We start from the raw sequence: 60,948 nt of genomic DNA, 5'->3' as shown, positions 1-60,948 counted from the left end.
AATGACAAAAAAATTGTTTGATGTTAACACATTATTGACTATTAAAGTTCAAACTAACATTTTAATCTTTCAATTTAACTCTGAAGTTAAACTGTGTTGGACTCAGAAGTGATTTTTTTAAAGAAAATATATCGGTCAGATCATAAAACTCTTTGAAACCACATTTTATGTAATATTAATAATAAATACAGTATAAACAGAATAATGAATCCAATAATTAAATGTCCAAAAAACATATTTTTGAATAACATATAATGTTATAAGAACTTTACAATTAATCTGTGTAAATCCCAAACCTCATTGTAACTCCCATATTACAAAAAAATTAATAAAGCACCAATAATCATATGTTTAAAAATTGCAAATTATTTTTTGTACTGTGCATTCCCTGAAACAGGATGGCTGCCATTAAAGAAGTTGATTTGTTTTTAATAGATCTCAGAACCTAAAGTCAGATGTACATCAGTTCAGGGAACTGTGAAAACGAGTCAGAGGTTTTGAAGCAGTTGGATTATTGTTTGAACTATCAAGAACCATGAGGTATTTATGAAAAATACACAAAAATAAACATTATTAGCATAATTTTTAAGTGTGGTTGCATGATTAATTTAAAAGCTAACTGTAGTTGTATTTAATTTTTCCTAAGTTTGTGAATGCAGACCACAGGGTTTATTGGTCACCAAATGTTTTTAACTCTGCACCCACCGTCAATTTTCTGGGCAGCATCTGTGAGGGCCAGGCTTGTGCTGCCATTGATTGCTCTATTCCAGTCCTGCAGCTAAACAAACAGGCTCTGGGCCCTTATTGGTCCAGGGACTCCAGAGGAATTTGTGGTACTACTGATCTGCCCTCAGTTAAAGGAATGTGTGATTTTGCGCGTCCACTCTCGCCTTTTCTACAAGTCTTCTTCTTGTTTATGCAGAGCTTTCTCTTTCTTTCTGAACTACCCGAACTAAGAGTTTACACACCACTTTGGACGTCAGCAGATCAATGATGAGTTTGCTGAAGTTATCTGAGTCGAAGTGGAGGCTGGTGCTGAGTGCTCTCCTTGTTTGCGCTATAGTCTTTGAGTCGGGTAAGTGAATTCATTCCTTCACTTTGCACTTCTGTACATGCGCTTCTGGAAATGCCAAGGATGCAGCATTTCTGTTGGCCTACTTCAAAAAGGTGGCAAATGATTTAACGACATGTTCACATCAAGCAGTCTCCCCTGTGCTAACTGTTATTTTGCCTGCACTCTGGGTTTTGCACTGGTAAAAAAAGATGCCAAAGAAGAGAAAACGACTCGTGGAAGAACGTCCACACCAAAGAAAGCAACAAATAAAAGGCAAAGAGCTGAGATGGTTAAAGCAAAGACCAAACTTACAGCTGCAGCTCAGACCAAGACATCACTCACACAAGTAGGAAACAGCATCTTACAGAGGGAGGTGTGCATCTTTCTTATGCTGTCAAAATTGTCATATTTTAAAAAATTATGTACTCTCTGCATTAAGGTTCTTGGCAGAGGTGTTTTTAAGAAAGTGGGAGAGACCCTGAGCGTGCAGACAGGAGACACACTGAGCCTGAGGTGCAGGGGCAAACCTGTGCAGTGGAGCATCCCCCTTTATGTGGAGGAGGATGAAGGACGGCTTGTGTAAGACACATGTTCATAAATCTGTATTGTGCATGACGAAGACAGGAAATGCGATGTGCGCAAATCTGTTTGTTCTTTATGTGCTTCTTTTCAATCTGCAGGATTGTCCAACAAGAACGCTTTAGCCTCCTGACATTAGTCAACACAACTGTTGCAGACACAGGGGAGTATACCTGTTTCCCCATGTATTGTGAAGACAAAGACTGCAGGAGGGAGTACAACAAAGCTATCAAAGTCTTCATCTTCTTTCCAGGTACAGTAGAAAAACATTTTCTTTTGTACATTTTTCACCCTGGTAAATATGTGTAGAATCCTAAAAATAAATTTATTGCAATACCATAATCCCACAAGGAACTGTTACTGAAACATTCAACCTTTACTTTGAATATATTTATTCAACAGAAAATAGAACATATATGACAGGATGGTATACATGTAAGGTAAATTTGTCTTGCTCTTCATATGTGGAGGAAATTTCTAAGAAGGAAAGAGCAACTTAGCATAACCTGCCAAACAGTGAGAGTAAAATTGTAAAATATACAGCTGGAACTGTGACGACAAGGTAAAAAGAGGTTCAGGATATTGACCAATCAAGAGTCGTCAGCCGAACCTAACTAGTCTTATAATCAACCTCTCTCGTCGTTCAAACCAGACCCACGGGAATTATTCATCCCATCATCTAGCCACTATGAAATGATCCAGCTGAGAAGCAACTGGCCGACAGTCCTCCCCTGCCAGGTGACGTCGCCTGAGGCGAAAGTCACTCTGCACCGTGAGTTCCCACCGGGGGAAGTGTCAGTGGACGGGACGGAGATCTCCTTCAACAGCAGGAAGGGCTTCACCATCCATCGGCCACGGCCGCATCACGCCGGAGTGTTGCACTGTGTGGCTGCTCTGGGAAACCTGAGGCAGAGCTCCACCAAGTATATCCTCATCTATGTCAACTGTGAGCACTGTTGATGAGTTTATGTCCACAGGTGTTTGATTGAATATTCGATTGCTGTATAAAACTGATCGGATACTCCAAACCGATTAAAACTCAGCTCATTTTCTGTCTGTTCAACAACTTTAAACAAAGCAAACCGGCATAGAGGTCAGGATTTCTACAACAGTACACCATTCAGGATCAGATTGTCTAATTTTATTTGTCTTAATCGACGTTTACCTCTTTTAGATCATAGCACATCCAAACACCATAGCCTGAAACTGTCAGAAAATACATTTAGTAGTAGGAACTAGTATTTTTTTCCATTAACATTAAGGAATTATTGACTTAAAACAAGCTCCTATATCTTACTGAAAAGCCTGCTTTGTCTTTTTTTGAGTGTACTAATGGTACATTTTCTATCCGTACCATTAGACCCCATGGCTCCTCCTGCTCCGGTGATCCAGGCATCATCAAGCTCAGTGGCTGTGGGGGTCAACCTGCGTGTGGCCTGCAGTGCAGTGGGAGAACGAGACATTTTCATAGAGTTCAACTGGGAATACCCAGGACAGCAGGTCAGGAGAGCTGCTCTAAAGACTTTACACCGACTTACGATATGCATGGTAGTGTGGCAGAAAAAAAATGGCCAGATATGGAAATGTTACTTTTTTACAAATGATGCCGCTTTTTGTGGTAACTGTATATTTTTTAGATTACTATGCAAATTAATCAAAGCCACAATTTACTGTGAATGGCTGCATGGGCTTAAAAGCTTACTTAAAAAAAATACAACTTTTATGCTTGAATTTATTGGTAGAACATATTATAAGCAAAAGTGAAACGATGAAAGAGTCCATCAGATATCATGAATTTAATTATTGGTGTAAAGGGAGAGCAGATATCCTGACTGAAATCATTTTTTTTCAAAGATTAGCATTGTTTACTTCCAAAAAAATAGCATTGTTTACTTCCAAAAAAAATGTATGCTATCGCTCTAATTTTACATCCAAATAAAATCACACATAAGTAAATTTGTAATAATAAGATTACAACTGAAAGAACAAAACAGTTTGTGTATTCAGTAGCAGAGAAGTTTTTATAACATCCAAGGGCCATAATATCCAGAGGAGCATGCTACAGTTTTATGTTGCCACCAGTGCAGAGCTTGCACTGACAGCAGGCTGGTATGAGTGAATCTGCTTGCACAATGAGACCAAGACAATGTGAAAGAAAAGGAGGCGAAAAGAGCATTTCTGTCAAAACAGGTCAAGGGCAGATGGAAATAGAAGAATGGTAGAAAGATTTTATTATTGATTAACTGTCCGTCTGATATGCATTATCCTGAATCCTTTGTCATGGCTATGGTGAAGCATATTGATGCAATTCCTGTGTAAAGTTATTTTCTATCTAAGAGAATCTGGGTATTTACTATTTTCTCCAAGAACACTGTCATAAGTATAAGGTCATGAAAAGTGTGATTGAAATATCTGAGATCGACACTTTAGGTAACAAAGTGTGATCAATATCAGTCACCAGTGGGACAAGAATCTCCACAGCAAACAACATGGTAATTTATGACTGATCACATGGATCTAAGGTCTCTTTGTTCTGTATCTTTGCATTTTACTTACTAAGCTGAGATACAGAAAAGACTTTTAGGTATGAGCTTGATCACCCTAACAACTCATCTATCGGTGCATTTGATATTAATTACACCATGATTTGACCCATTAAGCATATGTAACTAAGTTTGGATCTTTGTTCACAGTTTTTGCTGAATGGAGTTTTTTTTTTTTTTCACCCTGGATGCAGATCGGGAGGCCTCTTTACACAGAGGAGACGACGATCCCGGTCAGCGGAGAAGCATCTCGGCAGCAGTTTCAGTCCATTCTCCAGGTGGATGAGGTGAGGGATGTGGACCAGGGGACGTACACCTGCACTGCCCAGAACCTTCAGGGAGTCAAATCGGTGTCCACCACTGTTAAAGTTGTCCCCAAAACTAGGAAACTGTCGGTGTGATCCCCAGCTGGACGGCATCACTGAGGGGACACAGACTGTAGATCAGAGCAGTTTCTTACCCTGTCAGAGAATGAGAAGTGAATTAGTCAGAAACAGAGAAACATAAACCGCAATGAGGACCTTTGGAGGCTGTGAGTGATGAAATCGTGATGCAACATAAATGCAAGATGAATATCAAATGCTCGAGGTCGGATAATAAAACTTTTTGCACCAAAAGAAATGTGTGTCCATTTCCTAACTTCTTTCTTATGTATAAAAATGATCAAAAAGTTGAACAGAAAAAAGCCTAACGAAATCCTTGTCCTCTTGTGACTCATGTCAGGATATGTGTGCAAAACAAGTTATTATTTTTTAAACGTTTTACAGCTGTTATAACTTACTCTGTTCTATCCAAGTTCTCCATATGCACATAACTTTGTTGTACATGGAATATTGATATTTGTTGCATTAAGATGCGACTTCATGCAGAAACACAAATCCAAATAAATAAGATATGATGAGATATAATACTTTATCAACATATTACTAACAAATATACACTTCTAAACTTCAGTTTTTAAAATGTTAAAATGTTTAAAATGTTCTTTTTTTGCTTTTGGAACATGTCCAGTCTCAATTAATATATATAAAAAAAAATTAAATTTAACATTTACACCCATAACAGGTTGCTTATTAATGTTCTCTATATGATTTATAAATAGAAAATAAGATGAAACCAAGCTTCTCTACATAAAAATATTTGACTGGAACCACAGAATGTGATTTCAAAGTTGATTTTGTTTTAGAAATGAGGGCTGACCTAGTAAATATGTGATTTTCTTCAACTGCTTAGGATCATCTGCAGGATTAGGGGCCCAAAGAGGATTTATACAAGACAATTTGGCAAATGTAGTTTAAAAAGTTGTGTTCACAGAGTCATATTTTATAGATAACATCAATTTCTGCTACCTGTACAAGGAAAATGTTTTATCCACACTGTAACTGATTGTAAGTAAATCAACAAGTAACAATTCAGGTTTCACTCCTGGTCAGCAGACATATTTTAATCATCTTTTAAAAGAATAACGGAATAATCTTCATTTAATCTATTACAATTTAACAACTGATTTTGCGTTAATTAAATAAGTTGTTCTACATTAAAATTGTTATTAAGACGGTGAAAATGCAGGCTGTAAAGGCTATATTGGCGCACTTTCTCACCCGGTCGGTAGATGTCGCTGTATTTCCTCTTATCTGTAAGCGTGTCTGTGCAATCAACGGGGGGGGGCAGATCAGACTGACTCTCTCCCTCTCTCTCTTTTCAAACGTCCGGGAGGGAAGAGAAGCAGCAGTCCCAGTCTGCTACTCTCTCTCTCGGCTCACAGGCTGGTCGCCGTCCGCTGTTCGGCCCTGAAGTCCAAGGGAAAAAAAAAAAAAAATCCTTCGCAGCCCCGTCGACTGCGTTTGTTTTGATTTCATTTAATCCACGCAGCGAGCATAGAAAACTGCAGCAGAGTGCCAGTGTTGATCAATGAGATGTCCTGCACAGAGAGCATGGTGAGTTTTTCTGATCTCCGTCCACATGCAGTCCTGCAGCAGAGGGGGTGTTGGTGCTTGGTGTTGGAGGTCTGGGTAACTTTATGCAAACCGGAGCACAGGACTTTAACCAGAATCACAGTGATGCTGTCAGGGGGGCAGGTTATTTTACAATGAAGCAAGTGTGGCCAACATGTTTACCTTTGAAAGATATGAAACATTTAGATTTGGCTTTCAGCCCGGGTCGCTCTGCAGCTCTGGTGGCCTCCTGCTCTCCGCCTGAAAGGAGTTTGGCTGTAAATGTTTGGGCTGAAACTTACACTCCTTTAAATGCACAGGAGAGTTTTTGGGGACAAGAGCTGCTTCTTAGTATTTGTGTGAGGGAAGAGGGTGGTGAGGGTCCAGGGGACTGCCAGGCTGTCGTCCTGGAGACCAGAGGCCACAGGTGACCTCTGACCTGAGGACTCATGGAGCGTTACAAGAAGACTCCTTTGAGCGCGGTGGATAAGGGCGTCTGCTGACGTAAGTGTCAGAGTGGACCTGACAATAGAGAGACAATGGGTCTGCAACCACTTGCTGGAGTCCGTGCTGCAGCCATTCCCCTAATTTAGGAATGGAGAAGCTCAGAGGTGCTGATTGTCAGATGATACTCCTGACTCCGAGCTGTGAGTGAGTGCTTATTACTGCACTGCAATCATGTAGACAGCTTAAATATTGCTTTGAGTTTAAGTCACGCCACAGAAATGCACCTTTTCCATCACATCCACCTCACATCACGCATGGATTTGAGGTGAGATTGGAGCGCCTCTATTTCTTGGGCAAAGGTTTTAAGTAACTATCTACACGTTTGTTGCCAAGCAAATCAAATTGACTCTTACTGTTTGGAAAGATATTCTTTCTGATTTTATAGAGTTACTTGGAACTTCTTTGAATTTGGGGAATTTTGACATCTATCCGCCCCTGATGTTTATCTTGGGCACTTTCATCTCTGCATCTCTCTCCACATAACACCTCTTCTTCTAACACCTCTAACAACTTAGCATGTTGAACCCACACTTGCTTGTTTAAATAGACTTTGCACTTAAAATGTGAGCCAGTTCTTATATTTGACAATGCCAAGCAAATGCAGTCATACCCCTTAAACTTTTTTTTTTTTTTTTCACATTTGGTAACACTTCAACCACAAACATCAGTGTAGCTCAAGCTCGGTCAGGCAGGCTGGATGGAGATCAGCAAATTTGCTGTCTTGTCATAGATTCTCACTTGGTTGTCTGTTTGACTTTTTCCATCTTACACTCTTGACAACCTTCCCTGTCTCTTGCCACAGCATGATGCTGCCGCCATCAGTTTGCCATTGTGGGACGTGCTTTTTGCATGTAGGGCAAAAACGTCCAATTTTGAGGCAGTCTAACCAGAGTGTGCTCTTAAACATGTTTGTTGTGGTCCCAACATGACTTGTGGCAAACTTTTAAGACTTCAAATAATAAGGATACATTTTATTTATTAGCGTCTTTCAAGACTCTTAAGGCTGGTTTACAACAACATGAAACCATCACATTGTGAACAGAGGTAAAACAAAAAACTTTATTCAAAAGTGCTTGGCATTTTTGAATAATGCCAAGACTTGTGAAGTGCTGATATACACAACAATAAACAAACAAAAAAAATTTTGTTTCTTGACCACCTTGCCGCTTCTTTGCCTTCTAGATCAGCGGTCTCAATCTGCAGTCCTCCAGGGCCAGTTTTTGCAACGTCTAGATCTGTCGCTTGTCCTACACACTTTATTTAAAGGGCTAAATTGTCTCAGTAGCCTGCAGTCAAGCTTTACAGAGCTCTGCTAATGAGCTAATATTGGAGCCAGGTGTGCTGAAGCAGAGCGACGTCTTGTACTGCATTTATTTGTACTTTTATGAAAGTCAGTTCCCCTAACTCTGAGGACAGATGGACGGATTTTATTTAGTGAAATCAGAGTACGGCAGGCACTCGACACATTTCAGGTTGTTATTAGTAGAAAACGTAAAGTCATGTATCATTTTCTTCGCACTCAACTTTATTTTTACGACTTTGTGGTGGTTTATCAGATTAAAACCAAAATAAATGACGTAGAAGTTTCTAGTTGTAATGTGACAAGTTGTGAAGCAGTTTCAGGCAATACTTTTCCAAGCCAAAGGATAGGATTGAATGAGGTTATTTACTTTTAAGCTAATTTGAAACAAATGTCAGCCTGATTAATATCAAGTATAAATCAGTTCTGTGCACCAATGCCATAAATCTGCTTGCATCTCATTTTGGGGGCAAAAATCTGCTGTGTTGGCCGTTTATTGAATATACCTGTTTCATCCTGAATGATTGGTTTAGTAGAAGTTTAATTGTGACTTTAATAGACAGAGACTCTGTCCACTTCCCAGATTACTTTTGGAATAAACCATCTGGTTTGTCAAGTTAGTTCTGTAGAACAAGGCGCTGCCATGCAATATGGTGTTATTTGTTGAAGAAAGTACAGTGAGAGATAAGAAGTCCAAAGTTGTTCTGGAATGTTAAGTTTGTAATTTTTAAGCTTGAAACTGTGGATGCAGTCCAGGACAAGCTGAAGCAGGAGAAATAGACTGACATTTGACAGAGAAACAAAACAGACCCAACAGTAAGATAGCAAAATCCTTCGAAGAGATGACAGCAATTATCGGTGTGCTTGTGATAAGAACAAACATTAAGTTGAGTTTAGCTGTACCAAAACATTTGGAGGGATATGAAACATCCTGTCAGCATCCCAATCAATCTTAGAGCAAGTAGTTGTCTCAATCAGTTTTTTATAAAACTAAAATCCACCAATATATTGCTGTTAAAGAACAGCAATATATATTTAGTTTGAAAATATATCTTATTCAAGATTATTTGAATAAGTGAAAATTCAAAAGAGATCATCTATCAAACATGGTGGTGGTAGAATAATGGTTTTGTCCTGTCTGTCTCTCCGTATATCTGTATCTCTGGTATTTTGATTGATTCTGGATTAAGAAGAAAAAATAAATGCCGTTCCAGTTGTAAATTTGAAGGGAACACACTTTTCATTTTCTGAAGAGGATAGCCCTGAGGTCAACATGCCCTACAAACAAGCAGCAACTGATGGGATCATCAGCAAAACATACCTTCAGGAGAAAATAAAATAATCAAATTTAACAGCCTAAAGTCTGTAGGCTTCAAAATGTATTCGAATTGGGAAAATAATCCCTATACTTCTCTGTTCTCTTAGAGCTTGTAAAAATGGATGTGCTGTTTTGGGTTATGCTTATTGTATTGATATATTATCAGTTCAAAGGAAATGTCTCAAGGCTCTTAAACCAAACCGTCCATCTTGTAGAGAAAGTTGACACCTTTTCTTTGAGATACCGTCAATTCACAACAAAACGTGACATTGTTACCAACAACTATGTGCTTTTTAATTGCAACCTCACAGGATCTGTAACTTGAATATGTGCTAGGTAATGTTATTTGATAACGTGGTGTTGGCCCAGTTTGTCTCCGTCTCTCGGTGGAGTCAGCCTGACAGCTGATGTGATATCTTCAATCAGCTGTTTGAGCCCTTTGGGGGTTGACTCTCTCCTCGGTGAGTGCATGTGGATGTGTGTTCTTAAAACCTTGGCAGCTGATGAAACACTAATTCTGCTGACCGTCAGCTGTCTGCTGACCATTTGCTTAGTGTTGCCTATCCCAAAGATTAAAGCACACAAATTCTGCTCTGTCAAGCTCTGTGATGTTTGAGTGAAGCCCACTTTCATGCTGCTGCACATTTTGTTTACTGCACATTCTGCAGATGCTCCTAAATGTTGGGCTCAGTGGAAGGCAAATAAATCCAACACTGACATGTTAAATTCTCAATCTACTGTCTTCTGTTGCAGGTTGGTCATGCATGCACAATCTGACAGATGGTGCAGTGGGCTAGAGCACATGTGTGACAACGCTGTGCTCCTTGACAGACATTTCCCTTCAGTTCAACCATCCAATCACGAACACGGAAAAGCATTAGCTGATTGCTTTTTGTCTCCTGAAGTCTGTCTTGCTTCACTTTTATCTAATTTCCCTCTATACTTCAAATCATTAGCTCAACCTTCTCCCATATTCTCTCTCCGTTCTCTTATAATGTGGTTAATTCCACGTCTGGTTGCTCCAAGGAGAGGGTGCCATGCTCTTACACTTAAACTCTTTGCCTTTTCTCATCCTGTGACCAGGCTGATCCGCTCTCTGACTGCAGCCAGGCCGGATGTGCAGCTGTTAATGAGGCTGCTTAGATTTCACAGCTCCACACTCTCAGTGTAAAGGGAAACATTGTGTATTGATCTGTTAACACCATCAACAAGAGAAAATATCTTGAGGTAGCCCAAGTAAACAAGACGTTGTCCTGCAAAACCTTTTATCGCTCTTGAGCTTTTCATCGAATTCTAAACCACAAGTGTTTATTACAATTTTATGTGATAGACGAACAGATATGCTACATATATATGAAGTGGAATGAGAAAGATGTGTGGCTTTAAAGTATTTATTACAAAGATAATTAGGCATTTGTGTTTATCCTCTATGAATTAGTACTTTGAAGAACTAGCTTTCACATGATTTCATCTTTCTGGGTGCATCTCATGCCTGTTCTTCTTTAGAAAGTGGCTAAAGATGTGTCGGAAAGGATTCAGAACTTATATAAATATTAATTTGTCTTCAGGTTCTCAATTGGATCAGGGGTCTGGACTTTGACTGGGCCATTTTAATACATAAATATGCTTTGATTTAAACCATTCTATTATACCACAGGCTACCAGTATTAGTAGCTTAAATTTAAGTTTCATAAACTCCGACCAGTTTTCCTGTCACTGCTGAAGAAAAGCATACCCACAGTATGATTCTGCCACTGCCATGTTTTACAGTGGGGATGGTGTTAAAGGCGACATTCAAAGATTCAATTACACACAGGTAGACACTACTAATAAGGCAACTCATTGCACTGTATTTTATTTAGGGATATCAGAATAAAGGAGGCTAAATACAAATAAAGGTGTAATTTTCTTTATTTTTAATTCAAAATGGTTTTTATATCAAGCACGATTTCCTATACCTGTCACATTAATGCCCTACTTTTTGTTTGGACTATCACCTATGTGCCTTCAGTTTTCGACACACAGTGAACTTCCAACCCCGAACTAGGTTATTTCCAAACAATGAACACACCCAAGTTAATCATTATCAACAGGTGGCATTGTTTCCTCCTTCTAAAGGTTGTCATCAACACTGCGTCAACATCTATGCTTCTGCAGGCCAATTAAAAGGTAAGAATAAAGCAATTTTAACTACACAGATGTTGCAAGAGGTTTTATTTCAGCTTACAACTTAATTGGTACAAAAGTGTTTAAAAGTTAGCAATGATTTTGAGTCCAAGCTAAAAATCTTGAACAGAATCGGGAAGCCAAACTTTGCCTCGCACTGATCAGGTTACTGTAAAATCACTCGGCACCTCTAGACTGATGTACTTCGATGTATCCGGATGTGAGGAAGCAAGAAACAAACAAAAGGACCGAATGTTGCCTAAAATGATAACAGTCCACTTAGTAGTCTACTTGCAACTTTTATAACCCACTGTTTTTTCTAAAGAAAAACAAATAAATCAGTTTTTCATGGAAAAATTGCTTGGTTGTTTATGCGTAATTCTGTATAAATTACTGTACTGTAAAGGAGATGTAACAGTATATACCATGCATGTTTACTTAAACATACCAGTGTTTCCAGCAGCTACAGTGTCTGGGCGATATCTGTTGAATTTTCCTTTGGTAAACTGGTAAAGTGAACCAAGTTCTTTCTCTGCACTTAAAGATACTTCTGGATTTGTCTGCATTTAAGAAAAGTGCATTGCGACTTAATCACGGCGTTATATTTGTTCATTGACTCCAAAGTCAGCCAACGTTTTCTGCCAGTTTCTCTCTCAGAGTTTTCGCAGCATGGCAAATGTAAAGGTCCGAACCTCAGATCAGATCCATGATGTGTAACAGATTTAAGAGCGAGTGTGAGAGAGCATGGGTGGATGTGTACATGCAGAGGAGGTGGCTCAGTGGCCCACACACTCGTTTCTGTCAATCAGCATGTCTGACAAGACATGGCACACACTGTATTTCATATCGGATGTATCTGTAGCAGTGACTGTATTGTCACTTGAGCTGTTTGCAAAAATGCTCAGTTCTTCAGCCGTATAAGACAGAAGGAACATTTACAGAGAAAGATCTTAATGTCTATGAGTCTTGGTGAGCGTCATCCTACATCTGTGAACATTACCAAGTCAGGCAGCCCCCACAAAAAGCTTTTGTGTGCTGCTCAATGTGTCATTTTCTCGTCCTGGGAATTTTTTGTTTTGGTAACAAATGTGAGTAATTCAACTGTGTTGTATTCACCTGATCTCATCCTTATCCTTTCCTCGCGTTTTATTGATCGGGCTTATCTTGCTGCAAGGACCGCCTGCACTCACCGGTTTTTTATAGACATTGGCAGCAGCGGTTACCCTCTGTGTACGTGTGCACACGGTGCATCCGGCCCTTGTCTCTTTTATTTAGTCGGACGAGTCGTAGTGTTGCAGAACAAAAGGCCAGAAGTCAACGCCCTCCTCTGTGAGTGGGCACTGTTGTATTTATATCGACTCTGCTTTCTCCAGCAGTGTTTCGGTTTGCCGTCACATCCTGTGCTTTTCCATGAAACTTATATGGCGATTTTAAAGGTTAGGGTCAATGAATGTGACCTGCAAATGCCTCTTTGAGGTCACACAGGTGGAAAACTGAAAACAGTGGTTAAAAATTTACTACCAGCTTCTTTTGTCATTAAAAGAAAAAGACATGCAGACACAGAGATAGAAACGGGAATGCTTCCGCACTGCTCTGCAAAAAGGTTCAGTTTTGATAAAAATGTAACACCTGTGTTTAAAGTAATCTCTCTATAAATCCCGCTGTACTCTGAAGGCTTTGGAGGTCTGTTTGAAAACATCAGTGAACAAACAGCATAATGCAGACAGCAGAAATGCCAAGGAGAAAGTTGTGGAGAAGTTACCGTATGGTTGGTGAGAAAAAAAGAATTTGGTGTCCATGTTGTAGTTTGCCACATACCATATAGGAGTAAAGTTAATTTGTTGAAGAAGGTTTTCTATTGAGGCCAGAAGTTGAACTTGGATGCAAAATGTTGCATGGCCATAAAGACAACACTAGCCACGACGCTGCCAACATCGTCATCCTTATGGCGTAACATAATGGTGGCTGCATCATGCTGTGGAGATGCTTTTCTCTACTATCAGAGTCAACTAGACAAAACTAATGGGGCTTTGATGGACCCAAATACAGACCGATGTTGTTAGAGACAGAAATGGATGCGAGACTGAGGCACAGGTTCACCTTACAGCATGATAACGATCCTAAACATACAGCCAGATATACAATGACTTTCTTTAGACCTAAACCTGTGGCATGACATGAAATTTGAAGGAGCTTGACCCACATAGCCTCTTCGCTAAATGTAGGACAATGGTCCATCCCCAACCCAGATCCTCAGTTGCCAGTGTCCTACATGTTTTAGTTGTGACTCTCATCTCTAGAGGTCAAAAGATGAATGGCTCAGAAGAATGGCTTACATCAAAGCTCAGTCATATGTTAATATGACCCAGTCAATCTCCAGACATGAATCCAACTGAGCAGCTTCGGCAGAATTAGAGCACTTCTGTCCTGAAATGACATCCACCCAGTTTCACTGAGCTTCAAAATAATACACTACATTGGTTCATCATGTGAATGAAATTCCAGTCAAATATTTTGGGTTTGTTCATTGTAAATCCTTGCAACATGATTGCAAAATGCCTTGTAACACTTTTCCTCAAGAAATCCGAGCTGGCACATGAGCTGAGATCAGGTGGCTGCCGAACACAGGACCAGGGTGTTTCACCAGGCTGCCAGCATGTGTGTCATCGTTGTTTCTTGTAATGTTATTGTCCAGAGAAGCTTAAGCAGAGGAAATGAGTCTAGCTCGAACGGCCGTCCCGCCTAGTTGGCCAGTACAACAGGTTCAGTAGCTTTAATTGGACCCAGGTTTATATCTATCTCCTGTTATATCGGCATTTTTCACAAACTACCGCCACTTACCCATTACCCGTTTCCTCTGGGAAAGCTATTGAAGCTGTTTTCGAAAAACAAGCCCAGAGACTCTCGGAGTACATTTCTGTGGAACCTGAGACTGGATATGCTCGAGGGGCCCAGACATAATAACAAGGGAACAGTGGCACCTGCTCTAGCGTTAAACTACGCCATGTAGCTTTGATGGGGTTATCCCCTCTTTTTATTTTTTATGTTTAGCTTATTTTCATCCAACTCCAACGCAGAGACCAAAGGGCAGTGCTACATTCTTTCTCTGGAATGTCTTTAATAGCTTGCCAGTCTCCATGTAGTGCACCTGTGAGTGGCAAGGTTTTTTATTAGCTGGGATTTTTGTGTGGCCTCCCATCGGTGCCAGCCTTAAGGAGTCCTTGACGTCCCTCTGCTCAGCGGCCGGGCCGTCACGTGGTGACGGCGGGAGAAAGTCGCTCTCTTCTGGTTGCGCAGCAGAGAACAATGTCGTCTCTCTTCTCCCTCCTCAGATGCTAGCGTCTCCTGTTTGAATTATGTAATTGGATACGGTGCAGAACCCGTCCAGTTACCCAGCCGCGAAAAGAGAAACTTTCTCTCAGCCCCCACTTGTCTTTGTTTTCTACTTCTTCCTCCTTTGCTCTTGCTTGTTTTTCCTTCCCTCATCTTTCTTTTCTGCTTTTCCACCGTCTGCATTTTAACCCCAGACTAATCCCCTGGTTATTGTGCTCTCACTTGTGAGCAAACGCTGTGCTGCTGCTGTTGTATTTATTTGTCCCCTGAAACTGGCTCTCTGTGCTTCATTGTAGGGTCTGAACTGAATGCTTCAATGCTGGCTCACATGCGGGGCTTTGTGTGTTTTGAACTGGAGGAACAAGTCGAGCGACACTGGCAAATGAAGAGAGCTTAGAGTACACAGAAAGATGAGCAAAAGGTGCAAAACCATCCCGGATGAGTTAAAACTATGACAAGGAAATGTTTTCTCCTTTTTAGCCACAATCTCCACTGAAACTGTCCTCTTGCTGAAACTTGCATCAACTTTCAAATCAGTGCAAAGTCATCCTACAGGTCAGTTGTTTAGGGAGTTTCCTCTTCATCTGCGCGCCTCCCATTCGCCGTGAAGCACCGAGAAACAGGAAGCCTTGTGGTTTGATCATCGTTAGCGCGAGGGTGAGTCAGAAGTACCGAGAACTTCAAGGAGGATGAGATCAGAGGAGGAGAGGTGAAATCTCCGGCGGACAAACACAGGTAGAAACTTATTCTTTCTAGACATCCTCAGATGGTGTGAAGCGTTACCGCAGCAGCTGTTGGGATTGCAATCTGATTCTCATCTATGTGCTTTTTGAGGGAAAGTCTGACACATCAACATGTGAATTGGATATATATATATATATATATATATATATATATATATATATATATATATATATATATATATATATATATATATACTCTGAACCTAATGTGATTTGAAGCTCTTTTCAAAGAGCAGCTTGAACTGCAGAGAAAGGAGGAAAGCAGCCTGTCTTGTAATTACTCCACTAGAGGAATGCATATTCTGATCACAGCTGAACTTCTTATCTGTTTTGTTTCTGAGCAGCAGCCTTAGCTACCCAACTTTCTTCCAATGTAGAGAAAAATAGTTATATAATTACTTTATGTTTTACATTAGAGCTTTATGATTGTTTTGTAACAAGTTCCTCAAATATTTGTTCTACTAAACAAGAACAAAATAAGAGTTTAAAGGCATGAAAACTTTTTGTTTTATTGATGCACCAAATGCATTTCATGATTTAAGTTCTTTAATGTAAAAATAAAAAGCCACATTCGATCTTACCATACCATGATATAATGATTATTAGATGCATAATAATGTAACCTATGATACTTATTTTTTGTTATTTTGCTTTATGTGCATATGCCTTAGTAGAAATATTTATTATCGATTCTGCTGACACGAATAAAACAAACTATTTGCTGATTCATTCGTTGGCTGCGTAATAAACATGCCGCTCATATCTTCCCAACCTTACTTTTCAAGCTGTGTTAATAAGAGTGATAGATGGCACTCCTTTCATTTTCACACTGCGACTGTCTGTGTTGTTTATGTCTGGAAATGTTTCCTTACAGGTGAGTTTGTTTTTCTTCTAAGTGAGCTCAAAGTGTAGCAGCTCTTTTGCAACCAGTTTTGCAGTGGGTACAGCAACAGGTGGAGGAGGGGCAGCACTACCTTACTCAACCCTTCATACAGTCAGATATTACTCTCACTTTCTCTGGCATCTCATTGCAGGGATAGTAGGCTATGGGGGAATTTGTTAGTAATTTTTTATTTTGCTTAGCACCAGCTGATGTCCACACTTTTCTTTTCACTTAGTTGTTTTTCCCTTGTGTATTTAACGTTTATCCTTCTGGTCTATTTTTGGACCTGGATTTCCCCCTGAGGACTATTAAATTGTTTTTTTTCCTTCCAAGCAATCATTGTATTAAGCTGACTTTAAGACAAACCGCCAGCAACATTTTACTGGAATTTCTCCTTCCTTTATTGGATTTGTTAACTCGACGCAGCCTGACTGAAACTCTTCTGGCTGAACAAGCTGATTTTCTGAGGAACAACAAACAATCTCTGTGTTTACACTGAAACTAGAGGCGGAAGAAAAGTGCTGATCTTCTGACAGGGCAGCAGCATGCGTCATTGTCTGTATTTACCGTTTGACGCGCTGCCTGATTGCTTCCTCCTTATTATGTTACGATCAAACAAAAGCTGCCTAGTTTGTAATCAGTAAAGCATCTGATGTATGCTCTTTCATTTACATGTGACCTGGAAAGCTTTTTTTTTTTTAAATGCATTCTGTGCATGGTCAATGCATTCAATCTCTGCTACTGAATCCTAATCAATGTTCAGCCCTGTCCCGTTTGTGCTGATTGTGGGTTTATCGGCGGTGTTTGGATGGATGCATGGACAGTCAGTGGAGATGTTCAGGGAAATCTGTTCCCTGAACATTTTGGATCAATGTGGGAAGCTGTGTAATCTCAGAGCGGTGAGTCTCACATGTAGCGCTCCAGGAAACAAAGAGGTCTGTGCTTTAAATGAACCCCTACAGGCTGTAAAGAATTTAATAAGATGCTGGTTTTCTTGTGCTCTTTGTCTTTATTGGCTCAGTTTACCACTGATTTGACCAACACTGTGATTATGAGGCTAAATGATCAGTCATTACATTGTTCTCAAGGAGGTTCTCATGGGAACTAATGAGCTTTGGAAAATGGACAAAAAAATTTTCTTGCCGCACATCAGGTCCTGCGGCAGAGCTAATCGTTCCTTTTGAGCGTTATCAGAACTTGTCAGGTCGACATGCGTTGTGTGATGGTACATTAATAATTACCCAGTGAGAAATGCAAGGAATGTGCGTTTCCCTCACATGGCTCTCGCTGAAGTTCAGCTCTGCTGATAGCAGCAGCTGGCAAACACTTTGCAGGCTTCGCCTACTAACAAGGTGCACAGAATGACATTTGGCTGTTTGCTTTTCTCACAAATTCCTGTAAAGCTACGTAGGGAGAATTTTCAGCATGGTGTTGCTTTTATTTATTGCAAAGAAAGGAAAAAGAAAACCCACAAAACAACCAAAAGTTAGTGTCTTGGTCCAACATGATTCTAGACACAAATGCTCTGTAATAAACAACGCACACAGTGGTGGAAATCCTTTTTTGGATTGGTGTTAAACATATTTTGTACGTGGGAGGTATCTTTTTATAGTGCAGGACAGGATCTTAGTTATCAGCTTGCAGCCTTTTATTTACTGTTTTACTTGTTTTACTGATCAACAGACACCAAGTCTGAATCTGATATATGTGTCTTTGTCAACTACATAGTTTCCTAATAAAATCCTACTAGTACATTCGTGACTTCAATTTATGTTTGTATTATTTTCCAAACAGTATAAAAAATCCACCCTTATATTTTTAATAATTTTAACCATCTAGAAATCTGCAAGCATCCTGCTTTATTGGAAAACAAGACCACAAATTAAAGTTGTGTAGGTGATTTAGCTCCTGCACACTACCTGTTAGACCCTCCTCAGTTTAAGTAAACATATGTGTGTGTTTTTTTTTAATTAGTTCAAAGGTCAAAATAAGGAGTTAGTGGCATCATAGCTCTTTTATTTCTACCTTAAAGATGTAGTTCAGAATGGAAGTCCAGATTCGGACTTAAAACAGTTCCAGTCTCAGTAACTGTGGTGGTTTATGTCAACGTTATTTGATGAATCTCTAAGCTACTGCTATGTTTGCATCGGATGATTATCTACAGAGAAGCCAATGATTATTTTTATGGGAAATGGCTTTAGGGGGCAGTACTCAGTGCATGAAACACTGAGCACAAAACATATGAACTGTTTCCATCAGTGGTAACTATAATAGAGAAGTAAAGCGGAATAAAATTCAACTAAGAGCATTAATCTAAAATCTCTGCTTTCTACACCGCTTTGTTTTACTACAACACCAAGTAGAGCTACCTGATGTAAACATAGTCTTTCAACAGAACCACACTTTGTAAATCTTAAACTATCCCTTTAACTGAGTTGCAGACTAAAAACCAATTACAGTATTTCCTGGACTATAAGTTGCATCAGTTGAAAACTGAGTCATGAAGAGGAAAAAAAGAGAGACGCATGCAGTGTAAATCCAGGGTGATAGGGCGGCGGTTTAGTTGCAACACCAAGAGGGTCAGCCTGCAAAGTAATTCATATTCACCTCCTTGGCAAATACCAGGGTGTGGAGACATAACTGCACCACTCACAAGCATCAACAGATCGATGTAGCCATCTAGACGAGCTACTGTAGGTAAACCTGACAACGTGACACAGATCATCAGAACACCAACAGCACGTACTTTATTTACCCAACTGTGGAGTCGTCCCTCTGGCTCTGGCTTTTGGCCTACAATTAGCTTTCCTCATGGCTGCCAATGGCAATACTTAATCCGTGGTTCATGTCCGTCAGTATGAATTGATATTTAACACATCAGTCACAAAATGCCTCACGAGGAGGAAAAAACTACATACAAGCCGCACCTGACTATAAGATGCACCACCACCCAAACTATGATAAGAAGCGCGGTTTATGTCTGGTATTTACACTTGAACTTTATTAGCTCTTAATGACAATGATTGACAACTTAATTGAACGGATTACCAATCAACTGGGGTAATGTAGCAGAGAGTAGCATCTAAAGCCCATTCAACCTTAAAGTCAACTTTGCAATGTTGATCTTCTGTCTGTTTTGTCTTCACAACTGGTTTTACTAATCCCGACATCATACCTCCTGCCATTGTGCAATGCATAGTGTAGCAACGCAATGTTTGAACAGAACTGCTTGTAGGCCTGCAGCTTCATCCTGGCTGAGCTGCGGTAGGAAAGGTGGGACTCATTTGAATGTTGAAAGATTTGCATGTATTTAATGGGGTAAGGCAAGGAAATGACATGTAAGAAGATGTCATTAGAATGTATTTTTACTTCTGATCAATATTAGTAATCATCAATATATTATGAGTAACTATTTGAGGCTATTTCTTAAATAAATCACCCTTGACTTACACAAGACAACAAAAACCCAGAATTTTACATCACAAAGGCAGATTTTTCACCTTGATATCCGTGCGTGTGTGCGAAATAACTAGAGGGCAAAGGGATTTCACTGAAAACAACATAGAGGTCGGGCCCATATCCATATGCTTGTACTAATCTCTTTTTATCTCACACATGCACACGAACGAACCCGCTCGCTGAACTCGCGTCCTGACAGAGGGATCAGCACCGGCATTAATCTATACAAAGTTTGGGATTGTTCCACTAAGCTGTCGCACTTGACAAATTTGAGGTTTCTAAATAAAATATAGTGTTTTCACAGATTTATTTCTAAAGGGGCAATATAGCAGGATTGTTTTTAATGATTTAAAAAGAACATGTCCAGACAAACCCTGGTGATCGCTTTAGGTTAAAGAGGAGGCCCTGTGAATGCGCTCTCCCCTGGGTGCTGTCTTATGTAACATCAGTCAGATCCAGATCAATGAGGTTTCATGAAGCTGCAGTGAAACCAGCCGCTCCAGATAACCTCTGGCTACTCTAATCAGAACCAGTAATTGAATGCTGGGCAGAAATACAATACTGTCCAGTCAACACGGCTGTAAAAGCCTAAATATACAGTTCCAACTTCCCTGATGAGGAAACCCACCTCAGCTGCTCTACGACATTGGAAAGCTTGACAGCTGGTTTAAAGAGTAAGGCAATGTGATATCTATGAAATCTATAAAAGTAAGGCAGAGCAAGTTTGATCATTTCTCTGGCAGCATTCATACACAAGTAAAGAAAAAAAAAATCAGACATACTCCCTTTTGTAAATTTTAAAAATCATCACTTTCTCTCAATAGTGAGGAACTTCACTGTTCTCCAGGGGTTATATTTGTTTGGCTTTCTTATTTCTTCAATATATTTTACTCATAAGTTCAGACAACACCTAAACGTTTTATTTTGATTATCAAGAATAATCCAGCTGGTGGCTGATTGCCTTGGCTTTTTATCCTGATTATTTTTAATGAAAGTTTATCTTTCTACTCGCTTTCTAACAGGGCTACAATGCAGACACTTTTTTACATCTTCAAATTTTGGCTATATTGACTTCAATGCCATTAAACTGAGTTTTGAAATGAATGACAATCTTTAATTGATGCAGAAAGATTGCTCTCAAGTAATAATTAGGTTTGCTGATAAGAAGATTTCAACTTGTTTGATGCACAACCTGCAGAGTGCTTATTCAATTGTTATTTTAAAATATACTTACACTTTTTTTGACTTGATTGTTACGCTAACGGCATTTGTTTTTCATTTTATTTGTTTTATTGTACTCACTTTTGTTGTTTTTTTTAACTGAGGTACAAAGCAGACTTTTGGACCAATGTCCATGTCTCTTTAACAGGCTGTTTAAAATGTTCTTGTCTTTGAAAAATGCTGAATAAATTCAGACATTTACACTGTTGCTCATGAAAAATCGGACCACAACTTGTTTTCTGGTAAACTGAGATTCAGCCTTATTCCTGTGACACGGAAACGTAACGTACAGTCTGGTGGTAATGAGCAATAAGTGGCTATAATTGCATAGTATTGTCAGAACCTCCAGAGTGAAGTCTCTGCTTTGTCTGTCTACTCAAAGGCACCCTGTATCTGCAGCTCTGGCTAAATATAACCTTCAACCTCCATAAAGTCTGGAGCAGTCGTCATCAATAGAGACAGTGTGAGGCTGAACACTGCCCCCTCAGCTGTATCGCCATCGTGTCCAGCCGCCACTGAATTATGACCCACGTCACACTGGAGCGCGCCTTGTCCTCTCAAGTTGACCTTTCAGGGAACGCAGAACGTTCTGTCTGCTCTCAGTCGGCAAGAATTTACAGAAAATCTTTGACAAATTACTTTAAGTTTAACTTGAATCCAGCCTCGCTTGACTGATACACGGTGATAAATGTCAGGAGAAGCAGCACGTAATGACCCCGATTTCAACATGTTTCTCTTCTGTGGCCTCAGGATTTGCTAAGAGAAACAAAGTCTGCCTGATCCCCTCCTTTCCATAATAAATAACCTGCTAACAATTACAAACAGCTCTTGTCTGGGGCTGCCATGCCCTGCAGCCACAGACACTTCCACTCCTTACATCCTGACATGTATAGTAACGCAGCGGAGTTCTTCTTTAACTTAAATGTAGTGAAGATTCGTCTTGATATGGCCTCTGGTGCAGCTTAACCTGCTCAGGTGCTTAAGGCTCAGTCACATCGAAGGAAAGTTTTACTTGCTCTCATTTTATAGAAACGTGTACCGGCTGACTCCCTAACATGTTGGTTTTCCTTTGGAAATCCTTTGACTGGATTTCTTTACAGCATGTTTCGCCATTCTTTGAGTTGTAAAAACCTAACACCAGTATCAGTCAATAGTTAAAAACATTTTCCTCGTGTATTAATAATGGGCTCATGTCACTCGTTTTCATCTGACGTGAAGGTTATGATGATTTTTAGGTTTATGACAGTTTCGACGTGCCATATTAATATTGACCGATCATCCAATAAGGTGGGCTCAAACATATTTAAAGAAATATTTCCAATGCTAATATGTAAAATAAGTGCAATTGGCGGAGTCACGGTGAGACTTTAAAACACGAGAACTGTCAAGCATGGTGGTGGCAGCATCATGCCATGGAGTTCTACTACTTTAAATGCTCATTTTATGTAATTAATTAGTCCCAGCTTAATCTGTTCTTCGTGAATAATCTGAAAATGGTGAAAACAAGATGAAGAGTAAGCTTTCCTTGCTGGCTGCCGTCAATATTAGCTTATCATCTCTTTATGAGTTTAGTGTTTTCTGCGTGGTGGCGATCCAGTCACATTTGGTACATTTCTGTTATTTTGCCAGTTTGAAATTTGGTAACTGGTGTTTTCCACAACCACCCGCTGTGAAACCCCGGTGAACCGGCCGGGCTTTTCATCGAGCTTATGTAATGCAACATCGAGCGCTGCTGTGTGGGAGCATTAGATGTAGCTCGCGATGTATCCTAGTCGTAAACAAACTTTGATCGCGCGCTCGGAGAACAGAGGGAGGCAGTGCCGAGGCAGTGGGGCGCAGGATCAGATGCTGCTGACTGTAAATACTCTTTTCACCAGGATGGTGCTGAGTGACCAGCTCCTCCGTGGGACTGGGAGTATTTCGAGCATTACAAACCGACGAGCCGCAGCTTGTACTCCCGTCAGGCATCTCTGGAATTTTGTTTATACGTCCATCCCTCTGTCTCAGTCCCGGTACTGAACCGGTTGTCCACGAGGGTTTTAATGTTCCCTCTTCACACTGAAGTGTTTCACTGAAAGGTTTTCTTTCACTATGAGAGGCCTGGTTACAATATATAAAGAGACGGTCCTCGAAGCCCTCAGCGTGAGGGCTTTGTTCTTCTTGCACGCTTAAGTTAATTGGTGATTTTGCAGCTTTGGAGAGTCGCTGACGTCTGTTCAGTATTCAACAAAACTTCTTAGTTTGAAACATATTTTTCAGCAGATGGAAGGAAAAGTGCACGGTTCGAAGAGCTCCTCTCACTTCCAAACCAGCTCAGCAGAGCTCTATAAGAAGATTGAATAAAAACACAAACACACAAACACACACACACTTTTCAATTAGACCGTAGCTGTTCAAGGCCGGCATTGCTTTGATCTGTGCACGTGTGCATGAGTGTGTGAGAGATTTAAGGAGGTGTGTTGCATCTCGGGGGGCCCCTCGTCTGGTCTGGTCCGCGGCTGTAAATCTTGCTCCGTCTCCGGGTTTACTCTGGGCCCGTAAACTTGAAGGCAATTACGGAAAAACAAGCGGGATGCGAGATTTCTTCAGTCCCGCAGGATTTGTGGCCACGGCCTAAATGGATCGCCGCTCTGTCCGTACCCAACACGAATATAGCTTCGCCTCGATCCACCTCGGCTCCGAGCTCAGGTCCCGTCGAGCATCGATTGGCTTCTTGGGTGCGTTCTGCACGACGAACAAACTTAGTAAATAAATGAGACTAAGAATACCACGCCCGACCTTGACCGATGGCCATTAGGCTTTTCACGCTCATTATTTATTTACGTGAAATCAAGCGCATTGATTCGTGCACACTCAGCAAGATCTGACCACACTTACTTTTAACACGTCTTACTTGGACACAAAAGGATTTGATAAATCAGCTTCTCCAAAAGAAACGGGGGCACTTGTTCTCCCTTATTGTCGTATAATATCCTATTATAAACATTATCATTGATTATGAGGTTTGGTCTTTATTTTACTGGCTTATTAGTAGCCGGATGCTTCAGTGGAAAGTTTCATACTGGGGAGGAAATGGGACCTCATGAATATAAACATGAGCAGCTTGGGCTGCTTTGATCTGAGCCTGGCTGAGAGGCCTGAATAGAGTGGGCTGGAGTTGCACAGCTCTCTCTCTCTCTCACTGCCTATTTTAACCATTTACATAATTGTTATAACTGTCCTGGCCAGCAGTGTGAGGTGCTCAATAACAGTGAATTGTGCTGCAAGTGAGAGGAGATAACCAGAGTGGATACAAAACAGGAGCTTTAATGTACGAAAGAGCGGACCAGCTTTAGCTAAGCGAGCGTGTTGTTAGGGTTAGTTTGTGTTCACTGAGCCAGAGTGCCTCCAGGCGGGCAGCAGGACGGTCCGCTCGTTGCTTGGGATGAGCCCACTTATGATCTTTGATGCACAGAGAAAACTGCCTAAGCATCCTTGACCGTCTTTTAGAGGTTCAAGATGAAAGTAAAGGCCGTAATCTACTTTCTGCTGCTAACAAGTTTCCAAACATAAGAAGAGCTTTTAATTTTCTATTTTTATTTGCATCTTTTATGCAGGAAATAAAATGTTTGGTTAGATTACGATTCCAACAAAGGATCTGAATAAAGGAATCCCTGAAGTGCACATGGTGCTTATTGAAACGACTACACAGGACACATGGGTGCAAAGTCCAAAGTTACAGCTCGATTTTTGAACATTTGCCTCATGTCCTTCTCCCCTGTTCTTGTTCCAAACCTTTCCGCTGTATTTGCTTTGCAAAGTTACAATTTTTAGAGTAAAATGCACACTTATTTTCTGAATTCAATGCCAAATAAGCAATTTTACAGCCACAAATTGTAAATATGTTGAACGTACGAAAGACAAATAAATCAACATACGCTTGTCAATTATGTTTGGAAGAAAGTGAGAAATTTAAAGTGCATTTTTCTTACATAAAACAGCTTTTTAAGGCCTCCGAAACAGATATTGGCTCCATAGGTAAAAAAAATTGCTACCATTGGTTCTGAAAGTTTGTAACGGTCTAAATCTGTAAACAGAAAATACAGATTGTTTTGGCGCTGAAAACAACTTTTTTAGCAGGATTAGGACGAAGCCACTCACTGGCGACACGGACAAAGGATGAGGTGAACATATTGTTACAGACATCAAGCATAAACAAAAAGTGGTTGAACAAATCAAAATAAAAACTCAAGAAGAGACTAGGTTTCTCCTCAACCTCCAAAAACAGTGTCTTTACACTTTTGCCTCCAGAATTAGGGAACTAACCCAAGGCTGAGGGAAAAGGACACAGCACAGTTTGCGCCACAGTTGCTCTCTGGGCGTCAAACCAGTGGGCTGAATCTGAACGGAGACCTTTGTTTCCCTCTCAGTCATATTTATAGTCGGAAACAGAGCTGTATGCCAGTGCATGTTTTATGGTCTCCGGTAGTTTATGACTGCTGGCGGTGTTTATGCACGGGAACAGAGAGGGTCAAAAGGACAAAATCAATAGCGCACCTTAATGAGGTTGACTGAAAAGAAGGGAAGGAGGGGATGTGTGGGTGATCAGAAAGTGAGAGGAATCAGAGGGGTGACAGGAGGAAACAATGCCTGGTGTGTGGTGGGTGAAGAGGCTCTTAGGGCTTTCAGGTGGGTGTTTGAATCGCTTGGCAGCTGGTTTAGTTTCATAAAAATTCAGCAAAAATTGCTCACTGTTTGCTTACAAAATGTTAACACTCAGCTGGAGCTTTTCTGATGCTGAGCGCCACGTCTTGAGACACACTGAATGGTTTATCTGTGATTTTTGTTTTGTTTTTTTCCCGGAGACTTTAGGAAACTGTGCTTCAGAACTTGATTAAAATGTGAGGTTTATCTCCTTTGGGGGAAAAAAATGAGTTGTAGTAACCCAGTTGGATCCGAGTTACGTAACAGATTTGTCATGAAAAACAACAACAACAACAACATGACCCTGCAGCGCCGCTACCTCACATGATCCTGTGCTCTTTTGATTTGTGTCAGGTAAAGAAAGGCTTGTCAAGCACTGCAGCTACCTCAGCCTTGTTTGATATCCTGTGTCTGTGTAAAGGAGATATTTGCATTTATTGTTCTTCCGTCATGGCATTTGCATGGCGGTCAGGATGTGTGGGTTGGTCCTACTGAGTTGATGTTGTTGTGCTGTGAGAGAGCTGACTGCAGAGACAAACACAGCTGAGGAAACGTATGTCAGCTCACCTTTGTCCTCTGGGGACAGACGTCCACACATACTATCAGTGGGGTAAGCAGAGGAGTTTATTTCAGCAGAGAAGGAAGGAATAATGTTTGTTTCATTGTTATCGCGTGTCATAACCTTTCAGGTTGCTTTAAAGTACCTCCACTGCTTTGCGAACTTGCATATTTATCATGTTTGCTACCATTTACAATCATCGCTATAGCTACGAATTTTGTAAAATACAGATTAGAGGTATTTATGTCGCAAAATGTTTATTGGTATTGTGATACATAGATTCAAATAAATTATGGAAAAGAACTGCACCTTGAATTTACTGTTGTTTAACAGAGTAACACACATCTAACAAGCTCATATTGGTTTGGCTTCTTAGCAGAGACAGAGCTTAAAGTTTGCCACTTATAAAGAAGCATAATTTGATAAGTGGGATTGTTGGCACTCCTTAGATTTTCTCACTGAAACTCTGTGTGCTATGTGGCTAAAAACATCTCCAAAAATTTACATTTATTTTTTAAGGGAAAGAGTAGCACCCTCCTTTCAGCCTGCTGGCTGGCAGTGCACAACGTCAGGTGTGTTGCTTCATGCAGCTGGACATTAATGTCCTTTTAATGTCCCATTAAAAGGAAGTTAAACTGTAGAAGCATGCAAAGAAAGAACGCCACATCTTGAACATTGCTAATTATTCTCCACAGAAAGTTGTAACTCACATTTTTCTTAACATTTTCTTTAAATCTCTTATATTTGAATCTTTTTTTTGTCCATTGCTGAAGTTCAATGGTAGCAGTGCCGAGAAAAACATACAGGCCCCAAAAAGAAACACTGAAAAAGTGCCATTGTTGTTGTAGGCTGCTGTGTCCTTATCAGGGATCTGCAGTTTCATGCTAAGGGCTCGTGTGCTGGTTTGACAACTGTCTATACAAAAGCAAAGGTGAGCAACAGTTTGGAAAGAGGAAAAAATGACTGTAGAGATTTGTCACCTTTAGTAGAAACTAATCCAACTGTTTTCATGTTGCAAGACAAAGAAAAACTGTGAGCTAATTGTTGAGCTTAGTGATTAGCAAGCCAAGAAATATTTCTCTGAATTTGGACATTAAACATGATCACAAATAGATTTTGCACAGTACTGTCTGCTAGACTGATTTCGTAAAGTAAGTGCAAATAATATGTGGCAGCCATATTGGACTATAAGATCATGTCTTTAAGGTCATGTCTTGCTATTTCAGATTTTGACCGATTCCATTAGTTGTGTGTTCATAAACTGGAAATGCAGATTGTTCTTAATTTTATGCATTGAAATGAATTGGAAATTTCCTGAATTCTAAGTATTTGATCTGCTGATCAAACTAAGTCGAAGGTAAGCAAGGGGAAATTGAGCGATTTCAATCTCTGGCTGAGAACATTTTAGAATCTAATAACAGGTTCATAGTTTTGTCTGAGATGCTCTTTCCCAAACAGATTTCTGTTTGTCTCTCCTTTACTGATTATAATTTTCTACTGTAGCTCTGTAATGTTGTGTGTCATCAAACACAAGGCATATAATTTGTTTCCAAAGAAGCCAAGCATGCCTCAGCAGGAGGTTCATGATGCTATCTTTGAACCAAGACATCATCAAGGTCTAATTGTTCACCTTTGCCAGTCCCACCTATTCTTGTGATCGACCTGTTTTTATCTTCTTTCGCAGATCTCTTTACCTCCCCTCAGCCTCTCGTAATCAATGGCAACCTCGGTCCAAACTCTTCCCGTGACGCGTGGTCCCACCCAAAACTTCCGCAGCCCTTTCCCCTCCTCTCCCCTCTCCTCACTCTGCGGCATGGGAAGCGTAGGAAGTCTGGTGGAGAAGCCAGATGTGTCTCCGACTAAAGGTAACCGCGCGGTGCCTCAGGTGAGACCCAGACAAACCAACGGCCTGCTGAAGAAAGGCCTGACCCAGAGAGAGCTACTGAACTACCTCAACATCACCAGGTGGGTTCTGCTACAGAGCAGCAGATACCTGTGCGGGACTTTACGTTGAGATGTCTTCTGACTTCCTGCACTTCCCAACAGGAAAGAGCCCAAAGCAGGGCCGAGCGGCAACGGCAAGAGGGACGTCATCGGAGGCCTGGTGGAGGATGACGTCTTCGCCAAAGTCTACAGTAAAGATGGCACTGAAATAGACCTGTCAAAAAACTCACTGCCAAGCGGGGGCAAGTACGAAAAGGTGAATGTACGAGAATTGAGGCTGTATATTTAAAAAAAAAAAAAAAAAAAAGAATGTCTTTACATGAGCATCGGTCGTGTTACATCATGGTGTCTAGCATTACAGCAAAACCTGTAAAACCTAATTCCACGTTTTGTAGAATTACCACAGCAAAGAGTTCGGTATCAACTCAAAGTAGAATATGTTGGTCAGGGTTTTTTTGCATAATAATTCTTTTTAATTATTATACTTTTTCAGAACTAGTGTTTTGCGGACAAATCTTTTGGAATATGTGTGAAATATTTGCCCATTCCTTTTTGCAAAACATATGAAGCTCAATCACACTGGTTGATGACTATTAGTGAAGACGAGTTTGTACATCGTGCTGTGGATTCCCAGTTAGATTTAGATCCAGACTTTAACTAGGCCATGTTATCCCCAGGATTGGATTTAGAGGTATTTGATTAAGGGGGACTGAACATATGCATTATAAATTTTCATTTGTAAAAAAAAAAAAAAAAAAAAAAGTTACATTTTTCTTTAACTTTATCTATCACACAAAATAACAATAAACCACACTGAAGTTTATGATTGCAGTGTGACAACATGTGAACATATTCAAGACATGAAATTTCTTTAGTAAGGTACTGAACTGTTTTCTGGAAAACGTATGTGTTATTAGATTAGTAAAACAAGTTATCAATTTTACTAAAAGTACTCTGTACAAATGATTTACAGCCAGTGAAAAGGCTCCGTGGGGTTTTGGTAAATTGATTAGTAACACTTTCATATATTTCCTGCAGTATGACACAACACCCTTGAATCCTTTTAGGAGCATAAATCAGTTGCAGATGTGATCCGCCTCAGCAGCACTGATTGAAAAATCCGTCACTTCTGAATTTATTGCGGTGATCAAATCTCTCTTCTCTCTTTTTTAAAACGCCTAAATGATCAATGCTGAAAACACAGATGGTGTAGTTGCATTGATTTCATCAGAACATTGTGATTTATGTTGCATAATCCAGCTATTATTGCTGCGAGGGACCGTTCACGCCTCTTTGCACTATGTTTGCCATTTTTTCTTAGGTTCGGTTCAGGTCTTCTGCATTCAAACCCGTCACACCTAAAAACTTCAGCTCCATGCAAAACCTCTACCCCTCCTCCAAGTCGGAGGATGTGGATCACGGCCTTTCCAATGGACTGCACAGAGCATACGGCCACATCTCCAAAACAGTCTCCACCTCCTCTTCATCTTCCTCACCCTCCCGTCATGGAGGACCGACATCATGTGGTAACAAGGTAGCCTGATCCGGCTTTATTAGCTTAGCATCTTCTGTCGTTAGCTAGAAAGTTGCCAAATTAGTCACTCTTTAGATCCAGGCATGTGGATCTAAACACATGAAAATAAAAAGTACCTTTTTATTTTCAAGCATTTCTGTCAAAGGCTGCAATCATGCTCCACATAAGCTGAATAACGGCATAATTCTGACTTTGCAGGCCATCTCCTCGGTGCAAGTGATGAGCCACGAGGATGACAACCTGTCAGACTCAGGTCATAACTCCATGAGCAGTCTGCCGCCGTACCGCCCTCCGTTCCGTCCACATCTGTCTCACATCAGGTCGGCTGCTACATCAATGTCTTCTCCGCTGATCTTTGAGTTCCACAGCTGTGATTTTTCCTTGTTTTTCTGACTGTGTGGATTGTGAAAAGTAACGAGATTTTAATAGCTTGTGTCGTTTCCTCTCCTTTCCCCAGCGCTTCCATGGGCCACATCAACACCATCGGCTCCTTAGATCGAACCTCTCAGGGCCTGAAGGCTGCCGGGTCAGGGGGCATGGCTATGGGGGAGGTAGCATGCCGAAGCATGGCTACCCTAAACCGCCTGACCCCCTATGGCAGCGAGGCTCCGCCTCCTTATGAATGGACACTGTCCCTCTCGGTGGAGGACGTGGTAAGGGAATATAAGCCCAATATGATTTGAAGCTTTTGCTTCATGATAAAGCCACCAACTTTTAAGACAAATGGCCTGTAGTGCTTTATCAAGTCAGAGGACTCTATAGCACTTTACACTACATTCAGTCATTCACCCATTCACACACTGTTGGTAGTTAGCTACATTGTAGCCACACCTGCCCCGGTTACAGAATGAACCCCTACCTCCTGAGCTGCTGTAATTTATTTTATAGATTGTGAAGTGAAAGGGAAATTATTTTTACAGATTCTTTTTTATAAATACAAGCCTGAAAGGTGTGGCATGCTCAAGTATTTACCCCCCTTTAATCTGATACCTCCAAAATAAAACAATTCCTGGAGTTTCTGAAGCAGCATAGTTTAATCTCAGTTCAACTACACATGTTTGGTGAAGATCTCTGAGGTGAATTAGCTAACATTAGAGAACAGACGGCTCAGCAGACGGGTCAGAGAGAAAGTCGTGTTCAGTTCTATGTTTGGTTATAAAACAAGCTTTGCACGTCTTTAGCAGAACTGTTCAATCTGTCGTTGGAAAATAGAAAAAATACGGCACAACTGCAGTCGTGACATGACTAGTGAATGAGAGGATTAATCACATACGCAGCCAAGAGGCATCATGTGGTAACTATTAGTAACTCCACAAACCTGTCCTTTCTGGAAAAGTGGCAAAAAAAAAGCCATTGTTAAAAGAAAAATAGGTCATGTTTAAATTCTACCACAAATGGTGTAAAAACACAACTTTTCTCTGTGCAAAACACATCTGGTGGAAAAGCAAAGCTTGTGCAAATGTTTCTGTACCCTGAAGATGGGAGAGGTCAAATATAGAGCAAGTCCTGAAAGAAAACCTCTGAGAGGCTGCGTGGGACAGCTTCCCCGTCCGCCCGGAGCGACTGTGCAATCGAAGCTTGTTCATGTCTTAGAATAAATAAATCCAGAATCTGTATAAAGACCTGAAAATTAATATTCATAGATGATGTCTATCTACTCTGACAATCTGACATAGTTCACACAAAGAAAATGTGTGAAAATGTCATATTTATCAGATTCTTTTTTTCTAACAGATGTTTGTTGTAACATGACAAAATAAGAAATGTATTTACTCTTGCCAGCCTCCCTACGTTATTCGTGCTGCTCTGTCTTCCAGGTGCGGGATCTGGAGGAGCGCCTGGTGGAAAAAGAACATGAACTAAAACAGATGAGGAGGAACCTGGACGAGAGCGAGGGCGCCATCGCTCAGGTGAATCTCATTTTCGATCTGAACGTCACTTCATTTATTTATTTATCTTTTTGTCTGTGCTGACCCCATCTGCTCGACACCTGCAGGTGTTTGAAGGGAAGCAGCGGCTGTGGGAGAAGGAGGTGGAGGAGCTGAAGCGCCTGTACGCCGCTAAGCTGCGTCAGGTCTCGCAGCACGCCCAGCGCTCCCAGCGCAGCATGCAGTTGGAGCTGTTTCGGGCCCAGCAGGAGAAGAATCGCCTGCAGGAGGAGCTCGACGGCCTGAAGCGGGACGCAGTCCGGGACGTCACGGCCGTGCCGAAGCCGACCAGTCCGACTCTAGAGGAGACACGGTGGGAGGTAAGAAGAGTTCAGGCGTAAGGAGCGACGCTTTCACCACCCTGTTTCACTGTGGGGGAAAAAATATGTCTAGGGTGGTATGGTGCATGCCACACTTTTCAGATTCTTTTTGTGGTGAAGAAACTTTGAAAATCATCATTCAATACTTTGCACTGGAATGCAATATATACCACAAAAGGAATTTTGGAACTAGTTTCTTGGTGAAATATCTTTTTAATCTTGAAATAAGACAAAACTAACTTTTCAGCAAGCTTGCTTTAAATCAGTAATACCTTAGTTTTGATGAAAAAGTAAAATAATCTGCCAGTGGAACATGACATTTTTGCATATCATAAGCTAAAATGTCTTGTTCCACTATTTAAGTTACAACTGGTACTTTTTCATCAATATTAAGGAATTATTGACTTTGAAAAAAAGCTCCTATATTTTGCTGAAAAGTTACTTGTAAGTTAGTTTTGTCTTTCTTCAAGTGTACTAAAATATTTGCACCAGAAGCAAGGCCAAAAATACTTGGTAAGGTTGTGTGGTTTTACAGTGCAATTCTGAATCTTTCTTTTTTCTAAAAAGAAAGAAAGTCAAAATCCCTTAGAGTTTTCAACAATGATCTTATTCATCATATTGTTGTCCTTCTCAGGTTTGTCAGAAGTCAGGGGAGATCTCGTTGCTGAAGCAGCAGGTGAGGGACTCCCAGGCAGAAGTGACCCAGAAGCTGAGCGAGATTTTCAAGCTGAAGACGCAGCTGAGGGAAACCCGGACGGAGCTGCGCAACAGGGAGGCCCAGATAGACGCTCTGAACATCATCCTGCAGGGGACGCAGCGCGGCAAGTGTTCCTCCGCCGGAGAAAGCAAAAAAGGAGCCGAAGAGAGTCCATCAGCAGGAGCAACAGGTATCTGTCGCTCAATAATGGCTTCATGTTTCCAATTTTAGATCCAAAATCAGGTTATAGCTGTGTAACCAGGTCAGGAGTACAGAGCTGTGAGCATTTACCAGAAGCTGGTGTCTTTCGTAATCTTCCATTCATGTGCTTTTTTTTTTTTGGGACTCCAGCTGAATCCACTTGAACTTTTCCTTTCACAGGCGGCTCTGGGGGTCCCACAGAAGAGCGTCTGCGAGCGGAGCTGCTGCTGGAGCGGCGTCAGAGCGAGGCCCAGGCCACGGCCTTCGAGGAGGAGAGGAACACGTGGCAGACGGAGAAAGACAAGGTCATCCGCTACCAGAAGGAGCTGCAGGCCAGTTACTTGGAGATGTATCACCGCAACGAAGCCCTGGAGAGGGAGCTGCAGCAGCTGAGGGCGGGTGGGGCGCAGGAAGGAAGGGGAGGCGGAGGAGGAGGAGAAGGAGGGAGCAGAGATGGGACAACTGAGAAGGAGGCGAAGGAGCCGACACCTGACAGAGCAGCGGGAAAACAAGAAGATACACCTTCCTCGAGCCTGCCGTGGATAGACAGGATTGAATCGTCTGAAATTTGAATGTGACACACTTGTTTGCAATGCAAACTGTTTTCTCCGAAAGCATGGACCTACGCAAGAGCAAGTCTGCCTGGGAAAAAAAAAAGAAACGAGACACAAAATATACAAACTTGGAGATTATAAAAAAAAAACAATTTAGCACATCAAAATCCTACACAATTGAGTAAATCTCTGAAAAGGATGTGCTGCTGGATTTAGTTGTGGTACCAAGTAATCAAATCAAATATAAAGTCAGAAGTAGTAGACCTAAAAAAAAAAAAAAGAGGTTGACAACAAATTATAATAAACTGTGACCTTTGACCCTCATAGAAGCCACTTAAAAAAAAAAAGGTACAAATTATGTGTTGATTTACCTAAATGAAGTTTGTAAATTGTGAAATTTGGGAATGAAAACATTTTTAAAATAGAAACAGTAGCTCAGTCAGAATAAAAAGAAACATGTTAATGTGAAACTTTTGACTGACAATCTTGAAATGGGAACCCATTATATAATTTCTCATGTGTTTTTAGTATTTTTGTGGTACAAAAATAAGCTTCATAGATTCCCATCTGACCCCCGCACTGCTTCTGCACCTTGATTGTATTATTTCCCTTTTCGTGTAAAAGACCGGGACCGATTACATCCTTCTGGACGTGTTCTCGCCGACGCTTGTCTGTGCCACGTTTGTCCTCAGCAGAATATCTCCAAACCGCAAAATCACAGGAAAAGCACTATAAGACTTGTTTTAAACGATCTTATTGGCGACGATAACCAAAGCATTCATTTAGTGAGGTCCCTACAGATCCAACAAGGAACTAGCTGTTGACTGGAATCAGCTTCACTGACTGGTTGGAGACTATATCTATTGTTATTGAGTGAAGAAGGTTTATAGTTAGCTACTTTTAGGTTCAAAGTTGTTTAACAAAGGAGCATTTTTGCTGCTCCTACTTCTGCAGCTGTAGTTGCTTTATACCCAACTTTTTTCAGAAAGGAAAAGGAGCCCATCTGCCATGTTAGGTCATTCCCACCATCCATGGGAACATTTTGTTCAACTCACGAAGGAGAAAGTTGACCATAAGCCATCTTCACCAGATACTATGAAGGCTGAATATGTTGCTTTAGAAAACTTGGCTGCCTTTAAAAATCTCATAAGAAAGTAGGCGTGTGTGCGTTCTCTAGGGTTTTTAAACTGTGGCTTTATTTAGATGAACTCAAGAAATCCCCAGCCTACTTATTTGCAAGCAACAAATGCATGAATGAATTACACGACAGTGATGGAGAGCTGGTTGGCACCTATACAAAATGTTTTCTTGTTTTTTCAAGCACTTTGATCTCGGCCTTGGCACAGTGGAGAGAACTTCCAGAAGTCCCATTACAAAAGTCCAAGTGTGCAATGTGTGCGAGAAAGTTGTCATGGGTTAATAAGCATGTTGTTACTATGAATAATCAATAGGTTTATATGCAAGGCAACCATGTTGGATTTTGAAGTCAGAGTTGGTGAGAAAGCTCCGACTACAAGAAACGTTTCTGTAAGTTTTCCAAATATGGGATCTAAAATCTAAACTTTCCAAAAACAGAATAACTTACATGAATCCTTCAATGGGTTCTAATGCATTCGACTGGGTTTTATTGTTTAGTATTTATAAACACAACAAACTGATAAAGTGGAAGTCCGGATTAAAGACGGTAAAGCCGTGGAAACGGACAGATTAAATTACTAAAAACCCAGGAGGATTTTATCTGATGGTATAATTTAGGGTCGCTAAAGTACGGAAGAAATATTTTAAACGCCAATTCAGTTGTGGCTCTTCACATAATCTGGAACAGTCGAATCTTTAGTAGCGGTCAAAGGTTTACAAAACCCAGAGAACGGAAATTGGACACTTAACTCTCATGGGCGCATCTCCACTTATGATTCTGGCCCTGATTAATGTTTGCAGGAACAACACTGCACTAGTCTTTCGGCTGAATTCATGTAAAAATTTTGCTTTTCTGGTTTTGGTGCAGGAAAAAAGAACAAATATCTGTCTGGTGCACATCTCTTGAACATACTTCCTTCGTTAGGTCTCTTTCAGGTGAGATACACAAATTTTGTACATACCTGCACTTTCAGTTCAATTCACCTTCTGTGGTTGTACTCCAAAGAGACTGTTGTCTTAAAACTGTGAAATCTGTCAACTTCCATATTGTTTGATTGCAGTAAAAAGGAGCCACTAGCTGTAAATAAAGGCTAAATTAATACTCCCAAATGCATGACTGATGTAAAAAAAAAAGTTCTGTTCTGTCTTAACTATAAATATTCACAAACCAGCTCTTTGTTAATCTTTGAATATACTGTGACTTGTCAAATTACTGGAATTAAAACTGTACAGAATAAACAAATCTTTGTTTTGGATTAATTCTGGTTAAAGTACTTAAAATCAAGGGCCTTAAATTCTTTAGAGTATCTTTGGTATTTTGGATAAATTCAATATTTTGATGCCAAATCCTGGATAATTTCTTCTCAAGTAGCATCTTTTGGTAGAAAGAGCGCAAAGAGGTGGAAGGACAGCTGAAACGGAAATGAAGAGCCTAATAACACAGAAATCATGCGAGAAACAAAGGTTTAAGACTTTATTCCTAATCCAAATGCGATGTGGATGAAAAGAAAAATAAGTGAGGGCAAATAAAAATAGTATAAGAGAGCATGGGCGAGTTGGTATGTTTGTTTTATGCAGGGTCGTAATCTGAACAGATACAAGCTCCGCTGACTCACGTGACCCTTAGCCCGGCATTTAAAACATTATATAAACTGGGGATTATTATAACTGCACAGCTCCAGAGAGGCTGAGTGATTTACTGAAGTGGGATGAGAAAAGACTCTTATCTCACATGTTTTCCACTCTGTGGGAGGGTTGCAGTGCTGGATTCCGTCACTGCTGTTTATCCAAAAACTAAAATGATGGTCAAATCTGGAGGGATATTTCTCATCAGCAAAAAGTAGTTCTGCACCAGTAGACGGTCCAAAAATTCTCAAATTTCAAGACAGTTTTTCAGCAAGATGTGAAAATGCAGCACCAGCGCCACCTAGTGGCGATGAAAGAAAATGAATGCTTATTGTATTTCACTGTAGAAGCAGTCCTACAAAACTGACTAGAGTATATTGGGTTTTTTTTTTATTTTTGAATATCAGATGCAAATATATGAAACATGTTAGCGGATAAATATGTACAGTAAAAGTTGCATAACACACAAAAGCAGGAAATGCAAAACATTTAGCAAAAATTAGAGGATAAGGAGTATACAACACGCTCGCATTCTATCCGGAGGGAGACTGAGAGAAGTGGTGAATGATTGTCAACCAAGTGAGGGAATAAAATAAAAACAGAATATAAAGTCGGTTTTGAAACGGAGATTAACAGTGCGCCATCGGTGTGGGGGGTTTGGGGGAGAAGCGATGCTGGTGCATTAGTTTGCTGAAGAAACTTGCCTCACGGGAACGTGAGGTGACATCACCATACATGTCCGGGAGGACGCCGGGAACCTGCGTCAGCTCTGCACAAACTGTGCTGTACATCCAGCTGCCTTCACACCTCCTCCAAGTTCAACCTGACGCATGAAACACGGCGTGTACAAACCCCAGGAACTCCCACAGCCAACCATTAGCTTCAACTATGTAAAATGTAACATATGACTCCTTATATAAATGCACTTTTTAAAAAAAAAAAACTAAATGTAAAGTGTGGTATGAGTTACTAACATGAACCCTGAGGAACTGTGAAGATCTTACTGTAACTTTCCTGACTCAAACAGAGGCATTCTTGAGTATATATATTTATATATGAAACAACTGCCACAATGACCAGAAGACTTACCCACCCACCACAAGTAAAACTTCACAAGCCCACAGTCACTGCAAGTCATACTATAAGGCTACCATCACACCAATTTACATCTCCAAATCACATGGCGTGTTAGCTTAGTATACACAGACTGAAGCGATGGCACGAGTGGAGTAGGCTTTTGAGTCACTATTATCTTAGTTACGCAATAGTGCTGATTAAGTGTGTTGCTGTGCAAGGTAATGACTATATATCAGGTGGTGGTGAAGGAAAATAGGAACAGAACACATTTCACAGTAGTACACTGTATATTTTTGTTTGCGTTTTGTCACTTTTGTTAAATACACACACAGAACAAGACAAATGGCTTCTAGAATGAGGAAAATCTTGCTGGTGCAGTCAGTCACAGAAGGAAACAAAAGCAGAACAAGAGAAAGAAAGAAAGAAAGAAAGAAAGAAAGAAAGAAAGAAAGAAAGAAAGAAAGAAAGAAAGAAAGAAAGAAAGAAAGAAAGAAAGAAAGAAAGAAAGAAAGAAAGAAAGAAAGAAAGAAAGAAAGAAAGCTGTTCCAACCGCTGAGGAATTTATCGTTTTACTCATCAACCAGCAGTGGCTTTCAGGCCTTTAGTACAACATGGAGGAGCCACAATCAAGAGTTCAATTAAAGGGAGATCGCCACACGTTTACTCCCCCTTAACCAGGATGTTATCAGCATTCAGTGGAGTTTGCTACTCTGTGGGTTATCTCAAAAGTAATACAAGCTTATCACCGTCCTGAAAGCAGACTCTGCCTACCTACTCCATTTACTTCAAACACTAAACCCATTTATAATTATCCCTCTGCTTTCAAATAAAAAGAAAAAAAAATCAACTCGTTCAACCCAAAAGTCAAAAAAGCAACAACAACAAAAAAAAAACTAAACAATAGAAAGTAATACATATGATAAGCCTATTACTCTGCAGGCATTTGTAAATGAATTTCTATGATCTTTTCAGAGGCGCCTCTTCACAAAGACGACCTAATCGACTCTTCACTCTACTACAAGCTTTCGTTCAACCAACCGTGCAGGACTTGAATGCTATGCAAAGTTGGAGGGTCCGAGGTGGGTTACAGGACTGCCGAGGCCGTCCGGAGGAGCACTGGGATAAAACCTTAATGCTTTTACAATAAACAGGCCAAGAAGCCAGGGATAGAGGACAGGGGCCAGAGCAAAGGGTCCTGGACATTCAGAGAGCTCCAGGTAACTTCATCCTTGACGAGGAGAGTGTATGGTATCAAAAGTAGATCTGCTTGGCATGTGACGGGTTCTGCTCCATGGGGCAGTAAGGGCATTTCAACCTGCGGGGGAGAACAGCAGCATGTTTAATTAACGCTCGGTGATCAACTTCATCTTTTCAAACAAGTCAGAATGAGCTGCAGAAATATTTCACATCCTAATGAACTTTCAGACATTTTGACTCATTGCAAACTCTGAATTCACTGCATACTAATGACATTGTACGCTGCACGCCAACTAGTGCACTATGCCAAGTAGTGCATAATTGTGAGGTGGAAAGATAAAGTTATAGCAATTCTCAGGTCAATTTAAAAAGTAAACATGGTCAACTTGTGTGTAATTTAATCTCAGTATAAAAGCAGTTGTTTTGTGAAGAGAATAGATGTTTGTTGGGAATATTAATGAACAAACAGCATCCCAAAGAACACAGCAAAAAGGTCAAGGTTAAAAGGTTTAAAGCAGGATTATGTGATAAAACAATTTCTAAAGCTTTGAACATCCACCAAAGGATCGTTCAACAAATCATCTGAAAATGGAAACTCTGGACATTGTCCATCTAAACTGACTGAGTGAGAAAGCAGAACATATAAATCAGCAAAGCCTCCATGAGGCCCATCTTAGCTGTTGAAGGGGCTGCAGAAATCTAAAGGGTAGAAAGGATAAACTCAGAAAAATGTGGACTTTATGGAAGAATGGAAAAGGAAAGCTTGTGTTAAGAGGAGATCAGAGGAACAAAACCCAAAGTCTTGAAACGGTGGCAAAAACTCACCTTCCAGCAGGTCAACATTAAACATGCAACCACTATGGAATGATTTTGGTCAAATCACTTCTATACGTTAGAAAAATTCAGCCAATTTCCAGACCTAAATACAATCTGAATGAGCTTCAGCTATTTGAAAAAGACATTTGTTAGCATGTAAAGCTGGTAAAGAGAAATACTTGAAGCTGTAATTGAAGCAAAGAGTTGTTCTGCAAAGTTCTGATTGAGGACAGCAGAATTTCAATTCATGCAAGACTTTTCTGTTCTTTTAATAAAGAACCACTAAACATATTTCTTCTAATTACGCATTACGTTGTTTTGGTCTATCCCATGAAATTAAACACATTAAAGACTGACGCCGCAAAGCGAGAAAACGTAGAATAAGCTGAAGTGGTTAAACTCTTCATTTCGACTCACTTCCCAGCATTGGTGAGTTTGTTGAGTGCATCTCTGGAGATGACATGGCCACAGATGAGCTTCATGGGGGGATTGCTCTCTGAGGTCTGCTGCCGAAGAATGGGGCAGGCAAACACAGAGTGGTACCAGCACTTCTTGCCCAGGTCAATTTCAATCTTCATGTGCAGAGAGAAAAGGAAATAACTGAAAGCCCACACTGGATGAAGACATGGTGATGAATCAAGATAAAATGTGACTTACAGGGAGCTCATCTTTGTGCGTCCACACTCCGCTGCATTGTCTCTGTTCGATCACCTGTTTGATGTTCATCAGCACCGGTAAGGCCATGCATCCTGACGCAAAACTAAAATGAAAAATATTGGCAATGTCTCAGAAATACATTTTTAATCAGACTATATAGTTGTAAAACACTACCTGCTTTTAATGTCACTCTCAATGGAATTAGAGCAAAAACAAAAGATTAACCCCAAAACTCATCGTTGCATTACCTTTTTAGTACTGCTCTTAAGTAGTAAAAAGGAAAAAAGTAAGTTTATGTGTTTTAAGCAACCCATTTTCTACTCACCTAACACTTAGTGGAGACTCTACAGAGAGCCCCAGTAGAGCACAGGCATCCCTGGTAAAGATGTTACAGATCTCAGCCCACTGATTTGTCTCCAAAAGGCTGCGATACGGGGAGTTTTCAATGCCATGACGTAGATAGACCAGGCTGCCCATCAAGATCTGAATATCTGCAATTGAATGGAGGATAGTTTTATAAAAACATTTATTCCAAAATGCAACCTTAATCCTACTGAGCATAAAAAAAATAGCTACCGAAGTTTAAATTATGTTTTTCAAAGCTACTTTCAGCTGTTTACATAAAAGGTAAATCAACATCTGGCAAAAGCTCATCTTGCATAATCTCTCCCAGCTGCTGACCTCTCTGGTGGTGGGATGCGAATGGCTGGAAGTGCCTGGCGTACTGCAGGGCATCCATCTGGTTGCCTATTCCTCCACTGAGCAAACTTATGAAGTACAAACGGTGCAACTTGAACTCTAAACTGCTGTTCAGTTCAAGAAGACGCTGGCGATTTGAGACGGCCCACCTAAAAGAAATACACACAAGAGCAAGGTCACCGCAGTTAAGTCAGGTACGCAGCAGTGAATCACTGTGATGTCTGAGTGGTTTCCATACTCTAATGCCGGCCTGAGGTCCTGCATCCTCAGAGCTTCAAGGATCCTGTTTAGTTCGAGGAAAGGCTGCTTCATACTCATGTCAATAACTACACCGGACTCCTGAAAAAACACAAATGTGTACTTCGTTTCATCTATGCTCTATTAATTCATAGGAACGCGTTATTTGAAATTAAATTTTTTTATCCCACCGATTATGGGTTTTTTTTTTATCTAAAATTGGAGCAATGTAGACAAAGCTGCAAGCAAATACAGCAGAAAATAGTTTCCTAAATATAATGAACTTGTTTTTAAGTAAGTAAGTTAAGTTTGTTAAGTATGACTCTTAGCGTTCATTATGAGCTAATTTTAGGAAATTACTACAAATTATTGGCTGTAAAAGTAGTTACTAATAAGTTAATTGTATTTAACTTTTTAAATACAATTAACCTTATTGTATTTAATAAGTGATGCAAGTGAAATGATGCAGAGGTTGCAATACCATTTTACAAGCAGGTGTTTTTGCTGAAGGAGCAACTTTTGTTTTTATTTTAAAAGTAAGCAAGAAACTTCTTGCAAACATTCCTTTGCTAATTTAAGGCCTATCGGTGCTTTTCATTTGGTTAAGTACTTTGATGAATCATGGAGATAAATGTTCATAAAACTCTAAAATGAATTTTATTTTCTTGAGACTTGATATCACACTGTCCTTGTTTGTGATCCTGATCAATGTTCAGGACAGTCAATTCTTCTTCATATATGGTAAAGCCAAATAACACAACAAGCAATATTTATTTAAATAACAAAACCAGACTCTTACCGTTTATTATGAGCTAATTTTAGGAAATTACTACAAATAATTTGTTGTAAAAGTAGTTACAAAGCACCTTTTTGGTGGGTACAAACTAACACATGGCTGGTTCAAAACAGCCCAGTAGGTAAAGATTTCATTTTCAATAACCAAACCTAACAAAGAGCAAAACGAAAAAGGTGTGAAATGACCAGGACAGCCTGAACACTTAAGAAAATAAAACAAACATAAAAAGGCAAAACAAAAATACACCAGATTTTGGCAGAAAATATGATCACAGATAAAGGGAAAAAACATTAAAGAGTTTTGTTTTGTTTTTTACTTAATGAAAAGTAAATTAGCCAAATAATGTAAATGCAATATGTTGTAAGATTTTACCTAGTCAGCATCTTTCTCCAATTAACCACTAGATGTCAGTAATATTTAGTTGCACAATAAGTCAGTACAAACCACTGTACTGGTTAAAACTTCTCCTGTTTTCAACAGGACAAGTTTTCAACAAAACATTAGAATTTTATCTGTGATTTATATATAATTTTATAGACCTGGATCAACAGCTACAGTCGCACTATTACCAACATCACTGTCTCTAGATTTGGAGGCAGCTCACTGCAACATTTCTTGATCTATTTTCAAGTGTGACCCGACCTGGAAATGGAGAATCCAAGCTCAAAATAACAAAATGCGACACAACAGTGCCATACCAGGCTCCTTTTTTAATTTAAAAAAATTCCAAGTATTTTTTTTTTCAACAATATCGCAACCAATTTTTAACAAAATAAGAAGATAAATTACTGGTGACAATTAGCAGATGGGAATATTATGTTTTCTCTAAATTTTATACATAGAATTTTGTGTAAATTGAGTTACATTTGGACAATTGCCAAAGGAAACGTCTCAAAGCCACGATACAGACAAAACTTTGCAGATTTTCACTTACCTGACAAAGATCCTCTGCCACACTGAGCATCCCTTGTCGGTACAAGTGCTCCACAATGGACTCACTAAGGTATTTCTGTCTTTCTGGAGTATCCCACACTGTCTCTGCCACCACAGCACTGATCTCTGCATCAAAATTCTACAGAGGCATATTGAAAAAGTGAAGTAAACGCATGTAAAAACTTTTATTCTACAAATAAAAGTAATTACAAGTTATTACAAAATAACATTTTCTCTTCTTACCCTGTCGATGGCTTTGCCAACTTTTGACACGCTGCCGTGAATGTCTTTATGTCGAGATGCCAGCATCTGCACTGTTTCTTTAATATTCTTACAACACTGGGCCATATTCTGGGATAGGACTGATAGGTCTGCATCTTGTACTCCTGCTGGACAGAAAAAGTAATGAGATCAGAATACAAGTATGCCCCATACACAGTGAATAAAGATGAAGCAGATTTGGATTTTCTGTTAAAATTATAAAATGCTGGAACTCATACATCTTCCAAAGTTACAGTTTTCACCCCATTTGTACCAGTGTTTTCCTCACCAAAAGCAACTAGTTGTGCACGTATCTCACAGACACTGCGTAGAAGTTCATCTAGCCTCTCCTCAGACTGGTGGCCGTACATTACGAAGCGGTGGAGCACTTTCTCCAGCTCCCGCTCCACACATGCACACTGCTCCATGGTTGAGGCTGGAACACACACGATGGCAAAGACCTGAAATTAAGAGGAACAGGACCACAAAAAATGTATCCAATGTCTGGAGGATGATTTTATTTCAGCACAAGACTCAATTTTATCTGATTAATCAATTATTAGATATAAAATGATGGTACTGATTTTCATTTCCCATTTCATTTGTCCTTTCTGCCATTTCTCATTATTATTATTATCATTGCTCAAACCCCTTATTTTAAATATCAAAAAGATCATTTAGATTGTTTTATGTATATAGTAATGAGAATTGAAACATTTTTAAAATATATATATGTTGTTACATTTTAATTTCAAATTACTTCTAAAATAAAATATGCTAGTAATGATTTTTTTGTTTGGTGAAAAACACTTTCAGTGGTAAAAAGTAATTACAAGCTAAACAATAAACAGAACATAAAAGACTTTTACATTTTCAGTGTTCAAACACATGAATTGGTCTTGTTTACAAAGTTTTTCTAACAGAGGATATCTTTTGGATACCAGAATCAGACCATTTTAAACTTCACCTGGCCTGATTTATTATCAGCCGGTCACAAACTAAATGTCCAATCTTTTCTCCAATCAGTGAACACACCACCAAGCAACACAAGCATTCCTGAGGATGCAATCTTGGCAGTTTTTAGTATCAGTTATATTTTGGAAAACTCAGACAGGAGTCATTTGTAAATTAAATTAAATAGAGGTAAACAGAGGGGATTGTTCGGGGGATTGTATCCAGGCATATCAGCTGTTTCTTTAAGATGCTACCTTTAGATAACAGAAAACAGGAATGAGAACACATTGTAGCAAATTTGCTGTTTATGCTTTTGAATACTAAAACTCTATGTGTGATTATGAAAATAGCAGTAATCTATTCATAGAAGGTGTCCCCTAAATTAAAAGTTAGTCCTTGTATAGTACTACTGACAACAAACAGGGCCCGAACACTCCTAGCAGGAGTCAGAGTATCCTGCGGCCTTCTGTTTACTAACGAAACATCCCCATAAAAAGGAGAGAAATTAAATCATCCAAAAAAGAAAATAAAACATTATTTACTTCCTACTTTAGGACTTCTGTTATGGTTGGTGATATAGCACATACATATTAAAATGCGTTAGTTAAATCTGCTATACCCGTTGATAGATGTATACTTGCTGTAGCTCACGGCTTAAAAGCAGAGTGCAGAAAATGTCCACCTATGTTTCATTGGCTAACCAGCTACAAGAGCTCAAACGGATTATTACATGTTAAAGACAAACGTAGCTCGTTTCATGTGAAGTTTGAAATGTTCATAATAGCTTGTCCGTGTCGTCGCAAAAGTTGAGAACCTCGTATTTTCGTTTCGTGAGATTACTTGGAAAAACGACGAGCCGCAGAGCTAACGTAAACAAACGAGAGGAGGAGCAGCTAATGCTCGGTGCTCGCCTGCTGCCGACTGACGAGGCCTAAACAACCTGGGAACGCAATGACAACACGCCGGTGTTCATCGTTTGGCATCGACGCAGCACCCAAAACATCTGCACAGGTCAACTAAACAGAGAGGCAAAGTTTGAGCAAAAAACACTCACCTATCCTGCTAATTAGTTAGCCAACATTAGCCTTAGCCACTTGCCTGTTATCTTCATCCGCAGTCGTAATGCGGAACTTCCTGCGTCGCATTCTGCGTTAGCTGCTGATTCCAAAATAAAAGTCTGTTTTTCGTCAAAAGCTGTTTCAGTTCTTCACCCTCACTGGCAGCTGAGTTTGCTTTGAAATTACTAATTGCCTTCAAATTTCATAACTGGGGCTGTTGTCAGGCTTCAAGTAAAGATTTTTTTTAAGATTTTATTTTTAAAAGATTTACCTGCATGTTTTCTTTATTAAGTTGAGCAAAGGGTGTGAAAAATGTATCAGCCAATTAATTAAAAGTAATTGAATTTCCTTGTGTAAATTAATAAAATTGTCTGATACAAGTATCTTAAACAAACAAGACTGATTCTTGTGAAACCTCAGGTATTTGTCATATCAGTCCTGTTTTTGTTACCTTAATTGTTAATTTTGTATTAACATAAAAACAAAATAGTGATGAAATATTGTAAAAAAGGTTTGTATATGAATTTTGTAATATCTGGAAAGACCCTCTAAATTTTTTATATCATTTACTAATACTAAAAACTCACAACTGTAATAATGGGCAGTTGTAAAATAAAAACCAATACGGTAAACCGGTTATAGACAAAGCATTAGGTTACCTTCAACCTAACCCCTTGTCTATATTTTATGACAAAATAAATGTCTTCATATGTTTGTTATCACATTTGGAAAATGAATCCCAGCAAAAGTAAAAACCTAAACATCCGAAGTGTTTGAAGCAAGACTCATGTCTACATGGACAGCTCAAATCAGGCGTACCATTTGAAGGTCATCATAGAAAGTAAAAATAGCACATTGTTCTACCAGTGAGATGTGATAAAACTGGGACCTTTTGTTCAGAGATTTTCCACTAGCTGCCGATGAATGACTTAATGACTGAGAATAATTGGTAATGACATGAGGTATTATAATAGGAATAGGGGGCTTATCTAACTTCACCCCCGTCATATATGTCTAGACTCCCTCAGTATAGTATGATTAGGCCTTGCTATTGTACTACTTTTGGATAAGTATAGTAAAATGACATCATTACCTACTTCGAGTGGAATTGCTTTATGAGATTATAATTTGAAAATTTATTGAGTAATTTGTTTTTGACAAATGCCATTTGTAGACTTTGCAGGGCAAAAAGTGGCTTAAAATATGTTACTTCACTTTACCATACAAGTGCTGCCAACTCAGCAGTGAGTGTTTCATGAGACCACGTTGGATAGTCTGTGTCAACCTTTGACCTCCCTCAATAGCCATTCCTCAGCAGACCCTCACTTACACCTGCACACAAAGTTAGATTTACTGCACCCTCTGTGTTAAATGCCCCATTAAAAGTCGCGTCAAAGTGAACAATGAATATGCCATTCTTCGAGGACAGTATTTACTCTTTCTTTCCCCACCAGCACACCCACTCAAAGAACTAAAGCTATGTCTTTCTGGCCCTGATAATGTAGATCTATATATAGAGAAGCAATGTGACTGAGCTGGCTGTAAGTGTCAGATTCCAGGCGCGCTCGTTGGTCCCGGCCTGATCAGCATCTGCTGCTAACTATAAACCCACCCACCCCATGAGGTACCCCACCCCAGCTTACACTGGAAAGCCAATGCCCATGCGAACCTCAGTCTGGAGAAGAAAAAAAAATTATCTGAGCTACTTGCTGTAAGCTCTTTCCCTGCTGCCACATCCAAGGGGCGGGGCAGAAATTAGTATTAGGGGATGTAATATGTCTAAGGAGGTTCCTCCTCTTTTCTTTTTCTATTCAAGTCTAATAGATGGCAGTGCTCTCCACATTCTGAGGTTAGCCAGTCAGTCTGGCTCTGTCAGTCAGAGATGTAGAGCTGTTTGGTCCTGGAGATGAACAAGGTCTTCTTACCTTGGAATCTATTGCAGACTTGAGAGACCATTTATTTGAATGAGGGGTGGATTTTTCACTACTGAAGAGCTCAGGACCATCAGAAAAAACTACATCAGTGGCCGCAGGTACAGTACAAGTCAGTCAGAGTTTCTCTTCGTGCATATAATGAAGCATGAACATGTGTGTTTCTGTGGTTATTACCATATGTGAGACTAAGTAAGGGTTCCACATTTGCAAACATAATGTGAAATAACATAAAACTACTGTATTATTTTATTGGAATAATTTAAAGAGTAAATTTAGATTTTGTAAATGTCAGAAAACCAAATAATCTTTTTTTAAGATCAACTGAGTGTCATTGCTTTTTAGGAAATGGTAACTTTATTAATTTTTGTTTTTCTGACATTTTAAATCCAAATGAAGCTTAAATAGTGCAAATCAACATTTGTTATCACTAACTTAGTCATTTTTATCTAATCTACTTGTAGTAGAATGAATATGCCCTCCAGGTGATCTTTTATTTTATGCAGGAACCCAGCCAAAAGCCCACAGGAGGAGCGGGCAGGACTGGCCACAGTGAATCTTTGGAGCTCATGGTGTAGCGATGGACAGTTGGACTCTCCAGGGGGACAGCTACTCCTTCATGCGCAGTGCGCCCCGCACATTTTCCCTGTGCCATCGTGAGGGTACCCCTAACCACGTTGAAATCTTCGACATTATCAACATCCCCCCTCAGCGGAGTGTCATCTCTGAGACCACCTGCCTGTGTGACATTTTTGGAGACGACGGTGAGTCAGCGTCCCTCTCAAGCAGCCCTGCTGCAGGGCCCGCTGTACCTTCGCAGACAGAGTTGGAAGGAAGAGCTGCTACCACACCACAAGTGGATGATTTGAACGATTCTTCTGGCAGCTATCACACTGCACCTGGATCAAGCGAGGGAGAGGAGGGGTTTGATGATTCAAGAGAAGGGAGTTACAGCCCTGCTCGGCAAAAAGAGTATTCAGATGGGAGGGAATTAGATGAAAAGGAATTAAATTTAAAGCATCCAGAAGTTGCTAAGGATAGCATTGCAAATTTTGAACCAAAAACAGCAACCCCAGTACTTCTGCACAGTACAAGTACCCCATCATCACTCACCCCATCGTATCAAGGCCTCAACAGTGGTGAGACAACACCTTCTCCTGGATATAACAGCCCCAGTTCCTTCAATCCAGAAGGGAGGCTGTCATCACTGTCTTCCTCCTCCGCTGAAAAAAGACTTTCACCTCTATCACCTGACATTCAGGAATCGTACAGAGAAACTGAATCAAGTACAATAACCCCTTCATTCAAGGACAGACAGAGTAATTCTTCAAATCAATCTTTAAATCCATCGCTTCCACACGATTTAATTGAGCCAGTTAAAGCCAACCAGTTAAATCAAAACAGCAGTTCATCACCTGAGACTCCCACTGACCTTTCTCAGGATTATACAGACATTAAATCTAGAATAAATTTTTCATCTTCTATACACCATGGTGTTGATTCAGAATCTCCCTTAGAAGGGCAGGTAGTCTCCCCTGAGCTCAGAAATAGTTCTCCTTCCCCCACCACTCAAACATTACCTCCTTTCTCTGATTCAAGAGGGAGGGTATCTGTACCTGATCTCTTTAGCAGAGAATCCACACCTGATATAAAAGATTCTGCCAACACCACTGAACTTATTTCAGATCTTTCTATTGCTGGAAGAGACACCACGACTACTCCTCAGAGCCAGGACACAGGATTATCAACTGGACCAGGCAGCTCTGTTTCCACACCAGGCCCAAGGTCTACGCCCCCTTCTCCTGTCATTTCAGTAGCCACGTCTCCTGAGCTTGTAGAGGATAGAGTTCCAGCTGGAATAGGGAACACAAGAACCTCCCCTCACTTGCCTACCCCTGCCTTTCTAACCAACACTGGGTCAAGAAGTCCATCGCCTGCTCTTTCGCCTACAGTACAAAACCGTTTAATACTTTCTGAAATCAGGAGTCAGGTGTCTTCACCTGTAGTTAGTAATAGTTTTTCTCCATTACCTGAAGTGCAGCAGAACAGTTCACCTTTACAACAAATATATACTTCCCCATCACCTGAGATAAGGATTGTATCCTACTCTCCTGAGCTCAGTAGCGAGCACAGCTCTCAAGTAAATCCATCACCCGAACTTCATCAGAGAGTCTCACCTTTAGAGGGAAGGTACAATTCTCCATCCCCTGAAATAAGGATTTTCTCCTCCTCTCCAGAGCTCAGAAGGAAAGAACAACACTCTCAAGTAACTCCATCACCTGGACTGCACCAGAACAGCTCACCTTTAGAAGAAAAATATACGTCTCACACACCTGAGATAGGTGCTGTTACACCCCCTCCAGATCTAATCAGGAAAACGTGGCCCTGTCAAGTCAAAGAGGTTTCAGAGTCTTCTCTCACAGAGCAACAAGTTGGCTCTGTGTCACCAAGAAGCTTCTCTTTCTCCCCTCAAATCGCAGGGGTGTCTTATTCTGTTGTTCAGGCTGTGGGCAGGACAAGTTCCCCATTTCCAGGACTTTCTCATACCTCCTCCCCAGAGCCAACTCATTTTCTTGTGTCCTCTGAGTCTGGTAAAGACAGTGTTGACACCAGTGTAGCACAGTCCACTGGTAGTCAAAGAAACTCTCCACATTTATCAGACATCCAAAGTTCTGCCTCTCTGTCTCAGCTCAAAAAACAAACACCTTCTCCTCAGCTAGAATATTGCACACCTTCACCTGAACCAGGATCTTTAACCTGTTCACCAGATGACTGCCTAAGTCCATTTACAGAGAAAATATTCCAGGAATCACTAGCAGCACAGTCTCCAGAATTCAACTCCCTGTATACAACACCTGTTCCTCTCACATCTGAGCTCCAAACAGAGACCATTACTGCCGGTGTCATAGTAATACCATCACCTACACATCTGACAAAAAAAGCTGTGTCACCTTCATTTAAATTAGAGAATAGACTGGAAACTGGTACTGCTGACATAAAGAGCAACTCTTCAGTGGTGGAAGTTTGCGCTCCGATATCTGTCTTATCAGAAAAAAATTCATACAATTCACAGATACAACTCATCACAGAAAGAAGAGAGACAAAAAAGAGAGAACACTGTCAAGAAATATCAAGTGTAGCCATCTCCACTCAGGAAAAACACAACACTCAAACCCCCTTTTCTCAGGAAGAAATCAAGTCTCCTTCCCACAACATTACAAGCCACAGAGTTCATAGAGCTGCATCCAAGGAGTTTGGGCAAAGACAGGAAAAGCTCCATCCTCTGGTCCCCTCTAACTCCCTGAATTTTGACAGTAATATTTATTTACCAAATTCGACTTGCACACCTCAGAACTCAAGAAGACAGCTGATACCCAAAATTATACAAGACGACAGGGAGAGGCTGGAGGGGGACATGTCCCGTCATATAAACAGGCGGCGCACTCCTTCTCCACCTCTTACCAGGTTTACACCTGTTCACATTATAGCCCCTCAGAAACCACACAGAAAGTGGCAAAACAGAAGCAATAGCCCCTCTGAAGTTATAGCATCCTCACTGTGTGGTAATTTAAAGGAAGCAGCGACAAATAGGGAAAACCCCAATGTTGACCCTGTTGACAATAATAGCCAGGCCCATTGGGTCAGAATTGGAAAGCAATTGGAGATGGACAGAGAAATGCCTTTGGAGCAGGAGAGGGATGTAGGTATGGAGAGGCAAATGGTTAGGGAGATAGACAGAGAGAGAAAGAGGGAGGAGCAGGCTCCTGAAAGAGAAGAGGGGTGGCAGGGGGTTGCCAGTTACAGAGGGGAACAGGTTGAGCTGTCATTCAATGCCAGGAATAGAAAAGGACCTGTGATTCGCAGTGCAGCTCCCACAACCAGAGAGACGCGCCAGGGACTGCCAACAGTACATTCTTATTCAGAGAGTCTCCCTGCGACAAGACAGCTACAGCAACAACACAGTCTGCTTAAACTTGCACCTCAGCCAGACCCCAGCGGTTGCAGCGCCAGCAGAAGACTTAAACCTCCCACATCTCAGGACAGGAGAAGTGTGCCTCGACGCGTGTCCACGAGCAGGCCATGTCAGAGCTCCAGTTCCAGTATGGGAAGTGAACTTGATGAAGCAGACCATGAGGTGAAGTGGCTTACAGATGGGGCTTTTCGCAGCCTGTCAAGTCCTGAAGTAGATTACCTTGAAATGTACAACTCCAGCCACTGTTCGTCTACAAACATTTCTCAACCATCTACCCATGACAGTCCGGCTGGGGTCAATGCTGCCTGGCTGTCCTATGCTGACTTCAGAGGTTCTGCACCAAAGCTTGACTTTGATGAACTCTCCTCTCATCAGCAATATCCTCACAGTTTAGATTGCCTAGATCCATCCAGAAGATGTGAGTTAGGAAGCTTTGAATGCATAGATGTAGCTGTGGAAAGAGAGGACTGCAGGAAAGTAAGAAGAGGAGTGCCAAAAAGACAGATCCAACTGAAGAGAAGGAATAATACTGAAGGGAAGCAGGATGAGAGCAGTGAAAATAGCAGTCCTGGGCTACCAGGTATGGTGGAGAGCCCCTCTCAAGAGACTCACCCTAGAGGTATCTTTGTGAGGCAACACAGTACACCAGCAGCAATGCAAGAAACTCCCCCTAATGAGAGCAGCTCTGAGCTCTCACAGCAAAACGAAAGACAGTCCCAACTCCAGAAATCTGCTTCTATGGATGAAACACACTCTAAAACCAAGATTGCTTCATGCCTCATCAAGAACGTGTTGTCAAAGAAGATGCAAGGTGTTGACAGACAGCCTGATGAGCAAGCAAGTGAAGAAGTGGGCCCACCAACAGAGAGTGCAACAGCACCATCTGAAAAATCACCGAAACTTGACTCTAGTAATCTGAGTTCCAGTCTTCAGTCAGATCACAGCCTTTCATCTGAGAGACTTTCTTTGAGGGGAGAAACAGGCATGAAGGATCAAGCCGCCCTGCCTAAGGACCACAGATTAAAATCTAGTTATAGACCAAGTTCATCCAGCAGTGGCAGAAGTGTCACCTTCTCCCAGACTGACAGTGAAGAAGCTGATTCCCAGACTCTAAGTACTAAATCATCAGCTTCAGAGATAAAATCCAACTGTGGTATACCGTTTGAGGGTAAAAGAAGTGGTTACCAGTCCTGGCAAACACATGAAACTGTGGTAGGTGCACCAGGGAAAGCACCTGCGTGGGACACAGCAGCTCCCTCAGAACGTCCTTCTGGCAACACACTGGCAAGAGGAACAAACAGAGATCAAAAAGTTGAAAACAAAGATCAACACAGACAACTTCAACAAAGAGACAAAGATACCTGCACATCTAAAACACAGGAGATCAAACTCACAGCTGTGGGAAAGAAGAAGGCCTCACTAAATGTCTGTCTCACTCCAGAGGCAGAAAGCAAATCTTTTCCACCAGATGGATCTGCTGGAGAGAAGGAAGAAAATACTAAGACCAAAGCAGAAGACAAAATACAGGATGAAGGGGACGGGGATGATAACATTAAGGCTCCCGTTCACAAAGTTAGAGATGTAAGGCGGCTTGTGAAAAATACATACAACTTGTCCTTCAAGGCAGTTAGTCCTGATAACCAGTCAGGCATCAATGAAGGAAACTGCAATGAGGAAACAAGGGAGGAGGTGCCAGTAGAGGAGAAAATAAATGTATTAAAGGAGGCTAGCAGAGAAGAGAGGAAAGAAGAAAGAGAAGAAGAGGTCAGGGTCGACAGAACACCTGAAGAGAAAGATGAAGCAAAAGATTCAATGAATCAAACAATACTTCATTCAACTCAGAATAAAAGAAATTCTCCATCTGGTCCACAGCCAATGCAAATCGAATGCAAGGCTGTATGCTGGAAAGATGACAAAAATAAAATGCAAAACATGAAGAAAGATTTGGGCGATAAAAACCAAAGCTCTTTGTTGTCTTCCCCAGATGCAAACTCAATAGAGAGCAGACTAAAACACACAATGGAAGAGAAGATGATCCAGAAGCTTGGTGAACATAATATTAGTACCACAGCAGAAAAGAAAAAGAATGTGACAGAAATCCACAAAGTGCCAGACTGTGAGGACAAACCCACATTGGCTAGAACAGACCGAAAACCTCCCATGCTCGGAAGCCTCCCTAAACTGCCTAGTAAGGAGAGGGAGGTGTCCACTGCTGTAGTTTTAATAAGAGAGAAATCAAATAAATCCAACATATCTGCATCTTTAAGTCATGAAGAGACTTCTGCCCAAATCAAAGCTCCTGCTTCTCTCTCACCTACCCCCCCTGTTTCTGGCAGTTCATCTGGTGGTAGTGTTGGCCACTCAGTTTCAATGCTTTTAAAGGAGAAAGGTTATCAAGCTGACATTGGCGCAGTGGTGAGCGATGGTCAGAACTTAACTAGAGGTAAAGGACCTACCTGTAAGCATGTGAACTCTTTGGAAATCCCTCTTCAGACCATTCCCCCTTCAGAAAAAGTTTTTCCTGATTCTCACAGAGGGAGAACCTTCTCCTCATCCTCCACCACCTCTGGCCCCTCAGCAATGACTGAAAGTGCAAATGTCCTGGAAAAGCCCACAGAAGAGGAGGGAGTTAGCATTAAACCTCCAAAGAAAGATACAGAAACAACAAAAAGGAACACAATGGACCAAACACTAACAACCACCAAAGAAAATGACACTATAGGAGATTTTGAAGCAGTCAAAAGACTTGATCCTACTTTCCCCCCCAGGTCTCCTGCAATACGGAGATTCAAACCACAGCCAGGTGAGACCAGGTCACCATCAAAAGATACAGAGAAAAAAGAAATCTCCTCATCGTCTTTGGGAAGCCACAGACCTCAAATGATTGAAGTGAAATCTATAGCTAAAAACTCTCAAAAACCAGCAGTGCCTCCGAAACCAAACTGCAAATTTAAGCCTGGAGATTTGGGAAATGTGACAAGTGAAGCACAGAGAGCATCAACAGCCTCCTCTAGTGGAAAACAACGAAATGAGGAGAGACCGCAGACAATTGTAGTGAGCTCACCTACAGTCTACAGGAAGATTTCCAATGAGTCTGCCTCTGCATCAAATTATTCAAGAAAGCTTGCTGTGTCAAACCTTAAGCCACCACCTCACAGAACAACAGCAGCCAATGTCACCAGCATCTCTAACATGTCAACAGCATGTTCAGACACAGAGGCAGTTACTGACCAAGGTCAGCACCAACAATTTACTGCTTTGCCTCAGAGCTCCAGGCATGCTAAGAAACCTGAATCCCTAACTACAACGTCAGACACCGGTTTAGATGTAGCCCAACAACTTGTTCCACAACCAAATCCACATCAAAATGTTGAATCTACCCTATCTGAAGTTGATCAATCTACTTCAATGGACTCAGAGGGTCAACAGTGTTCTAGGGCGGCATGTGAACATGGGCAAACTATGCCTGTTAGCTCCAACAATCTGAAGCAAGTGCCTGCTGTTTCCACAACTCAAAAGTACACTCATCAACCATACAGAAGAACAGTCTCCAGTGAGCATGCCCAAAGAATAGACGATCAACATTTTTATACCTCAGATGACCCTCCAAGCTACGACGAAAGAGAGAGCTTCAGTCCACTCTTGCTTCCTGATATGACTTCAGCGAGGTCAAATCGGTATCAACCCTCATCCCGTCCTCCTTGTTCCTGCACAGCTGGCTACCCCTCTCACTGTGGTCCTACCTCTCCTCACCAGCATCGCAGTCCCCATAACCTTACCCCACCTGGTCTGCCATACTCTCCAGGTCAGGCACTACCTTACCAAGTGGCTCAGCCCCCTCTCCACTGTAGACCTGAAATGCAGCCATTGGGTTACCAACCAAGATCTCCAAAATCAAGCCCTCTTGGTCCAAACCAACCACAATCCATGTACCAGCCTCTCCATCCCTCCGCTGCCTGCGGTCCCCTTTCTTCACTCATGCAGGCCTGCCCTGCTGACCGCTCTCTGCTGCCACAGCAACATATTGGAGCTCGACGGCCTCCTGTTCACAGATCTCCCCATCAGCAGCCACCAAATCTGACTGGGGCTCCTTACAGTGATCCAGGCCACAGCCACTCTCCCGTCCTGCCTCCTATAGATCCTCAGTACCTAGGTGGCCCCCAAAGCATGGGTCCCTCCTATGGGTCAGAATATGGCGGCGATAGCTCTAGCGTGTATTCAGAAAGTAGCTATGCACAGCCACCACGTAGAGTACTCCTGGATCCTGAGACAGGGAAGTATTTTTATATTGAGGTGCCTGTGCAGCCCCTTAGGAAAATGTTGTTCGACCCAGAGACTGGTCAGTATGTGGAAGTGCTCATCCCACAGCAGGCAATGTCACATTCAGGCCTGTACCCTCCTGCTGGACCCCACTTCCAGCCTCTCCACAACCACAACATCTATGCGCCGGCTCCTCAATACATGCCCTGTGCTGCTCCTCCCCCATTAGCCCACCCCCAGGTTCAGCCTCAGCCACCCCAATATCCTGAGGTGTCTGCTGCACCTCTAATGCATCCAAGTGGGTCTGGGGTCAGCTACAGGAATCCGTCAGGACAGGGATCAAAGCCAGAGCCCAAAAACCACCGACCATTGGACCAAAGGTACCTTGAGAATATGTATTATGTCCCAAGTGTGATAAATGCAAGCCCAAATACCACCCCACCTGACTATTACCACAGGCATACTTCTAACTTACCCACGACTGGGGGGAAAAGGTCCTGAAATAGAGGGCAGAGGCCGCCTTCCTGGAGCCTGTGGAGTTTAAAATACACGATGTATAAATGGGGTGGCTAATGTTGGTCTGTGATGTTATTTGAGTTTTGACACTACAGCTGAAGAACGCAATTCTTTAGCTGTTGTTTATTTGCTGATGCTGCTATACTTTTTGCTGAGCTGCTTTTACAAAAAAGATTTTTAGGTTGGTGTCTTCAGAAATACATGTGTGTGGGGCTTTTCTATGACCTGTTTATCAAACTATTACTTAAACTTTTATATGTAAGATGATTAAAGGGATGCACAGGAGCAAAACATCTGTGGGATTATTAATTTACTGATGTGTTTTTAGTCTGTAAATGTCCACAGAAACTTGAAAATGCAGTATGAAAAGACCTCATATTTATCTTAATAATGCATTTACACAAGTTGAGTGAGTTTGTGCACATGATGTTTGCTACACAATGCAGCACTCTCAATAAAATGTCAAATGTCAAATTTCTTCTCTTTAGTCTTTCTTCCCTAATAATTGCACTTTTAAAAAGATAAAAAAAATTTAACTATAGTACTCTAGTTTAGTCTTACAGGATGTTACTTTGAATTATTAAATAGGTTCATGTTTTAAAGCTTTTTTTTTACAACTAAACAATGCTGTCATTTACTCTAAGAGAAAGTGCATGACACAAATTATTAAAGAAAATTGGATTTTTACAACATAAAACTAGCTAAATACTCAGGAAAATTATAAATGGATATATGAAGCATTTATTATCTCTAATAATTGCTTAAATATGATGATTACTAATGGTTTATTCTTTGGTACCGAAGATGACCGCAGAAACATGTTTTTTGTTTATATGAAACATATTGAATTTTGAACCACTAGAGGTCACTGTGCAACACCAAATAACGACCTAATGTTGAGAGGGGCTGAATTAGGGGTCTCAAAACCTTGTCCTCCAGCTCAGGTTGTAGATGCATCCTTGCTCCAACCTATCTTAATGTAATGATTGAATTACCTCTTCACCATGCCACAGAGTTTGGCAAAATCCTGGTAACATTCATTTGATTCAGATGTATATGTATCCAAAACCTTCAGAACAGTAGATTTCGAGGACTAGATTTGTAGACCCATGAGTTAATTTTGAGTCTGATAATATAGTGCTTATTGAAAGGAAATTATAATTTTAAGCTGTCAGGTTTTATTTAAACAAAGAAAAACAAGCTATGTTCTGCAGAAGCACAATGTGCCCACAAGGGGGACCCCTTGACCAGAGGTAGAAAAAAAGATCATGCCGGGGGAAGTTGCACATAACCTACTTACTCTGTGTAAGTAGGACCAAAAACATGAAGGCAACTTTAAGACTTTTCTTCTTAAACCTGCGCCTACTAACTATGTCCAGGAGCTCAATTGTAAGTACCCACCACATCCTTTAATGTGGCTGACGGTAAAGTTTATGGTCTGCAGGTGGCTTCTTGTGTATGTGACTGCCAGGTGTGGGGGAAATAAGATTAAAGCATACACATTCCAATATGGAGACAAAATAGCATGAGAGTTAGCTTGATTATAATAACTGAGCCGGAAACATATCACTGAGACTTCCATTATCACTACAGAGTAGTATAAATTAACTAATGATTATGTAAACTTTTAATAGCTGTCTGGCAAACTAATAAGTGTGTTATGACTACATAGCAACATTCAAAATATATATTAATCACTGACAGAACACAAGCCCTAGCCTAGACTGGCACCTTTTAACTTCTGCAAGTGTCAACTAAATATCTCCGTTTATTGTCATACACCTACATTTTCACAACCTGTAGAATGATGAAAGGCACACCTTGGAAAAGCACACTAATCTGTGTAAACCTCTTGACACGCCTTTTTTCAAAATGACTATTAGACAAATCCACATATTTCCATGTGACTTTGATCTACCCCAGTAGTTTTTACAGTGTAGTATTTCCTATAATCTGAGCTGAAACAACCAGTTCTGCAGCATTTTCTTTCCAGATTATCCAACAAATTTATTTTTATTTCTTTCAAGAAGCTTGCAAACTGTCTTTGAAGTACCCAGTACTTTAAAAAAGATATTATAACAATAGTAATGTTTATACGATTGTCTTTTTAAAAGAAAGGCTGTGAGGTGGAGGACATGTAGTTCCCATGCACATCCTCCACATCACATTTGAGTCCAACGAATTTCAGTCAAACACACAAAACACACCATGAGATCATCAGTTGGTCACTGGTCTCTTTCCATCAGTGTCTGTTTTTCGCTCTGTTTCTGTGATCTGTTCTCTATATTGAAAGGTGTCGACCCCAGGAGGTCTATAAAGGCACGGCACACCCAGGAATGTGTGGGTGAGACTGACCCTGGAGCCACGTTTGATGTGGACCAACAGCACAGCTGATTATTCACTGGAAAAAACTCCTCTCTGCATTGTCCAATATCAGGAATGTTGAAAAAGGAGAGTGGGTGGCATGGGCCTGGCAGCTAGATAAGACAAACTTCTAGGTAACAATAAGCTGGATAGATGCTTCCTTACATTTTCCAATAACATGTGCTACTGGAGATTAGATCTCTATTGTTTGTAAAAGTGAAATTGTTGGCTTTAATGGTTGTGTTGCTCACTTAGTCGGAAGTGAAAGGGTGATCTTATTATTCCTATTACTATAAGTGCATGTATTAATGGGGAAGAAGTTAGGTCATGTGGGCATTTCAGTCCCCTGCCAGACATTCGTGTTCATAACTCCTGCCTGAATGACCTCCTTTTAATGGGAGGGTACCAAGAAAGTTTGAGTTATCTAAGAACACTAATAGTAAGATTTAGTTTCAGACGTCCCCCTAATACTAAAATAAAACCCACTCTTTTACAATAAAATGCTACTTACCATGTGGAGTCAGCTCAGAACTACTGCAGCCTCATGTTTATCCCTGACTAAAAAATATTAAACAAGCACAGCAGTTCATTAAAAGTTGCATTTTAATTTATTTTATTTTATTTATATAATGTTTCACTTTGTGCTGAAGTTAACAAGCTTTCCAATAATATTCAAATTTATTGAAAAGGCCTGCATTTATGTTACTTTTCAAAACTTTGACCTATGACAAAATGTGATTTCAGGCCTTCAGCAGGATTTTTTAAAATTATTATTATTATTTATTTCTCTATCACTCCATCTTAAACCTTGCAACATTTGGTGAAGATGTATATTAAAGGAAAACAGAATAAAATGTCACTCTTGCCCCTTTGGTGGAGTCACCTGAATACTCACTCCCATGCCCTTAAAAGGCTTTCCTTTCGACCCAGCAGAGGCGGACAAACTGTGAGTGGGTGTATGTCTGCGTGTGTTGTGTGTGTGTGTGTGTGTGTGTGTGAGGTCATCATGACGGAGAAAAGAATGACAGAAGCAACAACTAGAAGCGATCTGAGATGCGAGAGAACACCTGAAACACTGCATTCATTTTGTTGCCTAGCAACCTCAGGGCGTAATAATTAGTGCGGGTTGTAAAAATCCTTACAACTGTGTTTACACTTGTGTGTCATACAGACTTCCTTCCCTCCACCAGGTGGTGCGTGCCTACCTGTCACGCCCGGTTATTGCTTCATCGCAGGCTTTCATATCCTTTTCGTCCAGCAGCAGTAATCTAACCTAGCCTGACTCATCTGTTTAGAAATCAGTAAATGTTCTCATGGTTATTGATCTTTACCAAGTGCTACATTATGCAGAGGGTCGCAAGATAAGTCTTCCTTCATTATTATTTTATATGAAGTAAACCTGAAGCCAGCTCAGAAAGGGTTGTTTGTTGTTTTGGGGGGGTTTTGTTGCTAATAGTGGAACTTATTCGTCTAGACCTGTCTAGTCATCTGAGTGTCCCAGGACCCCTCATGTCCAGGCAGGAAATTGTTGCTTATACTAGGAGTCTGTCATTGTTTCTATGAAAGTTATGAGAGTTTGAAAATGAAGTAGTCTGGGAGTGATGTCATAGCCTGATCACTTTACCCGCTGTCCTTCTTCACCTCTTCCAACAAGGAGCTGGGCGGTGGATCAATGGGAATGGAAGGAATGACAGGAGTCTGTGTGTGTCTGTGTTTAGCTATTTTTTATTTTTTTTTGCAAAAGGCCCATTAAAAGACAAACAAAAAAACAATTCTTGGAGGACAAGCTGCTCCTTATAGGTCCCAAAGCCTGGACCCCATAAGAAGAAGTGCTGTTTTTGTAATTAGGGGTTAGATGTAAGACTAATGAGCACATAATACAACCGTTTCTACAATTTCCCTGATGGAAAATCCCAAAGGGATTAATAAAGTTTCTATCTATCTATCTATCTATCTGTCTGTCTGTCTGTCTGTCTGTCTGTCTCTCTCTCTGTCTGTCTGTCTGTCTGTCTGTCTGTCTGTCTGTCTGTCTGTCTATCTATCTATCTATCTATCTATCTATCTATCTATCTATCTATTAGGTTTTGGTAAAAGTTAGGGTCTAGGTATACAATAGTAATGAATAGGGTTAGGGAGAATATCTGTATTAGACATGAACACAGTTACTAAAATGAATGGAAGTCAACACATGTCCTAATATGGGTAGAAATACAAACTTGTGTGTGTGTGTGTGTGTGTGTGTGTGTGTGTGCGTGTGTGGGTGTGTGTGTGTGTGGCTACTGAGACAACAGTTATTGGCAGGATCAAGTTCTTGGCTGTCTCCGATCCTGAATCACTCATTGCTGGTTACATGTCTGAACTCTTATTGATGCCATACTGTGTCAAATATTCTCTTCATATTTTGACGGCCAGCCCAATAAGGGCTCGGGTCGCCTGCAGAGAGGTCTGGCAAACATTAACAGGAGGGAATCTCCAGAGAATCCGCCTTAAGTTCGGTTTTAGTCCACGTGTTCGCTCTGAGGTGGTATGCATGGGCCACTGAATTCCTCAGGCATGATGCAAAGCTATGAGTCAAATTAGGACAGCCCTGACCGCACAGACATTGGTCATTACACCTTTTAAATTTAGAGCCTGTAAATATAATATATTACTCTTCTTATTTCTCCATGTTGAAAGCAGACTTGTTTTTATCTTTCACTCCTGAAGAGTCTCATTGCTGGCTATGTCACCATGTGTGTGGAATCCCATTGCCAAGACAGCCAATGTCAGGCTGAAGAAGGCCTGAAAAAGCTGCTCATTGTTACCCGGTCAACTCCAACGAAGTGTCAAACAGCTGACATGGAGAAAGGACCAAGCACCACGGACACATGGCGATACATTATCATGCAAATATTAACAGGTGAGGTGAATGTTAGCCGTGGACTTTGTACATGTGGGATTTGACGATTATATGGGTGAAAGTTTATAGGCTTCGGCGGCAGCCGATGAATCTGATT

At 40.7% G+C, this 60,948-nt stretch overlaps 4 protein-coding genes across 11 annotated transcripts; 3 read left to right on the top strand and 1 right to left on the bottom strand.

The window, feature by feature from the left end:
- The first annotated feature begins 767 nt into the window (after positions 1-767).
- Positions 768-4,784, top strand: LOC114139058 (platelet-derived growth factor receptor-like protein). Its single transcript, XM_028008689.1, has 7 exons — positions 768-1,075; positions 1,264-1,400; positions 1,494-1,633; positions 1,735-1,886; positions 2,286-2,579; positions 2,994-3,133; positions 4,371-4,784. The coding sequence occupies exons 1-7, from the start codon at positions 991-993 to the stop codon at positions 4,575-4,577; spliced, it is 1,155 nt and encodes a 384-aa protein (XP_027864490.1). The 5' UTR covers positions 768-990; the 3' UTR covers positions 4,578-4,784.
- A 1,143-nt stretch (positions 4,785-5,927) lies between these two features.
- On the top strand, positions 5,928-37,152 carry n4bp3 (NEDD4 binding protein 3). Of its 6 annotated transcripts, none has more exons than XM_028008679.1 (10): positions 5,928-6,113; positions 27,967-28,247; positions 28,329-28,482; positions 29,548-29,760; positions 29,959-30,080; positions 30,218-30,413; positions 31,578-31,670; positions 31,757-32,008; positions 32,643-32,895; positions 33,087-33,478. In XM_028008679.1, exons 2-10 carry the CDS (start codon positions 28,000-28,002, stop codon positions 33,476-33,478), a joined length of 1,923 nt encoding a protein of 640 aa, XP_027864480.1. In that variant the 5' UTR covers positions 5,928-6,113; positions 27,967-27,999. The 6 variants fall into 6 exon arrangements, with proteins under 6 accessions (XP_027864480.1, XP_027864483.1, XP_027864481.1 ...); XM_028008682.1 differs by lacking the exon at positions 5,928-6,113 and adding an exon at positions 11,338-11,404; XM_028008680.1 differs by lacking the exon at positions 5,928-6,113 and adding an exon at positions 15,171-15,469.
- Positions 37,153-37,855: 703 nt separating this feature from the next.
- Positions 37,856-45,010, bottom strand: rmnd5b (required for meiotic nuclear division 5 homolog B). 3 transcript variants are annotated; one of them, XM_028008686.1, is made up of 10 exons: positions 44,905-45,010; positions 43,186-43,357; positions 42,879-43,024; positions 42,637-42,774; positions 40,908-41,008; positions 40,652-40,818; positions 40,296-40,461; positions 39,971-40,073; positions 39,731-39,885; positions 37,856-38,615 (listed from the first exon to the last, which is right to left on the bottom strand). In XM_028008686.1, the coding sequence occupies exons 2-10, from the start codon at positions 43,322-43,324 to the stop codon at positions 38,552-38,554; spliced, it is 1,179 nt and encodes a 392-aa protein (XP_027864487.1). In that variant the 5' UTR covers positions 43,325-43,357; positions 44,905-45,010; the 3' UTR covers positions 37,856-38,551. The 3 variants fall into 3 exon arrangements, with proteins under 3 accessions (XP_027864487.1, XP_027864489.1, XP_027864488.1); XM_028008688.1 differs by having other exon boundaries at positions 42,879-43,021; XM_028008687.1 differs by having other exon boundaries at positions 44,949-44,997.
- A 1,665-nt stretch (positions 45,011-46,675) lies between these two features.
- Positions 46,676-56,062, top strand: LOC114139706 (uncharacterized). Its single transcript, XM_028009774.1, has 2 exons — positions 46,676-46,940; positions 47,346-56,062. The coding sequence occupies exon 2, from the start codon at positions 47,420-47,422 to the stop codon at positions 55,571-55,573; it is 8,154 nt and encodes a 2,717-aa protein (XP_027865575.1). The 5' UTR covers positions 46,676-46,940; positions 47,346-47,419; the 3' UTR covers positions 55,574-56,062.
- The last annotated feature ends 4,886 nt before the right edge of the window (positions 56,063-60,948 follow it).

The sequence above is a fragment of the Xiphophorus couchianus genome, chromosome 23, assembly GCF_001444195.1.
Source record: "Xiphophorus couchianus chromosome 23, X_couchianus-1.0, whole genome shotgun sequence".
NCBI classification, from domain to species: domain Eukaryota; kingdom Metazoa; phylum Chordata; class Actinopteri; order Cyprinodontiformes; family Poeciliidae; genus Xiphophorus; species Xiphophorus couchianus.
This window is presented reverse-complemented; position numbering and strand designations above follow the sequence as displayed.

Bases quoted from the DNA above. Each gene is read 5' to 3' on its own strand.
- LOC114139058 (XM_028008689.1), top strand. From the start codon at position 991: ATGATGAGTTTGCTGAAGTTATCTGAGTCGAAGTGGAGGCTGGTGCTG. The intron at 1,076-1,263 runs GTAAGTGAATTC...TGGTAAAAAAAG, and splicing joins CGCTATAGTCTTTGAGTCGG to ATGCCAAAGAAGAGAAAACG. The intron at 1,401-1,493 runs GTAGGAAACAGC...CTCTGCATTAAG, and splicing joins CCAAGACATCACTCACACAA to GTTCTTGGCAGAGGTGTTTT.
- n4bp3 (XM_028008684.1), top strand. From the start codon at position 28,000: ATGGCAACCTCGGTCCAAACTCTTCCCGTGACGCGTGGTCCCACCCAA. The intron at 29,761-29,958 runs GTAGCCTGATCC...CTGACTTTGCAG, and splicing joins CGACATCATGTGGTAACAAG to GCCATCTCCTCGGTGCAAGT. The intron at 32,896-33,086 runs GTATCTGTCGCT...TTCCTTTCACAG, and splicing joins TCCATCAGCAGGAGCAACAG to GCGGCTCTGGGGGTCCCACA.
- rmnd5b (XM_028008686.1), bottom strand. From the start codon at position 43,324: ATGGAGCAGTGTGCATGTGTGGAGCGGGAGCTGGAGAAAGTGCTCCAC. The intron at 41,009-42,636 runs GTAAGTGAAAAT...GTGTTTTTTCAG, and splicing joins TGGCAGAGGATCTTTGTCAG to GAGTCCGGTGTAGTTATTGA. The intron at 38,616-39,730 runs GTGAGTCGAAAT...TCTCCCCCGCAG, and splicing joins AAACTCACCAATGCTGGGAA to GTTGAAATGCCCTTACTGCC.
- LOC114139706 (XM_028009774.1), top strand. From the start codon at position 47,420: ATGGACAGTTGGACTCTCCAGGGGGACAGCTACTCCTTCATGCGCAGT.